At 40.1% G+C, this 72,089-nt stretch overlaps 1 protein-coding gene across 6 annotated transcripts; it reads left to right on the top strand.

Annotated features, from left to right (window-relative positions):
• Window positions 1–17,186: 17,186 nt before the first annotated feature.
• Window positions 17,187–32,893, top strand: LOC141617418 (protein ADP-ribosyltransferase PARP3-like). 6 transcript variants are annotated; one of them, XR_012531108.1, is made up of 8 exons: window positions 17,187–17,243; window positions 17,389–18,210; window positions 19,029–19,082; window positions 19,166–19,375; window positions 19,462–19,564; window positions 19,711–19,793; window positions 19,879–19,975; window positions 32,738–32,893. XR_012531108.1 is itself a non-coding variant. In XM_074434613.1 (8 exons), the coding sequence occupies exons 4-8, from the start codon at window positions 19,029–19,031 to the stop codon at window positions 19,912–19,914; spliced, it is 486 nt and encodes a 161-aa protein (XP_074290714.1). In that variant the 5' UTR covers window positions 17,187–17,243; window positions 17,389–17,982; window positions 18,106–18,210; the 3' UTR covers window positions 19,915–19,979. The 6 variants fall into 6 exon arrangements, 5 of the variants coding, with proteins under 5 accessions (XP_074290714.1, XP_074290713.1, XP_074290715.1 ...); XM_074434613.1 differs by lacking the exon at window positions 32,738–32,893 and having other exon boundaries at window positions 17,389–17,982; window positions 18,106–18,210; window positions 19,879–19,979; XM_074434612.1 differs by lacking the exon at window positions 32,738–32,893 and having other exon boundaries at window positions 17,389–17,481; window positions 17,877–18,210; window positions 19,879–19,979.
• Window positions 32,894–72,089: the final 39,196 nt, after the last annotated feature.

Below are 72,089 nucleotides of genomic sequence, written 5' to 3' on the forward strand. Positions count from 1 at the left end.
ATAATCGACATTGTCTTCGACAGAAACAAAGTTGGCGTGATCGCCAAATGGATTGGTGATGTTATTGGGTTTAACAGTTGGGATCGGGAGTGTTCCATTCTCAATCATGTCTTGGATTTCGTGCTTGATCGATAGCACCTTTCGAGTATCATGGCCTTTCCCTTGATGAAAGGCACAATAGGCATTTGGTTTATGCCATTTACCTTGTTGATCGGTGGGAGGGTCCGAGTCGGACCAATAGGCTTGACTTTCCTTGGGCTATGAGCCTTTGGAGAGCGTATGTATAAGTGCATCCGATATCGGTGAATGCCCTAGGTGTTTGGCGCTGCGACTTCTTCGATTGCCCTTCTAAGAGATTGATGGCTTCATCAATATGGGCCGTTTCTGGGGCCTTGCCCTTAGACGATGAGGCCCCTTGGTACCCTTTCGGCTTTTCACCGCCCTTATGACATCATCTTCTACCTTTATCCCGATTCTTATCAATTCTTTGAAAGAGCCAAAATTCTGGTATTTCAGAGCATTACGGTAAATAGGTCGTAGATTCTTTACGAACTTATCTACCATTTCAACTTCGTCAGGCTTCTTGGCTAACTTCACGCTTTCAGCGCGCCATCTTGCAAGGAACTCAGTAAAGCCTTCTTTTTCTTTCTGTGTCATAACCTCTAGCGTTCTTATATTGGTTCGTATCTCGACATTGTCAGCATAGTGCTTACAAAACTCCACCGTGATATCTTCGAAAGTAGGGAAGTTCTTAAGGTCCAGATTGTAGAACCACGCCTTCGGGTGTTCATCCAGGGATTGAGCGAAAATTTCAGAGAGCATGTCAGCAGGCACTCCCTTCAGTGCTAAGTACCCCTTATAGGCCTTAACATGGTGGACTGGATCTTCTGTGCCCTTAAACTTTGGGATATCAGTGAGTACCATGTTCGTGGGCAACTTATCCTGAATTGGGGCATAGGCCCTAGCATTTTCGTAATTGATGTTCTTCCCCTGGGAGAGTTTCAGACGGTCCTCAATGAACTTGAACCGTTTCTCCAGATCGGTCAGAGGTGGGGTAGATGAAGAGGAATCTTCACCCAGCTTAGATTCGATCACATCCATTCTGGCCATCATGAGGTTCACGGCCTCAGTGAGTTTGTTAACAGCATCTTCTATTGCTTGAAGTCGGGTTTTTGTCGGCCTTTCTACAAGAAAACCCCGAACTGAGTCAATATTCAAATGCAAGAGCCCCTGCACACTTAAAGACACGACACCAACTTGACTCAAGCAAAGACTCGACTTAAGACTGACTAACCAAAAGGTTCAACTCACGGTTGGATTTAGACCTCAATTCATTTTAGACTCGACAAAACAACATGACTCAAGCTGTCATAGCTCGATTCTAAACTGGACTCGGTGTGACTAAACCCGTGATTGGACTAACATAGCCCATAGGTTTAAGTGAAACGCCCTAAATGGCCTAGCTTGGACGTTTCTGTGGACTATCCTAGACCAATTGGTCGACCCACATGACTCGAAGCCCAAGAGGTGAGCTTGGGTGACCCAACAGGGTCGTGTTCTAGATACAAAACACGCCTAGCCAAACACGGCCAAGACCCGGACACGACTCGACGCATTTCATGCTTGGTTAAGGTTCGAGAAATATTTTGGATTGAATTTGAAAAAAACGAATAATCGATTTGAAAATGAGATTTAAAATGGGCAGCATGCCGGCTGTAAAAGCTTATTTTGGGCCGAAAAATCAAGTCCTACTTGGGCAGCATTCCGCGTTTTTAAAACCATGCTATTTTGAAAGTAAGTTGTTCAAAAGTTCGGTTTTGAAATCGATACGGAAAATTTGAAAAGACTCGGGAAATTCATTTCGCACAATGTCATTCTCATGTTATAAGGATGTATGCTCCTAGACATCTCTAAGTCTCGGCAAGTCTTCTACAAGAAGGTTTATGCCCTCCATCCTTTTTGGGTCTTATAGAGCAAGGGCCTTTAGGTAGAGTACCTAGAAGAGCATCCCCACCATCAAGAACCACGACGAGGCGGAGTGGAAGCAAGCAATGTGCAAGTTCCTGGCATAGTGGGACGTCGCCCCCCACGCGTCACAAAGAAGCGCTGGGACGGCCCGGGAAAGTCCTTAAGGGTTTATGCATAAATCGTAGCACTACGAGTAATGTTTTACTTTCCAATACTTTCTTTTCAAGTTTCACCTCGGAGGAAAAGACCCTAGAAACAAAGTGTAACTAGTCCTCTTTTCCACAGTGGAGTCGCCAAACTGTGGACAACGCCCGCGGGAACTGCGTCCGCGGGATCCACACTAGGCATAATCGACTCGAGGTTCTTTCGAATCGAATTAAGACAAATTAGAGTCGCCACCAAGTTTTTTGGGAACTTGGAACCGTTCAAGTCAACTTTACACCTTTCGTCGAAAAGCATAAAGCCAATCGACTAAGAGTGATTAAAGATAAAGACTTGTACCCTATATCACTCGATTTGAATGACTCTCGTAATCCAATGGTATTTAGACGGATCCGCAAACCATAGATCTTGAGTAAGTGGTGAGGGTACGTGTTAGGAAGCCCATAAGGACACCTAACCCCGCCCGTCGATAACGGCCTCTACTAAGTCAAGTATCGGATTTCAAACAAGGTCGTAGCTACTACGGTATATGATATGCAAACATCGTTTTAAAACCCTAACATGTGAAGTTTCTATGTCGATTTAGATGCAACTAAACTAACTTTGTCAAAGTTGTAATTTAGCATGTGGGTTGATTGATCTAACAACATACAAAGCAAACAACGCTTAAGGGGAATGGGGGAGCCGTTGGGATCTACCCTATTACAACCCAGGCATTTCATGCCGACACAACGAGAATTTAGAGATACAACTTGATCTAAATACAATTGCTATATACGACACCATACACGACACATGGCCATTCGGCCTAGGAAAACGTGCACAAAGGGGTGGCCCACGGTTTACATAACTCACGGCCTTGGGTCACTCCTCGTAATGCATGCTTTCGCTTAATCTTATCGAATTAGACATTGGGTCACACACCAAAGCATGCATTAGCATAAATCGGGCCAGGTTGCTTTAAACAACATGCGATTTATTACGCTCTTACATGAAATGGAGCACAACTATCTAACCAAATAAGACTAAGGTTTTTATAAATCGATTGACTCGACCCAAAAGAAAACTAATTACAAGTGAATTACAAGAGACGACTCGATAAGCAAAAGGTAATTACAAAATACAAAACAACGATGAATAAACGATGTAAAGATGAAGCAAGAATGACAGAAGGCACGGCCAAGCACACGGCCCCAGACACGGCTACCCTAGTTCCTAGGTTAGGTTCATTAGGTTAGATAGATTTGCAAAGCGATATAGGATATGCATTAGAAATTGATGATAAAAGAGGTCAGAAGGCTTCGCCTAAAACCGAGTATTCTGCACGGCCTAAAAGGGTCGAATTAGGTCAAATTCGCTAATTAAGTTAACTCGTCGAGTGTTAATAAGAAGGTGCTAATCACGCACTCTTATACTAGCGAGAAATTAGGTGAAAAGAGAGATGCATTCAATTAGGTTATAGAATTGTTGGTCGATTTTAATGCTTGTGTCGAAGCACCCTAACATGTCTAATTAGGTTATTTAATCGATCTAAAGTCATCTAAACGAATCATATGTTAACAAACAGGGGTCGAACAAACATGCGACGGGTCCTAGGGTAGGTCGAATTGATCGAAACAAGCAAGGGGTCAAAAGCGAGGAACGAAGTTAGGATTCGTTTTATTAATGCCCTACCTTGAACACGAGGATATGTAAATGAGACGGGGGATACGACCGACAGATGTGGCAGATTTCTTTCCCATCTCAAGTCAACGCAGGTGTTCGTGGTGGTACTTTAACTCATACTCGGACTAAACTAGTTTCATAGTTAACGATATCAAACGACAAACAAAACGATAAACAACGTAAAACAAACAATAAAAAAACAAACATAAAAGAACGAAATAAAAAGGAGAAGAGAAGGATTTGATGCACCCTCAACCTACATGTATCGTTGACACCGTCTTGGGTCGTAATCGATGGTAGATTTTATCTCGAGAGGCCGTCGTCGACGAAGGAACAAAGCAAACAACACGTTTTTTGTAAATCTGGACAACAACTTTCAAACTGCAATTTCTCACTCGTTTCACGGTGAAAATTAGATTTAAAAGATGTTTTGAAAACTAGAAAGAGAGGAGAACAAATATCTTAAAACAAACCACGCTCGTTCTGAGTTATTGGGAACGAAAAACGAGCACAAACAGAACTGGACAGACAGGAAAAGCCGCGAAAACAGAGTGTATGACACTCTCTTTTTCGAGGGGATTCGTGTACTCTCAAGGTCAATTTGGCTCGTGAATCTTTGTCTAAGATGTAGATGGATGTTATGTGGTTAATTAGGAACAAGAAACTCGAATTTTAATGGAGATTTGAAGGGGAAACGAATTGTATTTCGAGAGAGACACAAACTGTTTCAGTTTGGATGTCTCGGTTTTGTCGAGGGTTTTGAGAGGCAATTAGGGTTTGTTTCTGGAGTTTAATGCTTGTGAGTTATGGTAGTATGTATGGAGAACTTAGAGGAATAAATGTATGGTGGAGAGGAGGTATTTATAGGGAGTTAAAGTAGGGTTTAAGAGAGCAACAAGCAGTCGGGCTCGGTTTGCATAGCTGCTGTCCATCAGCTATTTCGTGGGGTTTTTAGGGTTTGTATGGGGGGTTTGCTTGGTGGTTAAGCTAAGGTAATTTGGGTAGGATACTAGGGTATGGTTTAGGGTTAAAGGGCACGGGTTTAAGTGGTGTTTGGAGCGGGTTTGAGGCTCGGGTTTGAGCACGCAAAACAGGGGATGAGGCCGTGTTATTCGCGGGCTGCTTGTGGAGTGTTTGGGACGGGTTTGTGGAAAGGTTTCGTGGTGGGTTTAGTGATGGGTTGTTGTGGGTAATGAGGAGCGGGAATTGGGTCAAGCTTTGAAGCACACAAAACGGGTTGAAGGAGGGGAAGAGCTAACGCGGGTTGGGGTGTTTGTATGGGCTATTTTTGGACGGGGACTGGATGGGTTAAACAAAGGGTTCGGGATAGGCTTTGTCTAAGAATCGAACACGGGTTATGGGAGAGGAGGTTGGGTCGAAAGTGCGTCGAAAATCGAGCCCAAATATAGTAGAAAACGAGCTCAAAATCGCGTATAAAATCGTCGTAAAAAACGAGTTCTTCAAATACGATTTATAAAACGATTTAAATTGATTTTTCAAATCAAATAACTAAAGAATGATTTTTCAAATCAAAAATATATTTTATTTTCAATAAAATAAATTTAAGAAAATAAATTCAAATTAAAACAATAAAATAATTTCACTTTTTAAAAAAAAAACATTTAATTTAAATATCATTTAAATTAATAAAATACTTCGTCGACAACGCTCATTCTACATCGTAAAACGAGCCCAAATAATGACAATGACAACTAAAGAATACATGTGTCCTATCATCATCGGGTGTTTGTCGGGTTCTCTATAAATTCCAATATCGACGGATACGGGTATCTACAAGCTTAATCAATTAAATTATCACCTCTTAATTTTCAGTTACCTTTTAAGCTACATTTTTAGGTTTCAGTTAAATTTTCAGTTAGTATGAGAAATGAAATTTAAGATATAGTAGAGTTAATTATATTTTACTCCTTTTAAAAATCCACAATTTAAAAATTACTCCCTTTTGATTTTTTTTGTTAAAATTACTCCCTTAAGTTGTATTTTTTTTTCCTAAAATTGCTTTAAAACTTCAATTTAAATGGCTTATTTTCTTTGTTTTTGAACCCTCCCTCCATTTGTCTACATAATTATACCTTTCAAAGTATAAATTGGCTAAGGCACAAACAGAATAAGTTCAAAAACAGACGAAATAGGTCACCTTAAATAAAGTTTTGAAATAATTTTAGAAAAAAAATGCAAATTGGGAGTAATTTTAGCACAAAAAAAAAATCAAAAGGGTAATTTTATAAATGAAAATTTCAAAAGAGAGTAAAATCTAATTAACTCGATATAGTATATGAATAATGTTTATATTATAATTAATATACCATATAATTAGAATAATCTTATCTAGTTCTTACTCTTCTTGGTACTGGAGGAAAGTGTGACAGGTAAAGAACCTTTTTCAAGCTGCCTACCAACAACAGTTATGGTCACATTACTCTATAGCTCAAGGGTATGATTATATTCGAGTTAATGGAAATGAAGTTCTATGGCATGAGATGGTATGGAACAGCTGGAATATCCCTAAACATAGTTTTTTCGCATGGATCTATCATCATGGGAATATGAAAACTCAGGATAAATTGAAGAGATTAGGGATAACAGAAGACGATACCTGCTGTATATGTGGCCGTGAACCCGAAAGCAAGGAACATTTATTCTTTGACTGTCAGTATAGCCAGGAAACCATTCTGCATGTAGGGATTTGGATTGACATCTCCCTTCCTTCGAGGGGTATCCTGCAATGGAGACTAGCTAGATCAGGTACCAAGGTCCAGAATAACATTCTGAATGCAACGATCAATTCTTGTATGTACCACATCTGGAGGCAACGTAATAAAAGCAAGCATGATTCTACCTTGTTTCGTCCCATAACACTGGCTCGGGAGATTGTTGCTGGTGTGAAGAAGCAAATTGAAGGCAGAGGTACTGAGAAATGTAGCAGACAAGAAGTAAATTCGATGAGGAGCCTCATAAATTCTCAAATTTGATTGGGGTTTTTTTTGCAGGAAACTGATGAAGAAGACGGGTTCAGAGGTTTGGGGGAAAGATGAAGGGATTGTTGTAAACCTGATTATTTTATCAGGTTTTGTTGTATCCGTTTTTGTTTGTTGGTCCGTTCGTTTGGGCCGAGTCTTATGGGCTGTTATCTGGCCTTTGTTTTGTCCGGATGAGATTTTTGTCCAATTGACAAAAATGTCTTCCGATACACAGTGGTGACGTTTTTTTGATATATATATACTTACATTTTATCAAAAAAAAAATATTTAATCTACTTATATTAGGATAACTTTATTAAAATATTAAGAAATGTACTTTTATTAGGATAATTTTATTAAATTTGTTTCGAAATCTACTCTTGTTAGGAATTCTAAAAAAGTTGGACTCTCTAATATCGCTTGAAAAGTTTCTGCTTTATATATATGTATTGATTGATTGATTATATACATTTTATTTTAAAACTAGTTTTTGAACCCGTGCAATGCACGGGTGACAACGGAAAGTATTATTATTAAAAGTAAAGACTTATGTGAATTTTTTATTTAGTAAATAACTAAATATTAGAAAATTTTACTTTACTTATCCATATAAACTTTTGATAACTTTATGTTGCTTAATTTTATTAAAAGTACTATGCTTTTTTTTCACGATTTTTTAATTTATGAGAGGTGAAATCTGAAAAATTGATATAAAATAATTGCAAATTTCATAAACATGTTTATTTACGCAATATATATTTAGTTCTACTCGTTTTGTACTTTTTTTTGTCATATTACCCCTCTTGTTTATTATCCTCCCAATTGTCTACCTTCTCTCTCGTTTTCTCTCCCACCCACCATCGCCTGAAAGCAGCTTTCGCCATCAGCCCATCACTGACTGACTACCTCGAGATCCACCAGCAAAACCTCCACCACAACCACAGTGATAACCACATACACCCAATACATTAGCCACGACGTCCCTCTCAACTCCTATCTCAAGAGGCCAATACAACTAACCACCCTCCCTGCAATTCATGTCATACGTCCTCCAACTACCCTACCCCATATTGCCTCATCCACCCCATCCTCTATGTCCCGTACCTCCAGTATAACCACCATCCTGACCCCACCCCATGCGTGACCTCTAGCCCTTCTCATAATAATCTTATGCGACTCCCCACCCCATCATTACCCACCCACCGCGACCCCTAACCCTTCTCATAATAATTTTCAATTTTAAATATGTCAAATTTTTCATGCTTATGAATTATGATACTTGACACTCATATGAACTATCGGTTTAATTTCAACTCTAATATAATATATACTATGATATATGATAAATGAAATTAAATGTTCTAAACAAATTTTAAGTCATAACTGTTATCAAAATGTTAATGTTCATATATTAGGTGTGAAATAATGATTTGCTTAAATATACAGAGTAACAATCTAAATTAAATTGACCAAACTCAAATATAATTGACCTAAACTCTTTAGTCTGATCTTTATCTGCTAAAAATATTCATTCTTAGGTTTTAAATAACTATTTTTTTTAGTCAATTTATAACCATTTTCTAATTAGTATTTCCTTTACCAGTCGTAAACCTTTTCCTTTTTTCCATTTACGTACCTCAAATCTATTTTCGTTGTTTATATTTTGGCACTAATAAACAAATTTGTATTTGTAACAAAATTAATTAGTTTCTTTTTAGTCATTGGTCGGTTGGTTATGATTCATTGACCCCGAACCATTTCATGCCATTTATCATCATTGGCTTATAAAAAAATAATTTAGCAAAATATTCCTTATTGATCAAATTTAGCAACATCATTTTAACCACTGCCTCGCTAATATACAGGACTTTATCATAAGGAACCGACTCGAATGACATGACACAAACGAACCTTATCTGAAATAATCGTACACTAATAACCCATATTCGAGATGACTCGGTAGCAACGTAGCAAAAGAAGGCGAAGCCCTCAATAACCAAATCTGATACGACATGGATGAATTGAATTGACCATGACCTGGCTTACTCGTTTGCCAACTTTAAAAATAAACATCTGAAATAAACTTGCAAGACTCACGCAATAGAGAAAACAAAAGCAAATGAAGTCATTATGTATTGATCATGTCCATTCCCAAATTTTGAATTGTAGTATTGTCCGGTCTTTATGACTGTGTTGATCATTTTTGAAGAATTAACCCGCCATAAAGCTTCTTCACAAACAATAATTATTGTTTGAAACGGTCACATATTGTAAAACGGTGATGGTTTTGTAAAAAAGAAAACTCATTTATTAACATTAAATAAATGAATAATATTTTTAAAAGAATGAATCGTCTCACGCACGGTGTGGATTGTTTTATTCTATAATATGTGGTACACAAATAATTTACAAAGTTACTGTAATATAAACATCGTCTTCGTATTACCTTGGACAATAAATGTTATACTTCACCACATGCAATATTGAGCTAAACCCGCCAAAATTAAAAATAAGCAACAACAGTCACAAAACTTATATAGAGATGTCTTTTGCTCACGCATTTATAATTGTTTTCGCTTACCGTACAAAATATCAAAAGCAATAGCTCACTTAAAAAACAAACTAAACCCAAACTATCATTGTGACAATATAATTGTATACGAAGTACAATATATAACATTGAAAGTGTAGAAGATACTAACATAGTCCCGAAACCGAAACAATATAAACTCAAAGAAGCACTCGCAACATGAAATAATTTTTGATTTTTTTGTAAATTTTATTCATGATATATAGACCAAGCCACACATACGCAAATGAAAGAAGGAAGATTTTCATCAACTAAAATTTGACATCGCTTATAGAGTGACAAATTTTTATGCGTGCATTAAAATATAAAGAACATATATTTTTATAATGATTTTAACAAATTAGGCTAACTTAACTGATATCAAAATAGCATAATAATATGGTATTGTGATCTTCTATTATAGGTAAGATTATTAATCCGATCTTAAGTTTCTATAATTTCAGTTATGACATTATTAAATGGCCTAATTATCTAGTAATTTCCTCCTAAAATCACACAAAGAGTATATTATTTATGGTGAAAATTCAAAGATTTAATAAATCACACATTTAAAACTTAATTGATATATTAGTCATTATACAGAATCTTTTAGGAAATAATATGAAATTATGTAATTATGGCAATCACTTTTAAATCCCGTAATTTAAGTGAGATCTTTTATTTTTAAACTCGGCCCAGGAGGATTATAACCTTAATTAGTTGGATTTACTACTTAATTAGTCAAATTTAAGTCAATCAATCAAAATGTTATATTGTTTAAAAGATATTCTAAAATTATTTCTAATATCTCAACTGAACAAATATCCTTCACAATTAATTCGTTTTTTTTAAGAATTAATAAATACACTTATCTATTGTATTAACGATGAGAAATGTAAAGTTTGACATATAAAATATAATAAACTTATAAAGAGAATAAATTTTACTGATAATTTGGGGTACATTTATTAAAAGTTGAGATTAATTTTATCCCTATAATTTTTTGAGATTAGAAATTATGATATTTATAATAGTTCCAAAATCTCTACGAGAATACGTCGTTGATGTAGAGAGAACAAAAATGGATATATTAGAGATATTTATAGGCTTGTATGTCATTTAAGTGATTCAAATCTTTCAAAGTACATGTTTTTTAATTTTGGAAATTGAATATATAATGACATCAGATCAGGTAAACGAATTTTTAAATGGTTTTAATATATTGTTTTGACATGTGGCAGAAGTCATCTGCCGATGACACGTGGTAGATGGTTTCTGCTTTAATATAATATATGATACTGAAATTAAACCTAAAAAGTAAATTTAATTTTCTTTAACTTAAAACCTTCAAAATGTATGAAGTTTGGAAAATACACCCTCCATTCAACTCCAAATGGTACTTATCACTTTTTCACGTTTGTCAAAGCGAGTTTACTTTGTAAATATCTCTAATTACATATTTGTAAAAATTATAAAAGTTGAATATTTTAAATGTACTCCTAAAGATATAAAATAAGATGCCAAATAAATATATTTTATCTTATATATTAGGAGAAAATGAAAAGATTCTTGTTAGTTGTGAATAATGTATAAAAAAAATAACTACTATTTTGGGTTGAATGAAGTGAGTATTGCGTTAGCTACAGTAGAGCAGTGAACAGGGAAGATGCTACGGTTACACTCGGTGTATAGAATCTTCTATACACCACCAATTAAAATGTAGCATGTGGAAGGAATATGTTTGTAATTAGGGAGGGAATTGTGTAGATGTTTGGAGGGAAAAAAATTTCACATAGGAGGGAAAGATGAAAAAGATGGAGGGAAATTTATTAAAGGTTTATTAATTTTGGCAACATAAATAATAATCATATTTTATTATGATTAAATATAATATGATATCTTAATAAAATATTTGCCAATATCTTTTAAAAAATTTAGGCTAAATCATACGGTTACGAATTATTTTATAAAAAAAAAATCAAAAGCCTAAAATTTTCATACGTATCATAAAAAAAAAATCAGAGCATACAGTATCTACCCTAACCTTCATCAATGTCAACTTCTAATCATAACTTTTTTGATTTAAATGAAGAATATAATGATGAATTCAATGAACAAGATGTACCTTCATTGGAAGAAATTAATTTGAGGACTCAATCAGATGACACGGTACAAGAACGAGTCCAAACCGAGACAATTGAAATTGTGCAAGCGTCCGATGCAACTCAAGGTGGGTCTACTAATTTGTTCCAACAAACAGTTGAACTATTTGATAATGATAATTCTGAAGTCGTTAATGATATTACTAATCCCGAAGTTGGAATGGTTTTTCCCTGGTCAGAAGAATTCACCGCGTTTATATATTCTTATGCATACAAACGTGGTTTCGAGCTTTTTATAAGAACTAATGAGTTTAAAGAAGAGTATAAAGCGAATGGCATAAGTCGATTATCGACGGGTGAAAAGGAATCACATTTTTTTATGTACAAGCGGATGAGAATGATGTATAAGAAAGGTGGAGAAAGCAAACATGAAGGTTCAAATGTTACCGGGTGCAAATTTGTAGTAGATGCTAGATTTCCGAAAGGAAAAACGATGATGGAAATCACGTGTTGTGATTTAGAGCATAATCATGAGATTATTCCTGAAAATAGGCGTTTTATGGTAAATTATAGGGTTATAAGTGACTATTTCAAAAGGCGAATTATGCTCAACGATGCTGCTGGTATCTCGATTGTTAAAAACTACAATTCTATGGTACTTGAATGTGGGGGGACACGAAAATGTTCCATTTAATAATAAGGATGTGAGGAATCTTATAAATCAAGAGAGACGGACAGTGAGGCTTGGCGGCGATGCTACTGCATTGTTGAAATATTTTGAAGAGATGAAAGCGGACAATCCGGATTTTTTCTATGCTATTCGGCGTAATAGTGACGGACGTTTGTCAGACTTTTTTTGGCAGATGCTCGATGTCGGGCTTTGTTTAAAGCGTTCCCCTATGTTCTTTCATATGACACTACATGCATGTGCAATAGGTAATTTAACTATTGTATTATCATCCTTTTAATATGTGTAGTTGTATTAATGAAAGAAGAATAGCATGAACATCATCTAATATATCAAGTTCAACTACTGCATACACATTCAGCCGGACCTACACTACCCTTTCATACACACTCTCTGCAAAAATGGTCAACTGAAAGCCTGAAAGCATCTAACTTCAGATATATTAGATGATGTTCAGCTAGAATAAAAATGGTCAGCTAGAATAGCATAGAAAGTGATAGTTGAATGTCCTTATACAGCTGAAAGTGATAGTTCCTTTCAAATGTTATGTTGAATTGATATGTTTAGCTATAAAGTTTTCTCTGTTCTTTTTTACTTATGTGACTTCTCTTTGTCTCAATTTACTACTGTTTTTACAGGTTCGAGATGCCCTTTTCACCTTTCGTTGGCGTTAATCACCATGGTAGGTCAACTCTTTTTGCGGCTGCTTTAATATCTCGTGAAAATACAGAAACTTTTGAATGGGTATTCCGACAGTGGTTAGAATGTATGGGCAAGCCTCCTTCCATCATACTTACTGACCAAGCCACATCGATTGGTAACGCAATTAAAAGTGTATTTGGAATTGATTTTCCTCATCGGCTTTGTCTTTGGCACATAATGAGAAATGCGGCAAAGAATTTGGGTGCATGTGCTGGTTGGCCAAAAATTGAGGTGGAATTGAGAAATGCGATTCATGACACTATGGACGCCAATGAGTTTGAGGAGGCGTGGCGTTCAATGGTCCAAAAATATCAGATACAAAACAATCCTTGGATAAAAGAGTTGTATGCACTGAGACGTCAGTGGGTTCCTGTCTATTGGAAAGGTACTTTTTGTGCTGAAATGTCGTCGACACAGCGAAGTGAGCAACAAAATCGATTTCTAAAGACCTTTGTCAGCATCAAAAGCGGTTTGTGTAACTTTGTTCATCAGTTTAAGAATGCCATATTATCAAAGGTAAATGAGGAGAAGCAAATGAATTTCGAGTGCTTAGATAGACCGCCTAAGTTATCACCCGGCTCTATTCTAGTAGAAGAAGTTTTTCATAAACTTTACACAAATACAATGTTTAAGGAGGTACAAGCTGAGGTATTTGGGTTATTTAATACAAATGTGGTAAATATAGGGAAGGTCGGAAATTACACTAGGTACTTGGCCGATGAGATTATTGTTGATCCGCCATGGAGGAGAGGAGTTAAAAAATCATACGAGGTGAATATCGACGCCGTTGAGGTAGATTTTACTTGCTTGTGTAAGCTTTTTGAGTTCAAGGGTATTTTATGTAAACATATTATCCGGTGTATACAACTCGAAGATATCAAGTACATTCCCGACAAATACATTTTAGATTGTTGGCGAAAAGATATTGTAAGAGGGTACGAGCACATTCGGGTGGGTTATTACGATCCGGAAGCATATGCTAGAGTGAAAAAGTCTATGGAAATGAATGAGAAAAATGATTACATTGCAAAACTGGCTTTACAAGATGACGAGACTTACGCCATATACGAGGCTGGAATAGCGGATTTGAGCAAAAAATTGGAGAATCACGTGGGAGTCGACACCATCAGCTCCTCCGGAACAGGGGAAAATTCGTCTAAAGTTTGGGGACGTAGGAGGTTACAAAGGAAAGAAAATAATCAAAGACATGTCATTAAGAACAACCACCTCCGGTTGAAGGATGTATAAAGGATCTGGTTGATAAAAGAGGTGTGTTGAGGGCAAGAAAACCAAAACAGAAGACTTTTAGAAAAAGAACTGATGGATCATCGCAACCACCCCATCGAAAAGAAGCAGAGCACCGACTTTTGATTTAAACTCATGAGTTTTTTTTTTTCAGAATGTAATTCGTTATTTTGGTATCACGGACTATGTTCGCATCATTATTTTTGTCGATTTCCTGTTAAACTGGCAGAATGATTTTTTGTTACTAGCAAATAAATAGGTTTTTGGTTCCGGAAATTAATTTCTATTAGCAAGCAACTGAACTGTGTTGCCCGGGTTTTTACTGCATTGCAGAAGTAATAAGAAATAATTGTTTGGAGTAAAAAAAAATGTCCTTAACACGGATCGAACTCGGGTTTGCGGAGGCTGTAGTTATTTTAAGGCATCCTCGTAACCAATTAAGCAAGGGTATCAGCAAGTCTATTTATCAATAATTCATTATATTGTAATTTACCAGTTAAAAAAAACGTGTTATATTCTAATTCATTATATTGTAATCTTAACATATCTTATATCTTATAAAATATTCTACCAACAATAGTTGCCTATAATTATGTTATACTTGCCTAAAATCATGCCTAGAATTAAGCATAGAATTGATCATGAATATTTTTTTTATTATATTTTGATTTTTTGTATATTTTGTTATCTTTTCTTTCTTTTTTTAATTTCAAAAAACATGACTTTATGTAACAAAAAAGACGACTTTACGTAACAAAATTTTTTTGTATATTTTTTTTTATCTTTTCTTTCTTTTTTTTTTCTTTTTTAAAAAGATGAATTACGTAACAAAATTTTTGTTAATATTTAAGGAACGATAATTTGTCAGTACTAATTATGGAGAAATAAAATTGATACTTTACTTTAATAGCGGATGATTAAAAAAAAGAAACTTCAATAATATAGAATTTCATAACTTTGAATTTATTCGTAACAATACTAAATGTAAATAAAATGAGCACATAACACCTTAATATCAAATAATTTAGATAAATAAATGTGTAGATGTGTCTTGAACAACTCGTTGGAGTTCTATATTTTACACTAGAGATCGCAGGTTCAATACTCAATAGCAGCATATAATTATTTTTTTTTTAATCAAAAAACGCAATTCGAAAAAAATGATGAGCAATGACTCAGAGAAGAATCGAACTCTCTGGTATTAAGGAGAAGAGTATCAATATTCAAGGTTAAGCATTGTAACCAAATGAGCAAGTGTATCAACACATGCATTAAACTAAATTATAATCTATTTAGTTGTCTTAAACAATTACGTAAATTTTAGTAACGTTGAAATAATTATTCGAATGAACGTTCAAGGACCACGATAACTCTTAATTCCCACATAACCGATCATTCTATTATATTAAATTAAATGCTTGCATTTCTCTTTATATCTCATAATATAATTAAACTCAATCGATCGCATTTAGTATTAACTTTTATTCCGTTTTGAAGGCTTAGGGTTTCGGGTTTTAAGGTTTAGCATTGTAACTAAGCTAAACTATAATCTATTTAGTTGTGTTAAACAATTACAAAAAAATTAGTAACGTTGAATTAATTATTCGAATATACGTTCATACGAGCACGATAACTCTAAGTTCTTACATACCCGATAATTCAATTATAATTAAATTAAATGCTTACATTTCTCTTTTAATCTCATAATATAATTACGCTCAATCGATCGCATTTAGTATTAACTTTCATTAAGCGATTATTCTGTTAATGTTCTCGTTAAATCTATCACGTTTATGATTAAATCACATAAAATGATTACATTAGTATTGTAACGTTCAATCAAGCACATTATCTTTGTACCCCCATAGACCGATAATTTAATTATTAACACGTTATATCGATCCCATTTAGCATTAAATCGCATATAGTGATCATTTTATTACAATTACGTTCAAACTAGTACATTATCCCCTTTAGAATAACATAAAGCGATCATTTCAATCGTTCGCGTTTGTCATTACGTTCATTCTCCTATCATAATTACGTTATGGCTTATTTTGTGTAACCCTAAACCTTATTAAACCTAAACCCTGAAACTTTATAAATCCTTAAACCCCGAAACCCTAAACCTTAAAAACCCGAAACCTTAAGCCTTCGAAACCCTGAAACGTTATGTCTTTCTTCACCATTCTGTACTACTGTCAATTTTTTATTAATAAAATTATATTTGCATAATTCAATTAATAAAAATATTTTTTCTTTGTTGACGTCAGTTTTTTTACTAATAATAAGGTAAGAATTGTATTAGAGCACAATCATTTGTATGATCCGATTTGGCGCACGAATGTCCATATGATTCGATCAACAATGTCAATGTTTTGCTAACGTTAATTTTTAACTAATAACGTAATAATTGTACATTTCAATTATTAACATTATTTTTTCTCTACTAGGGGTGTTATCGAGCCGAGTCGAGCCCGGGCTTGGCCTTGCTCGGATTGTGCTCATAAAGTAAAACTCGAGCTTGAGTCGATCTCGAGCTTACCCGAGCTTCAAAAAATTGTGCTCGTTATCAACCTTGCGTACTTTAACGCGAGCTCGAGTCAAATTCGAGCTCAACTCGAGCCTATATATAATTATTGTTGATTGTTCATTTTTTTTTCTCTCGAAATTTTCAATAACAAGGCTCAAAATATTTATATAAAAATATTGGAAAATCAACGAGACATTTTTGATATGTGTGATACAAATATATAATCATGACAAAACATGTTTATAAAATATGAGTAACATTTTATCTAATTATACAAGTTCGAGTCTGCTCACGAGTTTTTCGAGCCGAGCCAACGTTTGCTCGGCTTGACTCGTTAAGCTCTCGAGCCGAGTTTTGACCCGAGCCGAGCTCGAGTTGCTCGGGAGCTGTCTCGTCTCATTAACAGCCCTATTCTCTACTAATGTCAACTTTTTACTAATAAGCACGAAGATTTGTATGATACGATTTGGAGCACAAATATTGGTTGATTAGATTAATATTGTAAATTTTTCATCAAGGACATTACGGAGTATATTTCTAGCATTTGCTCAGTAACGCTAATTTTTGAGTAAGGCAGTTGGGGTTAGGCGGCGCTATCTGGAGTCAGTATTATGTTCCATCATTTCAGGTATTTGACTATTATTATTTATGGCATAAATCAAATCAATTCCAAATATTAATGTCTCTGACTTTAAAGTAATTCATGTTCTAGCGCTTGTGTTTGTCGTTTTATAATTCGCCCTATTTACGCAAGCGTAACTGGCTTGTAACAGGTGTCGATGCGGGCCTTGGTGCTGGCACAGATGTGTTCCGTGTATAATCCTGACTGCTATGAAAGATGCTTCAATTCATTGCATCTCTGATATGTAAGTCTACTTACAAATCTCTACACCTTATATCACCTCGCTTACTTTTAGGTTTGTTATTTGACTATTTTCTTTATCATATTTCCTCTTTTGGGGGTTAGAACCAAGATTGACAATCACATCATCAGCAGCGCTAGAGCAAAGTCGTTATTTCATCTACTAATCTCCTCTTTTTTTTTTTTTTTTCATCTACTGATTTGATTTCGAATGCTTAATTAGGGTTTTCATATGTTTTTCGTTCGGGTTCATTTTTGCTTTATTTATTGTTCCATTTTTATTTACTTTACGATTTCAGCATGAATTTATTTGCTTTACGATTCCATTTTTCTAGCGACAAGGTTCCTCAAGTTGATGATTGATTAATTTTATCGTCTCAATTCATGCTTTTTTTACAGATTGTTAAGAATTCAGCTCGAAACATTCAATATAAAAACATTTCCTCGTCTGCTAATGTCGAAATTTTAATTTCGATATTCTTTGATTGAAATGACTTACCAGTGGGTATGGTTACTGATCCTACATATAAAGAGATGCGTTTTAACCTATTTGTTTAGGATTGTCCTAATATTAATTGAACACACTCTCTTATTTGAGCCCGCCTACTGTGATTCAAAACTCCATCAGGTGAGGAAGTTCTGCTACAATACAGAGACTCTGAAGTCGCAGAAAGAGGGTAGGCCAAAGGCAGAGGATTTGTGATCTGTTTTCAGCTTTAAATGGTTTACTCTAACTAGTATAGGACCCGTGCTACAGCACGACATTTTTAAGATTTTGTTTATAAAGAGGAAAATACAATAAAATTGCATTTGCGCATAAAATATATGGTACTTTTAAGTTAATGTTATAATATAATAGATATAATATTAGCAAGGAGGAAAAAAATAAAGTTTATTACCGTAAAAGATAGTTGAAACTTGAAACTAAGTTAGTCTTGTTCCTAACTATTAATAATAATATTATAATGTTAAATCAATAAGGGAACTAATTTATGAAATTAAATTAGATGTAAATTATAATTAAAAAACCTATTAGCCTTATAAAAAAACGGTCGAAATAATATACTACGCGTTTAAAGAGACGATTTTAAAATTATTAAACTAAAATTTCACTTTCTATTTCCTATAAGAAAATTCATCAAAATTTGACACATATCAAATTGGTTTTAACGTTAGAATGTTAGTAATGAGATCTGCCAAATTATATAGAAAAAATTTGTTTCCGTATAGGATTGTTAATTATCAACGTCAGAATTTTTTTGGTTATACGTTTCAATGGTAGTAATGAATGGGAAATCAATTTGTTTCCATATAGGATTCTTAATTAGAAAAGTCAAAAGAATCTTTTGGTTATACGTTGGAATGGTGATAATCAATTTGTTTCTATATAGGATTCTTAATTAGAAAAGTCAAAGATTATTTTTAAATAGTGGGCTCAACTCAGAATCTTATTTGTGGTGTTTCCAGTCCATAAAACATAGGCCCATTAAAGTAGGGAGCAGTTGGGCGGGAAAATACTAAGAGAATTTTATTCTCTTAGTAGTAGGGGGGATGCACTCAACCCAGCCTTTCATTATCAAATATTTCCAAGAATTGGCTGATCGTGTAAAATCATGATACCGTCTAAATTTCATGGTTTCATTTGGGTCCTGTGCTTGTGTATTTAACTTTGTAACATTGTGATATAGGTTGTCGCGCCCCTTGAGACAGTTAGGGATATAACCGTGGCTTTACATATGATAGGCGATATAAGTGGCTCAACCCTGGAGGATCCGTTATCAAACCGATATAACAAGCTCAGATGCAAAATCACCCCACTGGAGGACTCCTCAGCTGACTACAAAATGACTGTAAAGTACTTTGAGAAAACAAATGAACCCATCAAAGTTGGTGAGATTGTAAGTAGACGAACAACCTATAGTGGTGTAAAACCTTTTCTACAGTAGTTATGGACTCTTTTATATATGGTGGATGCTTCTCCCAGAGTTGCGATATTTCAGTCGAGAATATCTTCAATGTTGATTCGAGTGCTGGATCATCCTCTGAGGACATCAAGAAGTTGCCTAACAAAGTTCTATTATGGCGTGGTAAGATAAGGGTTTAAATTATCTTCTTAAAACATAAATATAGCTTTACCATTAGAAATACCCTTAATCGCATTTGGATTCACGGTCAAGGTCAGTGACAGATATTCCATATTTGGCCAGTTTAAGTGACTAATGTTCTTGCACAGGAACATGTAGCTCAAACCTTCTACGACACCTCCAGAAAGAATCCCTTCCTGCTTTGTGTTCGATTCCTGTTCCTGGCTACATGGTATAAGTGTTCAAGTCGTGATTTCATTCATAAAATGTGTATCGTAAGCCATATTATTGATCCTTCTTTATTTTTCCCTTATTAGTTTGGTGTTAGTTTGGGAGGCGATAGTGTGCTATGATGCTGCAGCAGAAGCCGAACGTTATGGCTTAGCAGTGGAGAAGAGGATGCTACCATTTGATTGAAATGATAGTTATGTATTGTGTCGGTCTAAGAGGGCGATTTTATCACCCTCGTGTCTTTTAATATGGGTCTTTTGGTACACTTTTCCTAACAATTGGCAATCGGTTATATGGTGGTAACTTGTGCATTTTTACTCGGTTGGGCACTCAATCCTTATGCATGGAACCCGAGTGGCATTAGAGCACCTTTCAAAGGTCAAGGCAAGGCACAAGAGGATCACTTGTAACCCGGAAATCAGTTGGGAGAAGTAGGAATGAAGACTAGAAGAAATGAAGGCAATTGAAGAGGTCTAGCTCGTGGGAAATAGAAGTTGAGTGCGAGACCGTGCGCGGCCTGCGCAAAAGGAGGTGTCTTGCAGTGCGCAAAAATGCGCAGGCATGAACAGTGCTTGCGCAGCCTGCGCAGCCCTGCTTTACGGGTTTTTCTAATCTTCTTCGTGGGCTTCTTAAGTGGAAATCTTTCTAGGTTTTCGTGAAGGCCTATAAATACCCGAGAGTTTGAAGACTTGGGATTATCACCTACCATCATATCATCTCTTTTAATCTCATTCTTAGGGTTTAATCTTGTAATAATTTAGAGGACTATTTGGATGCAAAGTTGTAATCTTTCTTTATTTCTTTGGGTTTTGAAGACTATGGAAGGCTAAATCCTTCCCATCTTGGTGTAATTCATCCAAAGTTTTCAACTTTGATTTTGTAAGACTCTTTTAATCTCCTCTTATTTGTCTAATGAACTTTTCTTGTGCTTTATTTCTTATGTTGAGTAATTGATTGTTTGGGTTGGCCATCCTTGCATGTTATTTACTTGATTATTGCAAATCCTAATGAAATGGTTTAATTTAGTTGGGATTGTTGAAGCAAGTTTGTTGTTTGTTGATTTGGTTTAAAGGATTCATGCAACAAATAGGAAAGTTCATGTCTTTTGCTCATTTGTATGGTTTAATCTTATGAGGAGTTGATCCTAGCTTCATCTTTTGGTTGAATTCTTAATGCTCATGCTTAGTCTCTTGTCATGGTTTAATGATTTGTTGCTTAAGCTTGAAGGATATGTGTAGATGGTTTAATTTGCATGTATCAACATCTTGAGGTGATAGTATTGGGTAGAAATTAGGAGGAGAATTATAAAAGAGTCAAGCTTTACCATTGTTGGTTACTAAGGGAGGATTGCACCAAGTTCTCTTAATTATTGAATCATCTTACTCACCAAGTGTTTGTTATATTGCTTGTTAGACTAAGATTGCAAATTTCACTTTGTTTCATGTTGCAAATCAACTTAAAAACCCCCCTTTTTATGTCTCTATTGTTTGTCATTGTGAATAACCATTGTTTGTTTATAATCTTGTCTTTAGTAATCAATAGTTTACAATTCAAGTACTTAGCTTAATAGACCTTCTCTTGGGTTCGACCCTTACTTGCACTATATTACTTTATCATTTAGAGTAGTCTAGAGTATAGTTTGGCTTATAAATTGTTAATTTGGTAGCTTAATTCTAGTATATTAACGACCTAGTTTATTGCTTATCAAATTTTGGCGCCGTTGCCGGGGAAGGGCAACATAGCTAGAACTTGAGTTTGTGAATTTATGTTTAGTTGTTTTATTACTCCTCTTGTTGTGAAGTAATAGGAAGTTCTAATTTGTTTGCTTAGTGCGAAGGTTTATGTTTGGTTCCCCACAACACGGTGAATCAACTTCCGTGGACGAAGACGCTTTTGGTGCCTATTCATGGTTATTTACTAACCCTTGGTACCAACGAGCACAACGAGCACATAGAGTAGAAGAACCACCTTTAGAAGCCCAAATTGAGGAAGATCCTATTGACGTAGAGCCAATTGAAGTGGAATACCCGTCAATGGCGAATGATACTAGAACTATTAGGGAGCTCCGGGCAAGGAATTATGACACTCAACCTCTTTGCATTGCCTACCCACCCATGGGGGCTAATGCCAACTTTGAATTGAAGGGCTATTTCATTCACAACCTCCCAAAGTTTCATGGACATGCGGGAGATGACCCAAATCGCCATCTTTCCGAATTCCATATGATGTGTGAGGGTGCAATTCCAAATGGTGTCACGGAAGATCAATTTAAGTTGAGAGTTTTCCCATTTTCACTTCAAGATGCGGCAAAAGATTGGTTGTTTTACCTTCAACCGGGTACAATCCGTACTTGGAAGGACATGAAGGCGGCTTTTCTTGAGAAATACTACCCCGACTCAAGACATAACCATACAAAGAAAGCCATCACTTCTCCGGAGCAAGATGCAAGTGAGAGCTTATATGAGTATTGGGAGAGATTCAAGAAGCTAGTTGCTCAATGTCCTTACCATGGCCTTAGTGGTGATGACCTTTTGGTCAACTTTTGTGATGGTCTTACACAACAATACCAAATCATGGTTAATTCCGCTACGGGTGGTGGAGTTGACAACTATTCCGTGGCGGAGGCAAATGAGATCATAGAAAGGTTGGCCGCTAGCACAAGGAACTATGGAAGAACCCGAGGGTCAAAGAATCTTAACTTCATTGAGACACCTTCTCCTTCTACCCACAAGCTTGAGAAAACCGTGGATGATCTCACAAAAATGGTTGCTCAACTAGTGGGGAACAATCAAGGAGGAGCACAAGGATCTAATGTGGAGTGTAATTTTTGTCAAGGGCCACACCCAATGGAAGCTTGTCCCATCATGGAAGAGCAAGGAATAAGCAAGGAGAATGTAAGTGCAATGGGGTATGGGAATTACAATGCTAGAAATCCTCAAGGGGGAGGATACTACAATTATGACCCTAGTGGCAATACTTACAATGTTGGGAGTAGAGACAATCCTAGACTTGGTTGGGGTGGTGACACCTCAAAGAGTTTTGTGAATGGTCAATTATACCACTTGAGGGACCAAAATTCCCGACAAGGTCAAGGTTCAAACTCTCAAGGGAATAGGAATGGGAATTTCAACAACCAAGGTAGAAACCAAAACCAAGGTCAATCATCCCAATTTGGCAATCAAGGTAACAACAATTCTCAAAAGGAACCAAGTGTTCAAGACTTGCTTAAAAACATTTTGCAAGAGCAAGTCAAAACAAACAAGAGGCTTGACAAGATTGATGCCGATAAGAATGTTAGTGATGCCAAGGTTGCCAACCTTGAAGTCCAACTTGGCCAAATTGCCCAAGAACTTGCCAAGAAAAATCAAAGGACCTCAACTTCTATTCCCTCCACTACATTTCCCCCTAGAGAGAATGCTAGTGCCATGACATTGAGGAAGGGGAGAACTTTAGAATCCCCTCCCAAGAAGAAGAGAAGGGGCAAGTCACAAGAAAGGGTTATTGAGGTTGAAGATCAAATTGAAGAAGAACTTGTGGTTGAACAAGGGAAAGGATCATCTTCAAAAGCTAATGAGGAAAAGAGAGGAGTCCTTTGAGCATTGACAAAGGAAAGGAAGGAAGCACCAACACAAAGGATTCACTCCAAGAGATTGAAAAGGAATATGAACCGGAGGTACCATTTCCTAGTGCCCTCACAAATCCCAAGAAGTTTGATAAAGACACCGATCTTTATGAAACTTTTAGGAAATGTGAGGTCAACATCCCTCTTTTTACTATCATCAAAACCGTTCCTAGGTATGCAAAGTTTCTCAAAGAACTTTGCACCCCTAAACGGAAGCCAAGGAAAGGAGTAGAAAGGGTCACGGTTAGTAGGCATGTCTCGGCCATTTTCAAACAAAATCTTCCCAAAAAGTGTGATGACTCGGGCATGCTAACTATACCGTGCTCAATTGGAGGCAAAGCTTTTGCTAGAGCTATGCTAGACTCGGGGTCCTCCATTAATGTCATGCCTTATTCCATTTATGAGACCTTAGAATTGCCTCCCTTATCTAGGACCAATGTTGTGATACAATTGGCGGATCGTTCCACAATTCACCCCAAGGGCCTTGTAGAGGATGTGTTGGTAGAAGTTGATAAGTTCATGTTCCCGGCCGATTTTTATGTTTTGGATATGGAACCGGACTCTAAGGCTACACCCCTCTTGCTAGGGAGGCCTTTTATGAGAACCTCCAAAACCAAGCTTGACATGTATGATGGAACCTTAACCATGGAATTTGAAGGGAAAGTTTTGAAATATAATGTGTATGAGACGATGAAAAAGACCGATGATTTGAGTTGTTGCTACTTTATTGACAAAATTGAGAACTTGGCAAATCGAGTTTACCAAATTGGTCATAGGGACCCACTTGAAGTGGCCCTCACTAACAATGTCGAAAAGGAAGGGTTGCGGTTTTTGTTGTCTCATGATGTGCAGGAAAGTATAGAAGCATTGGAAAAGGAAGAACCATTGGAAGAATCAATCAAAGAAAAAGAAGTGCAAGAAATTGAGGAAGAAATGTCGAGCAGAGGCGCACTGCGCATGCCCAATGCGCGACTGCGCAATCTGCGCGACTGCGCAACCCCCATGCGCAGCCTGCGCAATTTCCCACCCCACTAAGTCGTGTTTTTCCTCTTATTCCTATGACAATCCATCCAAATTTCTTTCTTTAGAGGCTTTCCTTGAGAGACCCCTTCCATCCATCATCAAACCACCCACCCCCACTCTCAAACCACTCCCCGACAATTTGAAATACATCTTTCTTGGGGCCAATGAAACTCTACCCCTCATAATTTCCAACCAACTTGAGGGTGATCAAGAGAGGAGGTTGGTGGATGTTTTGCAAAAGTATAAAGAAGCATTTGAATGGAGCATCGCGGATATCAAGGGGATAAGCCCGAGCACTTGCATGCACAAAATTCGATTGGAAAAGGATGCAAAACCCGTCCGGCAACCACAACGGAGGCTCAATCCACCTATGATGGAAGTTGTCAAGGAAGAAGTTATCAAACTTCTTCAAATGGGTATCATCTTTCCAATTAGTGACTCCCAATGGGTAAGTCCTACTCAAGTTGTGCCGAAGAAGGGAGGGGTGACGGTAATCAAAAACACTCAAGGGGCATTGATCCCCACCCGTTTGCAAACGGGATGGAGGGTGTGTATTGATTATCGCCGCCTCAACCAAGTCACTTGGAAGGACCATTTCCCCCTACCCTTTCTAGATCAAATGCTAGAGAGGTTAGGTGGGAAAGAGTACTATTGTTTTTTGGATGGATATTCCGGGTATTTTCAAATCCCCATTCACCCGGAGGATCAATCCAAAACAACCTTTACTTGCCCATTCGGTACTTATGCTTACCGCCGCATGCCCTTTGGATTGTGCAATGCCCCCGGCACTTTCCAACGGTGCATGATGAGCATTTTCTCGGACTATGTGGAGCGTATTTTGGAAGTCTTCATGGATGACTTCACCATTCATGGAGACTCATTTGACTCGTGTCTAGACCATCTCGCTATGGTCTTATCACGGTGCATAGACTCTCACCTTATTTTAAATTCTGAAAAGTGTCATTTAATGGTGAGTAGTGGAATCGTGCTAGGACACATAGTGTCGAAAAGAGGGATTGAGGTGGATATGGCAAAGGTGGATGTGATTAAAACCTTACCGTATCCATCTAATACTCGAGACGTGAGATCGTTCTTGGGGCACGCGGGTTTTTATCGAAGGTTTATTAAGGATTTCTCCAAAATAGCTAACCCCTTGTGCAAACTTTTGCACAAGGATGTAGAGTTCGTGTTTGATGATCATTGTAGGGAAGCATTTGACTTGTTGAAGGAAAGACTTGTATCGGCCCCAATCATTCAAGCACCCAAGTGGGATCGGCCCTTTGAAATCATGACCGATGCAAGCGATTTTGCCATTGGAGCCGTGTTGGGACAAAAAGATGATAAAGCTTCATATGTGATCCAATATGCTTCCTCGCTCTTGAATGATGCTCAACGAAATTACACCGTCACGGAGAAGGAATTTTTAGCGGTGGTATATGCCATTGAAAAATTCCGGGCTTATCTCTTGGGTGCAAAGGTTATTATCTACACCGATCACAAGTCTATAAGGCAACTTGTAGACAAGAAAGACACCAAGGCTAGGCTCATGAGATGGGTGCTTTTGTTGAGCGAATTTGACATAGAAATCAAAGACAAGCAAGGGAGTGCTAATGTGGTGGCCGACCATTTGAGTAGGCTTCACATCAATGAAGATCTCGTGAAGACTATGGGGGTAGTTGACGGTGGCTTACCACATGAATCCCTTTACTCCATGAAGGCCATTGAGCCTTGGTATGCCAACCTTGTCAATTACATGGTCACCAAGAAGTTTCCCACCTCCCTTTCATCTAGTCAAAGGAACAAGATCAAGTCCGATTCTAGATTCTATATATGGGATGAACCATATTTGTGGAAAATGTGCCAAGACCAAGTCATCCGCCGTTGTGTGCCGGATGTAGAAATCCCATCTATCCTAAAGCATTGCCATGAGTACGCTTGTGGGGGTCACTTTGGGCCCCATAGAACGGCACGTAAAATCCTTGAGTGCGGTTTCTATTGGCCCAAGTTATTTAAAGATGCTCATATTTTCGTTACTACTTGTGATAGATGCCAACGTTTTGGCAACATATCACGTAGGAACGAAATGCCCCAACAACCGATGCTCTACTTGGAAATTTTTGATGTTTGGGGAATAGACTTCATGAGGCCATTCCCTAACTCCTATGGATACATCTACATCCTCTTGGCGGTCGACTACGTGTCTAAGTGGGTGGAAGCCATCCCCACAAAATGTGATGATGCAAAGACGGTGCAAGCATTTGTCAAAAGCAATATATTTTCAAGATTCGGCTTCCCAAAAGCCATTGTGAGTGATAGGGGGACTCATTTTTGCAACAAGGTGATCTCAACCTTGCTTCAAAAATATGGTGTGCTTCACAAAGTTTCTACGGCATATCACCCCCAAACAAATGGCCAAGCGGAAGTCTCTAACCGGGAGGTTAAACACATCTTGGAAAGAACGGTCAATCCCGACCGAAAGGATTGGAGCAAGAGACTTGAAGATGCTCTTTGGGCCTATAGAACGGCTTATAAGACCCCAATCGACATGTCCCCATATAGGCTTATTTATGGGAAGGGATGCCACCTTCCCGTAGAAGTGGAGCACAAAGCCTATTGGGCAATCAAAGCTTTTAATCAAAATGTCGATGAGGCGGGATTGCACCGGAAGCTTCAAATACAAGAATTGGAAGAGCTTAGGCACAATGCCTATGACAATGCTAGCATCTATAAAGAAAAGGCTCGGTCTTGGCATGACAAGATGGTCACAAGAAGAGTTTTCAAAGAGGGAGAAGATGTGTTGGTTTTTCAAAGTCGCCTCAAGAATTTTCCCGGCAAGTTAAGGTCAAAGTGGTATGGACCTTACAAAGTCAAGAAAGTTTTTCCCCACGGAGCGGTGGAGGTGGAAGACCCGACCTCGGGGAAAGTGATAAAGGTAAATGGGCAAAGGTTGAAGAAGTACTACAAAGGAATCGAATTACAAGGTGAAGAGGATCTTCTTTTAGAAGATCCAATTTATAAAGATTGATTCTCCAACTTTGACTAAGTCGAGCCATCGACGTTAAATAACGGCAAATTTGTAAATATTCTATCCCAATTTAATTGCTTTCCTAGCGTAGTTTAAATTCCGCAATTTAATTCCGCAATTACATTCCGCAATTTCATTTAAAGTCATTCCATTTGCATTTGACATGTAAAAAGGCACTTGAGGTTTGTTTAATGATATAGTGATTTGCAAGAACCCTCTTGGAAGGCGTGCCCAAGAGGAGATGAGAGTCGGGTTCAATAGAAAAAATGATTGGAAGAAGCTTTGAAGAAGAGATCAAGGGTAAAAGAAGAAAAAATGAGCTAAATTTGAGTTTTCACAATTAAAAGAGCTGAGCACGAAACTGCGAAGGGCAGCGCAGCCTGCGCATATGGCTTGCGCAGGTGCGCAATTTTGCGCAGACATGAACAGTGATTGCGCAGCCTGCGCAGGTCTGTCATCTCGGTTCTTTATCTTTTCTTATCCCGTGTTCAACCCTCATTTCTTACCAAAGCTTTTTCGACAAAACCCCAACATTCACCATCTCATTCACTCCAAGTCCAACCAAATCACTCCATATCAACAACAAACCTACATCTCATCACCAATTTCTTCACCAAATTCATCCTTGGAATCAAAAACACCTTTAAATCTCCAATTTTCTGACGAAAATCCCCCAATCTCCCAAATCCTAGAATTTTTCCGGGTTGATTTGAAGCTTGTTCAAGTGGACTTCTGGGTTATAAAGGGGTTTTTATGCAACATTCTTCCGTATTCAAGCAGGATTGAGGATTTTTTCGGGAAGGTATAACAACTTTCTTCACTATCCTTGTCTTAATTTTTTTCAATTCGATTTCCTTTGAGTAGTTGAGTTGATTTCTTGCTTGTAATTACTTGTTTGGGGATTGTTGGCAATCATTTTCTGTTAGGGAAGGCAAATATTCAACAAAATTACCTTAGCTACACCATTTTGTGCTAGTGCTCACAAGGTGTTTGTTGAATTGCCCCTTAGAAAATTTTTCAGATTTTTGGTTGTTTTTAAGTGGTTGTTTTTGCAAATTTAAAAGAGAACAAGATGGTTTTTGGTCTTGGCAAGGGAAAATCTAAGAAGAAGGGTGACTCATCCAACCAACCTCCACCAAATGCACCACCCAAACCTTTTAAAGGGGATGAAGGGTTACCAAACCACCTTAAGACTCACTTTAGGTTCCTTGAGAGTAAGCCCCTACCGATCTCCAAATTTCTTCACCCGGAAACCTTGAGGGATTTGGGTATTTACGACCACACCCTTGCCTTCCTCACCAAGGTGGGGTTAGAGAAGTACATTAACCTTCAACTTCGTACCTACCCCGCCTACACCTTAGAATTCCTCTCAACCATCGAAATCACGGGGGAAAGAGGGAATGAACGGGTGAACTTTAGGTTGAACCGAACTTGGCATACCTTAACCTTTGAGCGGGTAAGGGAAATTTTGAGAATCACCAAACCACCCTCCTCCTTAAACCTATCGGGTACGGCCTTGGATGATTCTTGGTTTGGGCTCACAAGGAAAACACCCCGGACAAACAATGACAAAATCTCCTCAATCACAAATCCCCCCATCCGGATTCTTACTCGGATGATTTCATGTTTTTTCTTTACGATGGGGGAGCCTACCAAACTCAATGATGGAGTCCGTGAGTGTTTGTGGGCAATGTTGCCCGAGGGGGAGGGAGTGCCGGATTGGGCAAGGCTTTTTGTGGTTGGTGCGGCAAAGCAACGTGAGAAGAAAGGAAGTATTAATTGTGGAGGTTTGGTCACTCTTTTTGTGGCTAGTTTGGTTGGGGATATTCCGGAAGAGCAACCTCAAGTGTGGGGGAATCACCTATACAATGAAGCGGGGTTGATAGAGACTCACATGATTCTTCCAATGGATACGGTTCCATGGAGTTGTCATTGGTTAGGGGAGGGGAAAGTGCAATACATGAAGCTTCCTTTGAATGGCCCCCTCCCGAGTGGACCTCGTGCCCGGGATTTCTTTTGTCCCCCGGAGGGCAATCTCCCAAACCCACCCCCACCAAAAATTCGGAAGAGGAGAGCCGTTGAATTCTCCCATGATCCCCAACAAGAAGAAGAAAGAGAAGTTGAGATTATTGAGGGGGGCTTCCATGAAACCCCACACATTCCTTCATCCTCCCATCCACCTCAAGACACTCCTATGTTTGAGGCCGGCGGTTCCTCAAGTCCACCTTTACCACCTTGGCAACACAAAATGTTTAAGTACTTTGAGGACACCCGGGGGACGTTGGAAGCGATTAGTGGGAGGGTTGAGAACTCCCATTCTTGGCAACAACAACAAGCGTCGAGATTGGAGAGTTTTGATCAATTCCGAAGATCTTTTGAGGAGCATAGACGGTTGGGAGATGAGGCCGAAAAGGCCCAAAAGAAAATTCTTGAAGACATTGCCAAGAGGCAAGAGGAGTCTCTTGCATGGCAACAACAATGTGCCAAAGCTTGGGCGGAGAATCAAGCTATGTGGCAAGAACAAAACAAGTGGCGGGAAGAAGTGAGTCAACAATTTGGGGTGCAAAACGAGAGGCACCACCAATACCTTGACGACTCCTACTATGACGCCAAAGCCCATGAAGACTCCTTTGGCCTTATTCGAGGCCTTTTCGGCATGACTCTTCACTCCAATGACCCAACCTATCAACCCACTATCGATGAACCTCAAGTTAACGCGGCCTACACAAGGGCCCAACAAGAAAGAGAAAGAAGAGAAAGAAGAAGAAAGAACCGGGGGGCATATGAGCAAGGCGAAGGCTCGGGCCCCTCCAACTAATTTTTTGAAGAAGTTGGCACTCCCTCACATTGAGGACAATGTGACATTTAAGTGTGGGGGAGTGAGAATTGTAAAATATGTAAATCGTCTTTCAAGTCAAATGCGAATGCAAAAAAAAAAAAAAAAAAAAAAAAAAAAAAAAAAAAATCCCGGCTAGGTGAAAACCCACAAGGGTGGGCGCCTAGGCAAGATTGGGAAAGGTGGCCGAGGACGGGATGAAAACCCGAAAGGGCATTCCGGGCAAAATGAAGAAATGAGTTGCGAGCCACCATGAGAGGAAAGGAAAAGCTAAGGTGAAAACCCGAAAGGGCACCTTAGGCAAAATGAGGGATTTTCACCAAAAAAATCGAAAAATTGAAAATTGTAACACCAAAAAGATGGAGGGATAAGAAGGGAGTGATAAGGAGGGTCTTGGAAGGAGGCTAGAGTAGGATTTAATTTCTTTTTGAGTCACAAAACTTGTCCCAAATCGGTGGATTTTTGCTTTGGCTACTTTGGTTGTTGATTTACTTCGGAGTGTGGCCAACCAAGTAGCATGATCATACCTTGCTTGGAGTGATAAGGGGGTGATATAAGTGGTGAATTAGGATGTTTTAGGAGTTGCTTAGGCCACTTTGCTTCCACCTTGGGATAAGGTGAAAGTGGCCATCTCTTGTTGGTGATATAAGAAGGGTGGAGTTGCGTGATGAGTCGGCGTTGGGGGTGTGTCGTGTCTTGTTTGAGGGAGAAATAAGGAGGGTGAGTGAGTGAAGAGTTTGTGCAAAAACTTTGAGTCATGTCTTTTTCTTTTTAATTGGTGGTTGTGTTTTGAGGGAGACATAAGAAGGAAGAGGAAAGGGAAGAGTGGTCTTACTCTCCTACGCTCTCTTGTAGACTTCATGGTTGCTTGTTGCGGGTTTTGCTCGGGACTAGCAAAAGTCTAAGTGTGGGGGAGTTTGATAGTTATGTATTGTGTCGGTCTAAGAGGGCGATTTTATCACCCTCGTGTCTTTTAATATGGGTCTTTTGGTACACTTTTCCTAACAATTGGCAATCGGTTATATGGTGGTAACTTGTGCATTTTTACTCGGTTGGGCATTCAATCCTTATGCATGGAACCCGAGTGGCATTAGAGCACCTTTCAAAGGTCAAGGCAAGGCACAAGAGGATCACTTGTAACCCGGAAATCAGTTGGGAGAAGTAGGAATGAAGGCTAGAAGAAATGAAGGCAATTGATGAGGTCTAGCTCGTGGGAAATAGAAGTTCGTAAGTGCGAGACCGTGCGCGCCTGCGCAAACGAAGTGCAGTGCGCAAAAATGCGTGAGCATGAACAGTGCTTGCGCAGCTGCGCGACTGCGCGATACGCTTTACGTGTTTTTCTAATCTTCTTCGTGGGCTTCTTAAGTGGAAATCTTTCTAGGTTTTCGTGAAGGCCTATAAATACCCGAGAGTTTGAAGACCTGGGATTATCACCTACCATCATATCATCTCTTTTAATCTCATTCTTAGGGTTTAATCTTGTAATAATTTAGAGGACTATTTGGATGCAAAGTTGTAATCTTTCTTTATTTCTTTGGGTTTTGAAGACTATGGAAGGCTAAATCCTTCCCATCTTGGTGTAATTCATCCAAAGTTTCCAACTTTGGTTTTGTAAGACTCTTTTAATCTCCTCTTATTTGTCTAATGAACTTTTCTTGTGCTTTATTTCTTATGTTGAGTAATTGATTGTTTGGGTTGGCCATCCTTGCATGTTATTTACTTGATTATTGCAAATCCTAATGAAATGGTTTAATTTAGTTGGGATTGTTGAAGCAAGTTTGTTGTTTGTTGATTTGGTTTAAAGGATTCATGCAACAAATAGGAAAGTTCATGTCTTTTGCTCATTTGTATGGTTTAATCTTATGAGGAGTTGATCCTAGCTTCATCTTTTGGTTGAATTCTTAATGCTCATGCTTAGTCTCTTGTCATGGTTTAATGATTTGTTGCTTAAGCTTGAAGGATATGTGTAGATGGTTTAATTTGCATGTATCAACATCTTGAGGTGATAGTATTGGGTAGAAATTAGGAGGAGAATTATAAAAGAGTCAAGCTTTACCATTGTTGGTTACTAAGGGAGGATTGCACCAAGTTCTCTTAATTATTGAATCATCTTACTCACCAAGTGTTTGTTATATTGCTTGTTAGACTAAGATTGCAAATTTCACTTTGTTTCATGTTGCAAATCAACTCAAAAACCCCCCTTTTTATGTCTCTATTGTTTGTCATTGTGAATAACCATTGTTTGTTTATAATCTTGTCTTTAGTAATCAATAGTTTACAATTCAAGTACTTAGCTTAATAGACCTTCTCTTGGGTTCGACCCTTACTTGCACTATATTACTTTATCATTTAGAGTAGTCTAGAGTATAGTTTGGCTTATAAATTGTTAATTTGATAGCTTAATTCTAGTATATTAACGACCTAGTTTATTGCTTATCATGAAAGGATGTCCATTCCTCTTTGAATACCTTCTTAATGAAATTGTTTTAGAAGATGTAAACTACTTTTTCAAAAATTGAAAACAGTCATTTGTTAAAAATCGGAGATATTTCAATTATTATTAGCGCTAATAAGAGATCGTGTAGTTGATATTTATTAAGGTTTGAGTTTTAAGGCAAATCTTGTCTGGTTTGTACAACCTTGTAGAAGGGATCGAACGCCATCGTCAAAAGGTAAATCAGCACATTTACGGTTCCACATGACAAGACGAAAATCATCTCAAATCTTTGAGATTTTCCCCTATACGTGCCAATGTTTCATTTGTCATGTTGTTTACATGAGCAGCAAGGTATCATAACTCTCGACACCCCTATGCAATAGCCATTAGACCCCTTTTGATACATGAGGAATTTAGGTATAAGTTTAAAACGCAAGTTTAAGTCAATTTTGTCTTTCAGATTCGTTCACTTGATTTAAAAGCTCAATATCTCCAAAAATAGAGCTATTTTTGGTGTGATTTTTTATTGAAGATTAAAGTACATTAGGTTAGCTTTCCAACAAGTGGTCATACACCTTATTTGGTTAAGTAACGAAGGAGTTATAGTCGTTTTAAGTTGAGCTGTCCAACTTCTACGCGGGTGACGAACTGACTCAATTTTACATCCCTAAATCGAGTCTTATTATTAGTTTCCTTATTACATTTTGCCGAATAAGTTTAAGGTAGTGTTGTTTATTTCGTTGTTGTTTCTTTCCTAATTTTAGCAAGTTGTAATAAGGTAATTTTGCCAATTCTCTAAGGGTCGAGTTTAGGAATGTTGTTTTTAGGCAGTTTTAGGAGTCCTCTTAGTCGGCCTACTTTACTATAGTCTATAAATAGAGGGCTTTGTATTCAATTTTATTTCATTGAATGAGAGAGTTTAACTCAAGTTTTATACTTGTTTGTTCTAATTGCTTGTGAGTTATTAGATTTATTATTTCGTTCTTGCGAGGGTGAGATAGTACACATTCATCCTTGCGAGGTTGAGTGCATTTGTGTTCAGTTTCGAGTTCCTTACAAGGGAGGAGAGTTGTTCACGTCATATCCTAATTTTAGTTAAGCGGTCTTGTGAGATTGTCAGAACTAATTCATATCCCTTTATTTTTCGTACGTATTTCACACAAAAAACACATAAAAATTTATTTCGCTGTAAATTTACTCAAACACGTTAAAACTCGTGGTTATTTTACATCAAAGTGGTTACCAGAGCAAGGTTTTCGATTTATTCTCTAATAAATCAGTCTTGGGGAGTCATGGCCATAGGAGATGAAGCCGGAAACAGCGACAATACAGAAATACCATGGAAGGACGATATGGATGCGGTGAGAGAAGAGATCGGCCATATCTCGTATATTGTGAAGAACATAGCTACCGTTTTAAATAAGAATAAGAAGAAGCAGAACGAGGTTGATTCGAACAGCCAAGCCGAATTTGAGGAAGAAGAACGGCCGAAGGAGAAAAAGAAAAACAAGAACGATGATGACAAAGGCCTTAAATAAGACATACCCGAGTTTAATAGAGATCTAGATGCTGAAAAGTTTCTGGATTGAATTCGTCAAGCAGAGAGGATTTTTAATACAAAGACTATGATGAGCATAAGCAATTTAAGGTTGCTACATTAAAACTAACCAAGTACGCGTCTTTATGGTACGGAAATCTGAAAAAGCAACGCAAAAAAGACAGCAAACCTAAGATTGAAACTTGGGAAAAATTAAGAAGCATATTATGAAGAGGTTTCTTCCTAGAGACTACGAGCAAGATAATTAATTAAAGCTAACATCTTTAACGCAGGAAGGCTCGAGTGTCGCTGATTATGTGAAAGAATTCGAGAAGCTGAGAATTGTTTGCGATTTGGAAGAAAAGGAAGAATTGAGAACCGCAGGTTTTATTTGTGGCCTCAATTCGAGCCTAGCACAACGGGTGGAAATCCAGAATTATGATGGATTTAATGATGTTTGCAGGCTGGCTCTTAAATTCTAGAAGCAAGATAAGGGCAAGAAATCCTATGCTCGTGATTATTCGAGGAATTCGTGCACCTACTTGAAACCAGCAGCTACCACGACCAGTAGCAAGGATATACGAAAGGAGAATCCAAAGGATAAGGGCAAGGGTACAATAGTTGAAACAAAGGATGCGAGATTGCGAAGATGTTTCAAGTGCCAAGGATATGGTCACATTGCCAATGAATGTCCGCAAAAGCGAGCTCTGACGATTTAGGAATTGGTTGACTTAATTCCGAACTTTGTGCTTCCAGAACCTGAATCCAAATATGATTTGTGAGAGGAAGATATTGGCGATGAAGAGGTATATGTTATTGAACCATACAGCAACGAGGAGAAGGAGGTGTTGGTGCTTTGAAGCCTCCACACTGAGGCTGCTCACGTTGAAGAGGAGCAAAGGGAACGATTATTTCATTCTCGTTGTAAGGTAAACAATCAGATTTACACTGTTATTGTCGATAACGGATCATGTACCAATGTCGTATCTAGAGACTTAGTTGATAATCTGAAGTTGCCAACTAAAAACCATACAAATTGCATTGGCTTGACGGGAGTAATGGGATATTAGTTAAGAAACAGGCCTTAGTATCGTTAAAATTGGGACCGTATGAAGATGAGGTGTTATGTGATGTAATCCCGATGAATGCTTGTCATATTTTACTGGGTAGGCCGTGTCAATATGATTGAAAGGTAGAGCATGAAGCAATGTTTATATCGTGACTAAAGGAAAAGCTAAATATCATCTTAAACCATTGTCAGCAAGTAAACATAAGAAGCATGTTGCAAAAGAGAGTTTGTTTTTAGAAGCAAGTGAAGTAGAGGAGGTCCTCGCTCTAGGAAAACGAGCTTATGTGCTGGTTGTCTGAGACTGGAGTCCGTTGATGAGAGTAATCGCCAAGGAGTGCAGGGGTTTCTTGACGAGTTCATGGATGTGTTTCCCGAGGAGTTACCATATGGGTTACCTCCCTTGCGTGGAATTGAACATCACATTGACTTAATTCCCGGAGCTGCATTGCCTAATAATCCAGCTTATCGGTGAAATCTCGAGGAGGCTAAAGAATTACAAAGGCAAGTACATGAACTAATTGATCGAGGTTATTTACAAGAGCGCTTGAGTCCGTGTGCTGTACCAACATTATTAGTGCCGAAAAAGGAGGGAACATGGCGAATGTGTATTAAAAGTAGAGCAGTGAACAACATTACAGTCAAATACCACTTTCCTACGCCAAGACTTGACGATATGTTAAATGAACTTTCTGGTTCGTGTTTTTTATATAAACTAGATTTACTGAGTGGTTATCATCAGATGAGGAGTCGAGAGGGAGATGAGTGGAAGACCGCTTTTAAAACAAAACATGGGTTATATGAATGACTCGTGATACTGTTTAGTCTATGTAATGCTCCTAGCTCGTTTATGAGGCTTATGAATGAAGTGTTAAGGCCTTTCCTTAACAAGTTCGTGGCTGTATATCTCGACAATATTCTGATTTATAGCAAGAATGAAGAAGAGCACATGCAACATATAAGATCAGTGTTCGAAGTTATGCGAAAACAAAAGTTATTTGGCAAGCTTGAGAGTGCATGTTTATGGTGCCGAGTGTAGTGTTTATTGGTTACATTGTGGGAAAAGATGGCGTAAGTTTGGACCCATCTAAGGTCGAAGCAATCCAGGCCTGGCCGATTCCTAAATCGCCTATAGAGGTGCGGAGTTCCATGGGTTAGCATCATTCTATAGGCGATCCATTCAAGAATTTAGTTCGATCATGGCTCCAATTACAGAGCTGACCAAGAAAGGGGTCTTCGTGTGGACTACCGGCGCCCAAAAGGCGTTTGAAGAAGTGAAGGGTAAGTTGTGTTCCAGGCCTGTTTTAGCACTTTCAAATTTCGGCAAATTATTTGAGGTCGAATGTGATGCGAGTGGTGTTGGAATCGATGCAAGAGAAGCGGCCTATTTCGTATTTCAGCGAGAAGATAGGCGGTGCAAGGCTGAACTACTCAACTTACGACAAAGAATTCTATGCCGTTGTGAGAGCATTAGACCATTGGAGTCACTATTTGCGATCAAAGCCGTTTGTGTTACATTCTGATCACAAGGCTCTTAAGCATATACATGGGCAGAAAACGTTGAATCCAAGGCACGCTATATGGGTCGAGTTTCTGCAATATTTTACTTTCTCATCAAAGTATAAGACGGGAAGCTCGAATATTGTAGCTGATGCACTTTCCAGGAGGCATTGTTTGTTGGTTGAGCTCGATGCAAGATTGTTGGGTTTCGAGCATATTAAGGAGTTGTACAAGGCTGATTCGTCTTTTGCTAAAGAGTTAATTGAGCCTACTAGAGCTTATACATTGGAAGATGGATTTTTATTCAAGGGAAATCGACTTTGCATTCCACATAGTTCGATGCAGGATTTACTTATTCGAGACGCTCATGGAGGGGTGATAGCTGGTCACTTCGGTTCTAATAAAACGTATAACATTGTAAGTGAACACTTTGATTGGCCAAAGATGATCAAAGATGTACAAGACATAGTAGCAAAGTGCGTTGTGTGTCAGAAGGCGAAGAGTTCGTTCAATAAGGGGTTATACACGCCCTTACTTGTCCCAAAGCAGCCATGGAGCGAGGTTAGTATGGATTTTATACTCGGGTTGCCAAGAACTCAGCGTGGTAAAGACTCAATAATGGTTGTTGTTGATCGGTTTTCGAAGATGACTCTTTTCACTCCTTGTCATAAAAACGATGATGCTACTAATGTTGATGATCTCTATTGAAAGGAAGTGGTTCATTTATATGGAATCCCACTTACCATTGTGTCGGATTTTAGATACCCAGTATCTGCTGAGACTCCAACAAACACCCGATGATTATCGGACTATAACATGTTTTGGAATCGCGGCGTTTGATCGACAGTTTGTGTACAACTTTACGTCGGAAAACTTAAAACGATTTCGAAAATAAAATATTTCAAAACATTTCAAAAATACCTGGAGTGTTTAATGCACGACGACGGGGTCGCAATGACACTAACTAGAGTCAAAACCGACACCAGACAAAAAACCGACTCAAAAATTCAAATCCCGACTCCAACAACGAGTCAAACCGAGTCAACCACCAAAAACAAAACATTTCAAACCTTCTACCTTAAGTTTTCCCGGATTCATGAATGGTCAAGTACCAAACATGTGACTACAAAACCTAGGATAGAACAAATCATGATTGCACTTGTGTGAAAGCGACAAGACACTTCGAAGAACCGCGACGTGGCTCGCGCCTCTTTGAGCAGTCCAGGTGGCCACGTCGCTCAAAATTCACACAACCACTCATTTCCCTATAAATACCCCTCAAATGCCCCCCATTTGAGATTTACGTGAGTGTCCGCCCCCTCTTTTCTCCCTTAAAATTCTCGACTCGACTTCTTAAGTCACAATCCGACGCGTGTTTACGACCTATCGATCGTAAATACAAGCGTTACACATTGTTTGGTACCGTCATCGTGCATTAAATCACTTGACCGACCACTTCGACCACTACACCATCACTAATCTTAAAACACTCTTTTTACTTACAAAAACGGTTTTAAACCGAGTTTTTTCCGACCAAACGAGTTGTTACACTTACGTCGGTCACTCGCCAAAACCAAACATGTAAGTATGAGGGTGTAAAAATCCTCTTTTTATCATGTTTTCATTTATTTCATGACTATAACATGCTAAAACGTGCATAACATGAACCAAAACATGGGATAAACGAGCCAAAACTGATTTTTGGCCTGAGACAGAAGCCCCTTAGGTTGCAGGCTTACCCGCGCCTAAATGGGGTGTTCAGGCCAGAGATCAACCGTGTTTGTTCTCGTCCTTCCCCTTTAATTCGTTTTCATATTTGTAATCGGTTTTTACCATTTCAAGTATTTTCGAAACCTTTTTATTTCATTTTATTTGTTTTAACCATAAAACATTTTTCACCCTTGGTTCCTCATACTATGACGGTTAAATCCGTGTTTCGGTGATGATATTTGGTTAATGACATTTAAAAGTTATTTTAAAACCTTTTATTTCATTTCTTTACATTTTGGGAGGTATTTTAAAGCCTTTCGTCATTTCTTTACATTTTCAAAATAAACATATTAGTCACCAACACAAAGTCATCCTTGGTTCTACATACCATGCCGGATTTTAACCCGGGTACGATGATGAGTATCGACTAATTATATTCAAATGAACTTAAAACATTTAGTTCATAATTATTTTCAAAACTATTCATGTCAAGCTTGTTAAGTCGAACCCGAGATCGAATATTATCAAAATAATGATGATTATCCGAGTCTAGTTCTTCAAATCAACAAATGCGGTCTAAACGATCCTTTCAAACCAAATCGGGTTCAAATACCCATCTTTTAACACATTTTATAACGTTTTCCAAATGGTCAGAACGCGGCAATTGACCGTAGGTTGACCCGCGCCTAAACAGGCCTTTCATTTATCATTTTCAAAACCAGGGGGAGGCCCCTTATACCGCCGGCTGGCTCGCGCCTCATGTAGCCGTCTGGTACAGGGCCTGTTCCCTTTTCAGCATTAGTCAAGGACGATCCCGACTCCGACTAGCCCGGATATAGGACGGATCAGATGACTATTTGTCCATTCAAAATCACATTTGAAAAACGCTTTACTAAGACAAATGGATCATGTTATGCACCATAAACCTAATACGGTAGATGGATGTTTAATTTCCGTCTTGTATGCAAATCAACCATAAATCCAACTCGACATCTTATACTTGATACTTGGATTAAATCAACCGACTTAGAAAGCTTTCACATGTTAGGTTTAAATCATTGGATGCACATTCATGCATTTAACCCATTCTATCAACTTTTGCGTTCAACCAACCAAGATCGATCAGTAGAGGCCGCTACCGCGGGCGGGATTGGGTGTCTGATTAAAGGGCTTCCCAATACGTACCTTCACCTCTTACTCAGAAACTTTGGATAGTGGAAGACCTTATCCAGGGCGTACGAGAGTCATTCTAGAGATAGGATGCTAAAGAGGTACGATTCCTTATCTTTAGTACCTATGTCAAACCCTGCTTTGTGCTTCGTTTGACCGTGGTATAAAGTGGATTCGAACGGGTTCCAAGCATCCCACAAATGTTTGGTGGCGACTCCGAACATCTCTAATCGTTTCGAGACCCTTACCGAGACGAAACCGACTGATCTAAAACGATCCGGTCGAAAGCATTTTTACGGCGCCGAGCGTGGCTTTCAAAAGACCGCTGCCATTGTCCACAGATCGGCTGGGCATACGCAGGTGGGCCCTTGTCCACAGACTGGCGACTCCGCTGGGGAAAACTAGGACACTTACGTCTTTGTGATCCCTAGAGGGTGAGACTCGAACGAGGTCTTGGTTGGAATGCATTAATTGATATTACGGTCACGGTCGGGTTCCTTATCCGGGCCCTCAACCTAACCCTTTTCGACTAATTGGCTCGTCTCGTCGGCGTGAGTTTTCTCATCCCCGCGCTTCGAATCCCGATTGAGTCAAGCATACCATTGACATTACACATTTCTGTTTCGTCAAAGAGCTTTCATCACTTTCGAGCACGAGGCTAGGGCACCCTCCTTACCCATTTTGTTTGGATTGGTATCCCTCTCGCAAATCGGGGTTTGATTGCTTGGTGTGTAACCCACCCTTCTAAGCCAAAACCCATGTCAGCATAATATAATGAACTGTGAGTGCTTATGTGCTACTTGATCATAAGTCCTTCCGTGTCATTTTCAAACTTTCAAAATCACCTTTTTGCGCCGTTATATTGGCCGTTTCAAACCTCGGTCTTTCGCCGACCGTTGCACGCCTTTCTAAGCCGTCGTAATGACGATTTTCAAAACCCGGTTTTTATAACCATTTCAACACGCCTTTCTAGGCCGTAGTAATGACGATTTTCAAAACCCGATTTTTATAACCATTTCAACACGCCTTTCTAGGCCGTCGTAATGACGATTTTCAAAACCCGGTTTTTATAACCATTTCAACACGCCTTTCTAGGCCGTCGTAATGACGATTTTCAAACCCGGTTTTTATAACCATTTCAACACGCCTTTCTAGGCCGTCGTAATGACGATTTTCAAACCCGGTTTTTATAACCATTTCAAACACGCCTTTCTAGGCCGTCGTAATGACGATTTTCAAACCCGGTTTTTACAACTATTTCAAACCACCGTTTTTACGCCGTTATAATCGCCGCGTCTAGACACAGATTTTAACCCGTTTCGCGCCGACAATGGCTCTTTCAAAACCCGAGGAAAGCACACACCCTTTTCTCGAGACACTTTCGAGATCCTGAGGACCATACACCGTCCTCGAGACCTCTTCAAATATTTCAAACCCGATTTTCAAAACATACAATTTTAAATTTCAAAAAACCGTCTTGGGAGACAATACACCGTTTTCTGAGCCGATTCAAACTCAAACCGTCTTCTGCAAATAAACTTAAGACAACCCTTTCAACTGACCGACTTACAGAGATCTGTATCTTCGGAAGCCATCCACAAAGCGACGAATGAATCTTTTTGAAAATTTCTATTTTCGAAAATTTCAGTCCACCGTTCCGATTCCGCCTCGTGTCTATCGAGTCGAAGCAAGCGTACTTATGGGTCTTTACTTATGAGTCGTCTCACCACGAGACCCGTCCAATGGCGTCGTGCAGCTATGTTGGACTCGTGTCAAAAGTTCGGTCAACACCGTCACGTCATAAATCGAGTCAACATCGAGGAACCACACACGGTCACCCTCGTCTTGTTGAGTCTGATCTTTGTCTCGTCCTTTGTGTTGTCTGCGTTCAGTCTTTGAACCGTGTCGGATTGAGTTGTAATATGAGCCATTTTTATGTCTTCAACTTCGTCTGTCAACCACAACAACAATGATAACAACAGAGATATCACGACTGATTAGCTAGCCAGCCTGCTTACCGCTCTTAAGGTCACCCTGGATCGCGTCGAGACCCGTATCACCCTCACAATAATCACCCTCACAATAATCAACCCCACAAAAACTACCCCCACAAAAATTACCCTCACAAGAATATTCCTCATAAAAACCGTCCATCGAGGAATACCCCTCTTAGGTACCCTCGAGACTCTGAAATCAATGGCATCTGGAGAGATGATGTTGAAGATGTCTACCTCGTCCCAGGGAAAGAGAAACGGGCGAAAGAGATCGGTCACCTTACCCGGTTCGGACGCCCCTATCGAAACCCGAACAATCCAACGGTCGTTCCAACAACGAATGACCAAGTCGTCCCGGAAGTAGACACTCAACCGAGAGCTCCTGAGAATTCAATCCTCAAACAGCTTCAGAAGGCAAAAGCCGATATCTCGATCTGGCAACTGATCGCAACGTCCTTTGAGCATCGACAGGCTTTGCTACAGGCTTTGGGAAAATTAACTGTGCCCTCCACCTCTTCCCCTGAAAAAATAGTGACACATATGACAAGGGACGCCCCTGACTTGAATAACCCAGTCGGCTTCTCTGACGAAGATATCCCTCCCTTCGGAGCCAACCATAACCTTGCCCTGTACATTACCGTACAATGTCTCAAGAATAATGTGCCCATGGTCCTTGTAGATGACGGGTCCGCGGTGAATGTCATTCCCCTCAAGACTGCTCACAAGCTGGGTATTAAGGAAGCCGATTTGGTCCCAACGAACCAAGGAGTACGCGCCTACGACGGCACTCGTCGCAAGGTCGCGGGGCTCATCACTCTAACCGACACAACTGGACCACTGGAAAGGCAAACCAGTTTTCAGGTGGTCGACATCGACGCCTCCTTCAATATGCTCCTGGGTCGTTCCTGAATTCGCGCCGTCAAGGCAGTCACTTCGACTCTCCACCAGAAAATCAGGGTCCCCTTCAACGGGAAGACAATCACAATTCTTGCTTCTCCGATCAAAGCCGTCATGAGAAAGGGAATAGCCTCCCAAGCCATTAAGGAGGACGACAATGAAATGTGGGGATTCCAAGCCGTGAATGCCGTAACTGATGAATCAACACCCTTTGATTGTGACCCGTTTGCCAACCTCACGTTCAACCGTATCATGATGCGCCAGGGTTACTTCCCGGGCTTACCCCTCAATCCACTGAAGGACACCTTGCCTCCTTTGAAACAGGCTAAGGTCCCCAACATTCCCTTCGGGTTAGGATATGAGCCTACCGATGAAGATATCCAGGAGATGAACCTCCTGATTCGGAAACGCAAGAAGCACAGAGTTATCCTCCGTCCCTATCATCTGACCCTCAACGGATACTTTGTCCCCGAGGGAGAGTCTGAGCTCTACCTTGGCTTTCCGAAGCCGATCTATGACTCTGTGGCCAAAGCTAGGTACCCGGGTGTGGAAGTCTTCCAGGACTGCTACTTCATCCCTGACAACACCGAAGCTGCTTCAACCGAGTCTAAGCCGTCGTCATGCCTCGATGGACAAGCTGTCACTCTCCTCTTTTGGGAAGATAACATCAAGCGCCTCGACTATGAGGACATCATCAACATCGCCCTGAAGGACAACCAATTTGACCCAACCGCCTTGATCTCCGACACTGACCCGGAGAAAGCTACCCAAGGCTGGAGAAAGACCGTCAGGTGGACCGATCGCCAAGGCCGCGTTCTCAAGATCACAACTGGAGAAGGCCCTATGTTCAAGGAGGGAAGTGAAGAGGAATCTGAATCTGAGTCTGAGTCGGAGTCAGAGAATGTCATAGCTCCTAACACTCCTGATGTCCCAGTCAAGGTCCCCTTCACACTGTTTTATCACAAAGTCGTGGCTGATTCAGAGGCTGAGTCTACTAAGGTCACCCCCACTCCCATGAAAGGTGACAACCTGGAGCCTGTTCCAGGGGCCACCTCCTGTGCTGTGTCGCCTCTGACTGACCATGAAATGTCTGTCCTTTCCAAGCTTTTTGCTCGTGTCAACTTAATGTACGCTAAGTTTGCTTATGACTCGTCTCAATTTAACTGCAATGCAATTCTGAATGACTGTGAGGAATTTAACTTGAGTGACTACCCACCTCGCCTAGCCAAAGAACTTGACAAACGGGAAACTAGAACCCCCATTATTGAGGAGACCGAACCTATTAACGTAGGAACCGACAACACACCTCAAGAACTTAGGATAGGGACAACCCTGGACCCCTCGGAAAGACAACAGTTCATTGACCTCCTACACGAATACAAGGACGTGTTCGCTTGGTCCTACAGAGATATGCCCGGGATTGACAGGGAAATTGCAGAGCACCGGATACCCATTAATCCCGGAGCTAAACCCGTGAAACAGAAGCTACGCCGAATGCGTCCTGAATGGGCCCTGAAAATCAAGGAAGAGGTGGAAAACAGTTCAAGGCTGGGTTCATCAAAGTGTCTGAATACTCTGATTGGGTGGCCAACATTGTGCCCGTACCAAAGAAAAACGAAATAATTCGGGTTTGCATCGACTTTAGGGATCTAAACAGGGCGAGTCCGAAGGACGACTTCCCTTTGCCACACGTTTGCATTCTGGTGGACAATACTGCCGAACATGCTCTCCTATCATTCATGGACGGGTATGCTGGCTACAACCAGATTAAAATGGCTGAGGAAGACATCCACAAAACAACATTCACTACACAGTGGTGGACATATTGCTACACGGTAGACCTGTCAAAAGCTGACCAGACCCGAAAACCGACCGTAACCCGACCTGTAAATAACCCGCAAATAACCCGGTGTTTTCAACCCGAACCCGAAAAATACCCGAACCCGTTTTGACCCGTAAATAGCGGGTTGAAACCCGACCCGTAACGGGTTGACCGTTGGGTCAAGGCAATATATCTTCCTTAATATTGAAAATGTCAAATAGGTATTGACTTATAAAATTCTAAGGAAATATATGTATATATACGGAATGCCGCGTCATCACCTTGAACCATATGCCACGTCATCACCTTGAACCATATGCCACGTCATCACAACAAAGTGTGTGCCACACTGTCACTTTCACCATATTACATTAATCCTTATTCTACGTCAGCACTGCCATGTCATCATTTCAGGCGACATGCCACGTCATCACCTTAAAGTGTGTGCCACGCTATTACTTTCACCGTGTTACATCGAACCGCATTCCATGTCGGCACTGCCACGTCATCACTTCGAAGTGTGTGGCACACCGTCACTTTCATCGTATTATGTGGAACCGCATTCCACGTCAGCACTGCCACATCATCACCTTTGATCACGTGCCACGTCATCATTATTAACCTATATGTGTCTCACTGTCGTACTTAGCAAGTTAGTTAGGGTAATGATGATGATGATGAGGCGGTGATGGCGAGAATGGTGACAATTAAGTTGATTAAGACGAGCAGGATGATAATAAACGTATAAATGGTAGGAATTACGATATAAAAGAAGTTTTAAAAAATAACAAAAAAGATGTTGATCGACCCGTTTTTTTACCCGAAACCCGTATCGAACCGTTCGTCTAACGGTGTGATATTGCAAATATTAAGCAAAAAATGTTTAATCTTACTAATATCATATATTAAACTAGATAATAATAAAAATTTAAGAATAATTATGCGTTTATAAGTAGAATTAAAGAAAATGAATTTTTTTAAAAAGGCGTTAATCTGACCCGTTCTAACCCTAAACTCGACCCGAAACCCCGTATAAACCCGACCCGTATAAACCCGTATTTTTCAAACCCGAAATAGACCCGACCCGTATTTTACCCGAACCCAAAACGACCGAACCCGTAACCCGCCCGCTTGACCCGTTTGACAGGTCTACTACACGGTCATGCCCTTCGGCCTCATCAACGCCGGAGAAACCTATCAAAAAACCGCTACTACTCTCCTACATGATATGATGCACAAGGAGGTAGAGGTGTATGTCGATGACATGATCGTTAAATCAAGAGAACGGGACGGACACATCAGCGCCCTTCGGAAATTCTTCGCTCGTCTGCGGAAATATAACATGAGACTAAATCCTCAGAAGTGTGTATTCGGGGTCACCTTCGGAAAACTCTTGGGACATGTCGTCAGCAAAAGAGGCATTCAGATTGATCCAACCAAAATCAAAGCCCTTCAACAAATGCCTCGGCCTAGGAACGAGAAGGAGATTCGGGGATTTCTCGGACAGGTCCAATACATCAGCCACTTCATTGCCAAGCTCACTATGATTTGTGAACCGATATTCAAGAAGCTTCGCGCCTCCGATCACACCGATTGGGACGACGACTGTCAAAAGGCCTTCGACAGGATAAAGGAAATCCTATCTAAGCCTCCTGTCCTCATGCCACCTCAACCGGGGATTCCTTTATCCCTATACCTGACTGTTACCGACACAGCCATGGGAGAAATGTTAGCACAAACAGTCGGCAACGAAGAACGAGCCATCTACTACATCAGAAAAAAATTCATTGAGTACGAGACGAGGTATACCCAACTGGAGAAGACATGCCTTGCCCTAATATGGTCAACAAAGAAGCTGTGGCATTACATGCTCAGCTACACGGTCCACATCTACTCCAAGATGGACCCGGTCAAATACCTCTTCAAAAAACCCGTACTAAACGGAAGGCTGTCTAGGTGGACACTCATGTTGTCCGAGTTCGATCTCAAATTTGTACCCCTCAAGGATATCAAGGGAAGAGCAGTTGCCGATTTCCTAGCGGAGAATCCCGTCAACGAAGATCCAACGACCGACACATGGTCGCTTCCTGACGAAGGCATCCTTTGTGCCGATTCTGATGCATGGGAACTATACTTCGATGGTGCATCTAATCTGAGAGGCTTCGGGGTAGGAATCCTCCTAATATCACCAGAGGGAGAACATGTTCCGATCTCGGTCAAACTAGACTTCGCCGTCACTAACAATGCCGCTGAATATGAAGCATGTCTCATCGGCCTACAAGCAGCCATCACACTTGGCATCAAGAGACTGAGGGTTCACGGTGATTCCTCGCTCATCATCAATCAGGTGTCCAGATCATGGAAAATCCGATCTGACAGCCTAGCTCCCTACCGAGCAAAGTTCAATCAAGAGGCCGAGTTCTTCGACCAAATCGACTACTTCCACTTGCCACGAGAGGAAAATCAATTTGCTGATGCCATGGCAAAACTTGCCACGCTTGTCAACATACCTAACAACATGACATCAATGCCCCTATGTGTCGAGAGAAGGAGCGAGCCAGCTCACATTTGTGCCATCAACGATGATGAGGAAAACACGATGAACCTTGGTACCAAGCCATCCTCAACTACAAAGCCAAAAACGAATTCCCTCCCAACTCTGATCAAAGAGGACAAAGAGCCATCCGTTTACTTGCATCACAATTCATGATAAACCAAAACCAACTATACAAAAGGACACCCCAAGGGATTCTCCTCCTTTGCATTGACCATCACAAAGCCTAAAAGGTCATAGGAGAGGTTCACGATGGAGAATGTGGCCCTCACATGAGCGCATTGATGCTTACCCGGAAAATCATGCGGCTAGGTTACTACTGGACCACCATGGAATCTGATTGCCGCAACTACGTCAAACATTGCCACAATTGCCAAATATTCGCCAACATACAACACATACCACCATCCCTTTTATACACCATGACGTCACCCTGGCCTTTCTCAACCTGGGGCATCGACATCATCGGAAAAGTCAACCCGGTAGGCACCAATGGGCATTGCTTCGTCCTCGTTGCCATCGAATACTTCACCAAATGGGTGGAAGCGCAGTCATATGCAGTCTTGACCGCCAAACAAGTGGCCAAGTTCATTCAAAACAACATCATCTGCATATATGGGGTACCCCATGAAATCATCAGCGATCAAGGCTCACACTTCCGGGCGAAAACTCAAGCTTTGCTGGACAAGTACAAAATCAAACGACATCGATCATCCCCCTACCGTCCCCAAACCAACGAAGCGGTGGAGGCAGCGAACAAAACTCTTGTCACCATTATCAAGAAAATGCAAGACAACTACCGCGATTGGCCGAGCAAACTCCCATTCGCACTATGGGGATACCGAACCTCCATTCGACACCAACAGGCGCCACACCCTTCTACCTAGCATATGGTATGGAGGCGGTTCAACCGGTAGAGTTAGAGGTCCCTTCTCTACGCATCCTAATGGAGAGTCAAGTCCCCGAGGCGGAATGGACCCGTCGAAGGTACGAGAAACTCACTCTTCTAGACGAACGGCGACTCAACGCCTTGCACAACGTCCAGCTATACCAACGACGTATACAACGGGCATTCAACAAGAAGGTCAAAACCAGGAATATCCAGGAGGGCGACTTGGTCCTCAAGTCAGTTCGAGCACCATTACCCGTCGATCCGAGGGGGAAATTCAAACCCAACTGGGCCGAGCCATACCTGGTCAAGAAAATACTTTCAGGGGGCGCAGTGAGACTGAGTGAGCTAGATGGGGAAGACTTTACAAACCCGACCAACCTAGATCAACTCAAGAAATACTACCCTTAAACCATGGCAACCAACGACCTAGCCTAGTTTTACAACTAGCAACCACATCAACCCTTTTCAAGTCAAGTTCCTCATCGTGTTCTGATTTGAAATTGCATGTTTTATCGAGTCTAAGCTATGGCACCTTGTCCGTTTCAAAGGTCCTTTGATCTGTCAAAGGCAACATCCATTTGCACTAAAACAAAAAAACTCCTGAACTACGAGCATGGTTTGATTTCACCTCTTCAGGTGGATACGTGGGCAGTCCCTCTTATGCTTGAGGGATACAACAACAAAACCCAATCAAATTTGCAAAACATTTCGAACTACGATCATGGTTTGATTCACCTCTTCAGGTGAATACGTAGGTAGTCCTTTCTTACACAAGAAGGATACAACCATTCCCACAGTCAAAAAACAACCATCCCCATAATAAAAAAAAACATCACCCACATACAAAAACATCCCCATCAAAAAAAAAGAGAAAGGAAAATCATTTCCTTTCTCACTCAAAACAAAAAAATAAGCCTTTCTCCCTTCCCACAAAATTCCATTTCCTAAGTGCAAATGTTTAGGACGATTCAAATCGAATTGCCTTTACAAAATGGATGGAAGAAACAAGCGTTCACAATTTTCGACACGAGCAATCCTCTTATTTAATTAATAATGGGAGGGATTACAATTTTAACAACAAATAAAGCTCGACGAGTCTACAACTTGTCAAAAGCTAAGGTGTCGACTAAAACACCTCACATAATAAAACTAGCACAAAACACACAATAACTAGCTAGTACAACATAATAAAAACTCACAACAATAATACAACATAATAATAAAACGGGTAATGGAGGTCTTCACTCTTCCATTCTAACCTTGCCTTTTCCTTCGGGGTACATCTTCCCCTTGTTGTTCTTGTTGGCCTGCCTAGCATGGACTTCCTCCTCGGAACGGATCCTCAATGGATCTAAGACGGTGACGGCCTCCGGTCTAGCACAAGACCCCATGTTCGACCCGAAAAGAGCCAATGCACGGCCCACCATATTCTTGGGGCCGGAATTCCTTCTCTTCGGTGGCCTCATCACATCGGGGCTAGCTCCATCAACATACTCCTCAAAGAAGGCACGATGGCCTTGCCAACCTCTCGATACTTTAAGTCGACGACCTCGTCCTTACGAAATTTGGATCTCTCTTCCAAAGACGGAGCACGTGACCACTTGACATAAGCGGGAGTCACCCATGTCGTGGCAACGGGGTTTGGTACCTCCCAAAGCGGCCGAGTGGCCCACCATCTTTCGAAGACCTCCACAAGCTCGGAGTTCCGAAAAACATTCTCTTGGACCAGGGTATCTTGAGCGGGCACCTTTGGTTGACGCCCCATTTGCCTCATGAGCCTTTCGGGATAAATGAAGGAAACAACCTTCAAACCCACCACCATCAAAGAACGAGGACTAGCACCCGAAGCGGGCAACCCCGTGAAGGACCTCAAGTGCCACCACGGCACAACCCAACGGATGTGAAGACCACCTTCCTCCGCTAATCTTGCGGCCCAATAAGCTTCGGTAGAAGCAAAACTATCCGGGTACAACTTCTTCCTCATGGTAAGGTGACGGCAGGAGTAAGAAGAAAGATTAACCGGAGGCTCTACATACCTTAGCCTCTCCAAAAGCCACACTTGAAGGATCCTTGGGGACCCAAAAGAGGGAGCTTCACCACAAGAGCCTTCCTTGCCCAAAGCTTGGATGATCTCTCCAAGCACCAACCATGATGGATCTCTACCATGCTCCATTTGCTCAACCACATGTATAAGGGTCATGCTATCATAGCATTTTGGACCCTCCTTCTTCAAAACATCAACAAAGAGGTACACATGGACAAGGCAAAAGGCAAGAGCCCTTCTCCTAGCCACCTCCGAGACATTGGCATCTAACCGGTTTGAAAAGATGTTGATAAGAGCCAACATATCCACACCATGTGGAGCAAGAAGAAAGTTGACTTGACTTGTCGACAAACCCAACATGGAACGGAATTTCTCCTTGTAGCACAACCGAGTCGGAGGAAGCACCGGAACACAACCCGGCCACCCACCAATGGCTCCAACTTCTTTGGCAAGAGGACAAGTTTCACCTTTCGGGAAAACGAAAACATGATGTTTCGAATCCCAAAACCGAGAACATGCTTCAAGAAATGAAGGTTGAACCTTGACTTGACGGAGCACCAACAATTGACCAAGTCCCATGCAAATGAGTTGATATTTTTCGGGAGGCGACAAATCCCGGCACCATTGTCGCAACGCATTCTCAAAAGCATCCATAAAATATTTTTGTGGAAGAAGAAGAAGAAGAAGTTTTGTAGAGATGTTTTTGTGTTTTGTATGATGAAACAATGAAGCGCAAACACCACCATTTATACAAAAATGATCAGTGCGTTTTTCAGAAAAAAGGGAGAGCCGGCTTCCATCACCAGGCTGCTCGCGCTTCTTTGAGGCTTCCCCAGGATTCCCGCTGTTGACTTGTCTCTTTCAACTTGTGTTTTCTCCTGACACCTCAAACCTCCCGCCAGGACGCTCGCGCCTCTTCGGGATGGTCCAGGACATTTTGTGTTTCCTCACACTCACATTTCCTTGTTTTCGCGTTTTACGAAATCCGACACGGTTTCCATAACGCAGCTTTAAACATACGAATTTTTCTTTCTTTTTTTAAGGGGAGAAGGGCTAGTCGCCCCGATCCGTGACGGATCATTTCCATGTCAGTCGAAATTCCGAATTTTTTTTCGCTTTTTCACAATTTTCCATCAAAATAAAAATCGAAAATTGATAACACGATGTCAGTTTTCTTCAAAAATTCAAGCACTCACAAATTCGAGTCTTGACCTCATAAATCAAATATACTCGCAAAAATGTTTTCTAAAATTCATCCGTGACGGTTTGAGTTTGAACTTTTTGAGTCACAAATCAATTTCAATAATTTCTGACGTAGTTTAATTCAAGACACGAGTTAATTGCTAAATTTTTGAATTAATTCCTTTTTTGGAATCCAAACGTGACGACTTATCGTGAAATTTTCAAAACTCAATTTATTTCATTTCAAATTTTTAACTTCGAGTCATCTTGGTTAATTTTTTTCAATTAAATGCTTTTACGTGTTTGCGTTTATGTATACGTGCTACATGTTGCCTGTTTTTCTACACAAACGATGCAGGAACCGGCGCAAAGCAAAAGGAGAATTGGCAGCCGACAGCGCTCCTCCGAAACACAACACAAAAAGCCAAAAAATCCAAAAATAAACCACAATCCAAAAACACATATATACAAACCGCCTCAAGCGAAATATAAATATATACAAATAAGAGTCCAAGACACGGACCAACCACTACAACTACTCGCCGTCTCCCGTCGGACCAGTCTCGGTCTCAGGAGGAGTCGCAGGCAAGGCATACACCACCATTTGCTCAGGCTCCCTCTCCGGAGAAATCTCCAGCGTCTCCTGCTCCATCACGACACGAAGCTCCTCCGCTGCAGCCAACTGAGCCCTAAGAGAGGCAATCTCTGCATCTCGGCGCCGTAGCTCGTCCTCACAACGCCTAAAATCCTGATCTCGACGGATGATCCCCAACTCCTGGGCCTCGATCGTCGACCTGGCTGCCCCCAACTCAGGACAGACTCGATCAAGCTCCGCTGGATCCGCAGTACCCTACAAAACACAACACAGATCATCAAGATCTAAAAACGTGAAATGCAACACAAAATACACAAAAAAAAGCAAAAAAAGTACCTGAGAAAGCCAAGCCTCCCTCGCAGCCAGGTCACCAGCAAGCGCCCTCCAGCGGTTAGCCATCCGCCAAAAATCCTAGTGACTAACGGTCGTCACCTACAAATCAAAAATGTCCTTCAATACAATGTAAGGCAAAGTGTAATTGAGGAAAGTGTTCAAGTCAGGAACTCACCCTCAGAACGATCAACCTCCACTCCATGCCGGCATCGGTCACCTCAGCAACCGCAGGCTCTGGTAGGCGCAGCTGAAGCTCCTCGCCACCCGGTCCCTGAAAGGTGGTCTCCGTCGGGAAAGCTGGGGGCTGAGTCTTCATCAGCAAGTCGACTCCCTACCATTTGCATCCGTATCAAAGATGACAAACCCTCTTATCAAAAGGGGCAATGAAAACAAAAGAACAAAGGAAAACATACCTCGATCGGGTACCAGGCAAGCCTCGACAACCGGAAGGTGTCGTAGTCGACGTCCCGCAGCAACAGCTCCTCACCTCCCTGACCATGAAGGTGCTCCTCAACCTCATCAGGGGTCGACTCCTGGAACAACACCCTAGGCGGGTCGACCGGTACGACGAAAGTCTCGGTGGAGCACTGACGAGCCAAACGCTCGCCCAAGTACCAAACCGGCTCGATCGCCGTCTCCAAGTACAAACGCAGGGAGCTGCGAGGCCGCAAACGCTCCCTGACGGCAGCCGGTACGCCCGTGTAGTGCTCCCATGGCTGCCCAACAAACTGCATTCAAGACAAAGATACTCAGCTAACTGGGGGGCTTCACAAGCTACCTAGTCATCCTATCTATATCTATTTCTATAAAGAAGAGGGGGAAGAGAGTAAGAACTTACATCAGCAATCCGAAGCTTGTTCACCCGACGTCTGCAGTCCTCGTAAGTCGACTTAATCGACTTCTTCCGAGCCACCGTCCAGCCCCTCAAAGCAGGGTAAGTCGAGGGAACACCGCCTGTAGTCGCCAGACGCAGAGGGGTGAAGTAAGCATACAACCAAGCCTGTAATCAAACACAGCAAACACAAATCAGCCAATTTCTCAGAAATTGCCAAAATCAAAATCAAAATCAAACTAAAAAAAAAAACTACTACAAAAAAAATACTCGTACCTCAAAGATGAGGCCGGGACCAACCAAAGCAGGGGCACTACTATCCCTCACTGACTCCGGACGCACCGCCACGTGCAAGTACCAGGTGAAGCTCGCCAAAGCCGGCATAACCCAGTGAAACTGACTCAAAGTGTCGAGGTCAGTAAGGAGAGGAAGCACTTTGGTCGACAAGCGCTCACCCTTGTCACCAAAGTATGTGGCACCCATGAAGTACCACAACCACAACCGCGCCTCCTTCGTAGCCTCAACCTCTGCTTCCGGGCTCTCCAACGGCGCCGGAGTAACACCTGCCACCCTCCCAGTGAAGTGGTCCTTCACGTACGAACTCGCGATCAAGTACGGAGTGACGTCGGAAGGCTCCGGCAAAGCAGCACCGATCAGATCGGTAACCGCAGGAGAGGACACTCTCTCCGGCGTCTCGGTAAACTCAATAGGCAACTCGCCGCAGGGAAGGCCGGATACCATGGCGAAGTCCTCTAAAGTCACGCCGACCTCCCCAAACTCCATGTGGAACGACGACGTCGTATCCCAGTACCGATCCAACATGGCGCGGATCAGACACAGGTTCGACCTAATCGAAGACCTGTGAATATCCCGCCAAGCTGCCACCAACGGCCCAAAAGCCGACCTCTCTATCAACGCCGTCGTCCCGGCTCGGAGAACGTCGTAAAAACCCAGGCAGGTAGTGAAGCCCGAGAAAGTCCTCATCGTGCCGATCTCCTGAAATCAAAAACAAACAACGTCAGAACGCCTATTCAGGCCTGACATTTCAAAAGTGACAAAAGTTCAATCGAGGGACACGACTCACCAAGCCCTCGTGAGCACGGTAGGAGATGTGTCTGTCCAGTCGAAGCAACAACTGGCTGCCATCAAAACCCTCGGCCCAAGCAGGCGCCGCCCGCAAGTGCAACCCCCGTGGGGCTGTAGCCCGTCTGGCTCTCCAACTCCCAACGTCGGCATCATCCTCGACTGTCTCCACCCTCCGTCTCTTCTGGCCACGAGACTCAACGTGACGGATGGGGCCCATCTCAACAACTCTGGTGATGTTCTGTAACGTCCGCCTGGTCACCCGGGGATGACGCTGCCTCGTAGAAATCCTCCTCCCGGAGGTACCAGCCTCAGACCCAGTCTGAGCTCTCCCAGTGACAGTAGCCCCAACAACGAGCACCTCACGCTCCTCAACGACCCCTGTGGCCCCAGCAGTCTGCTCAGGAGGTCCCTCCTTCTCAGTAACGTCCTCCACTACCACGGCGGGTGTACTAGCCAGAGTACTAACCGCCCCTGCCCCGAACAACTCCTCAAGAGTCGTAGCAAGGGACTCAGCCTGTCCCGAACACTCTCCTGCAAAAAAAGATTGTCAGCCGAAATTTCGGCATTATGACGGCATAAAATGGACAAATCCAAAAAAAACGACAACAACCTGCAAAACAAAACAACGGCAATCCCGCCCAAACCCAGCCAAACAAAACAGCAACAAAAAATTCACAAAAAAACGAACAAAAACGACTCGCCCCTCTTTTCAAGCGAAAGACGAGTCAAAACCACCACAAAAAGAAAAAACGACATTTCAAGACCCATACAAGGTCCGCCAACAAGCCAAAAATACAATCCCAATGCAAGGAATTTTCTACGGCTCAAAAAGGCAATTTCTACGCTAATTTGAGCTCAAGCCGATCAAAAATTCAAAAACGACTGCAAAAAGGCAAACGTGATTTTATCACGCCTCAAGGTGACCTAAACTACCAATAAGGTCCATTTTAAGGCAAACTGACTCAATTCAAGCCCATACAGACGCTTATTTTGTCAGACATAAGACCGTCACAAAAGGCAAAAATTCCAATTTTGCCCACAATACCCAATAAAGGTCCACAATGGCAAATACGGTTTCTTTCCCGACTATAATGCAACCTAGTGGGACCCATTATCCAGGCAAATAAACTTGGCATTACGAGATGAGACGGTTTCTCACCTCACTCACGTTTTTCGAGCATAGGGAGCGGGAACGGGGACCAAAATGCAAACTAAAAGCACCCCTATACTCCTAAACAGGTTTCTAACCTAATGCAATCATCAATTTAACTCGAAATGGGCCTAATAAAAAACGCCCAAATCGATTTTCGAGGGTAAAATTTCGCCCTAATTCAATTAAGCTAAAGACCGACAAAAACAAATGGATTCTAGAGGAAATACATACCTTGAAATGACATTGTGGTCGATGGCATGAATGGAAGCTAGCAAAAGTCCAACAATGGCGATATTTTGCGGGTTTTTCGAAGGTTGAAGACGAAGTGAATGAGGATGGTATGCAACCAAACCTCGCGTCTTTTATAGAAAAAAAGGGAAGCCCCTTTGATTCGCAAGGTGGCTCGCGCCTCAATCAGGCCTCCCCTTGCCTTTTTCACCGAAATTTGGGCTTTGGCCCAATTTCCCATATTAAAATTCGAGTTTTCTTTGACGACGTTAAGGACCGTCATTTTTCAAATACAAAAACAAATAGTGAAGTCAAGATTCACTATTTTCCTTCAAAAATTTCAAACAAACGGCGATCAAAAACCGCCATTTTCCCTTCAAATTTAAAAAAAAAATGATATAGTGAAAATTCAAAATTCACTATTTTCGTCAAAATTCAAAAATAATAGCGAAAATTCAAAATCGCTATCTCTTCAAATTTAAACGACGGCAATTAAAACCGTCAATTTCAAAATAATAGCGAAAATTCAAAATCGCTATTTCTTCAAATTTCAAACGACGACAATTAAAACCGTCAATTTCAAAAATAATAGTGAAAAATCAAAATTCGCTATTTCTTCAAATCTCAAGCGACGGCAATTAAAAACCGTCATTTTCAAAATAATAGTTGGAAATTAAATTCCACTATTTTCACCACACATGTCAGCGGCGGCACATAAACTGTCACTTCAAACGTAATAGTGAAGATTCCAAATTCACTATTTCCATCAAATGTCAACGGCGGCACATAAACCGTCACTTCAATTAATAGTGAACATTTCAAATTTACTATTTCCATCAAATGTCAACGGCGGCACATAAACCGTCACTTCAATTAATAATGAAGATTCCAAATTCACTATTTCCTCCAAATGTCAACGGCGATACATAAACCGTCACTTCAAACGTAATAGTGAAGATTTCAAATTCACTATTTCCAACAAATGTCAACGACGGCACATAAACCGTCACTTCAAACGTAATAGTGAAGATTCCAAATTCACTATTTCCATCAAATGTCAACGGCGGCACATAAACCATCACTTCAATTAATAGTGAAGATTCCGAATTCACTATTTCCATCACATGTCAACGGCGGCACATAAACCGTCACTCCAAAAGTGATAGCAAAATTTAAAATTTGCTATTTCCTTCAAAATTCAAAACAGACGGCGATCGAAACCGCCACTTCAAATTCAAAAAAGAACAATGAATGGTGGAGATTCCAAATCCACTATTCCTTCAAATACCAGCAGGGGGCTTCCTCGCGGAACCCGCTCATCTCAAAAACAGTGATAGTGAAAATTCGACTTCACTATTTCCACGGCGGCATCATGAGTTCGCTACTTTCAAAACAAGCCCATTTGACGCGGCTATTCTCACGGTCCATTAACCGACCGCCCTATGGCTGGCGAGCCTTACTACGCCCCATGGCTAGCGAGCCTTACTACGCACCATGGCTGGCGAGCCTTACTACGCCCCATGGCTGGCGAGCCTTACTACGCACCATGGCTGGTGAGCCTTACTACGCACCATGACTGGAGAGCCTTAGTCCGCAAACACTCAAGGACATATCCCGAAGATGCCTCGGGTACAATTCCTTATCACAGCTGGCGAGCCTTTGTCCGCAAACATTCAAGGACATATCCCGAAGATGCCTCGGGTACAACTCCTTATCACAGCTGGTGAGCCTTTGTCCGTAAACGTGCAAGGACACATCCGAAGATGCCTCAGGTATGACTCCTTCTTATGGCTGGCGAGCCTTTGTACGTAGTCTAATGGACTTTAAACGACCCGCACGGATAGTCGACAGACTCTAAACTGTTCCCGACGACAGGTCCTTGACTCGTACCCTCGAGTCGCCTTGGCGTCGCCCTTCCCGACGGCAGGTCCTTGGCCCGAATCCTTTCGAGCCGCCTCGACGTCGCTTGGGTCTCCAGGTTGTAATCTCCGATTGACCTGGAGGTTCTACTTTGAATTTCGCCCTGTCCAAGCCTCAGTCAAAGTGGGGCTCAGAGATACCAAAGATCTCGCCGAGACTCCAACAAACATCTGATGATTATCGGACTATAACATGTTTTGGAATCGCGGCGTTTGATCGACAGTTTGTGTACAACTTTACGTCGGAAAACTTAAAACGATTTCGAAAATAAAATATTTTAAAACATTTCAAAAATTCCTGGAGTGTTTAATGCACGAGAACGGGGTCGCAATGACACTAACTAGAGTCAAAACCGACACCGGACCAAAAACCCACTCAAAAATTCAAATCCCGACTCCAACAACGAGTCAAACCGAGTCAACCACCAAAACAAAACATTTCAAACCTTCTACCTTAAGTTTTCCCGGATTCATGAATGGTCAAGTACCAAACATGTGACTACAAAACCTGGGATAGAACAAATCATCATTGCACTTGTGTGAAAGCGACAAGACAACTCGAAGAACCGCGACGTGGCGCGCGCCTCTTTGAGCAGCCCAGGTGGCCACGTCGCTCAAAATTCACACAACCACTCATTTCCCTATAAATACCCCTCAAATGCCCCCCATTTGAGATTTACCCGAGTGTCCGCCCCCTCTTTTCTCCCTTAAAATTCTCGACTCGACTTCTTAAGTCACAATCCGACGCGTGTTTACGACCAACCGATCGTAAATACAAGCCTTACACATTGTTTGGTACCGTCATCGTGCATTAAATCACTTGACCGACTACTTCGATCACTACACCGTCACTAATCTTAAAACACTCTTTTTACTTACCAAAACGGTTTTAAACCGAGTTTTTTCCGACCAAACGAGTTGTTACACTTACGTCGGTCACTCGCCATAACCAAACATGTAAGTATGATGGTGTAAAAATCCTTTTTTTATCATGTTTTCATTTGTTTCATGACTATAACATGCTAAAACGTGCATAACATGAACCAAAACATGGGATAAACGAGCCAAAACTGATTTTTGGCCTGAGACAGAAGCCCCTTAGGTTGCAGGCTTACCCGCGCCTAAATGGGGTGTTCAGGCCAGAGATAAACCGTGTTTGTTCTTGTCCTTCCCCTTTAATTCGTTTTCATATTTGTAATCGGTTTTTACCATTTCAAATATTTTCGAACCCTTTTAATTTCATTTTATTTGTTTTAACCATAAAACATTTTTCACCCTTGGTTCCTCATACCATGACGGTTAAATCCGTGTTTCGGTGATGATATTTGGTTAATGACATTTAAAAGGTATTTTAAAACCTTTTATTTCATTTCTGTACATTTTGGAAGGTATTTTAAAGCCTTTCATCATTTCTTTACATTTTCAAAATAAACATATTAGTCACCAACACAAAGTCATCCTTGGTTCTACATACCATGCCGGATTTTAACCCTGGTACGATGATGAGTATCGACTAATTATATTCAAATGAACTTAAAACATTTAGTTCATAATTATTTTCAAAACTATTCATGTCAAGCTTGTCAAGTCGAACCCGACATCGAATATTATCAAAATAATGATGATTATCCGAGTCTAGTTCTATAAATCAACAAATGCGGTCTAAACGACCCTTTCAAACCAAATCGGGTTCAAATACCCATCTTTTAACACGTTTTATAACGTTTTCCAAATGGTCAGAACACGGCAATTGACCGTAGGTTGACCCGCGCCTAAAAAGGCCTTTCATTTATCATTTTCAAAACCAGGGGGAGGCCCTTTATACCGTCGGCTGGCTCGCGCCTCATGTAGCTGTCTGGTATAGGGCCTGTTCCCTTTTTAGCATTAGTCAAGGACGATCCCGACTCCGACTAGCCCGGATATAGGACGGATCAGATGACTATTTGTCCATTTAAAATCACATTTGCAAAACGCTTTACTAAGACAAATGGATCGCGTTATGCACCATAAACCTAATACGGTAAATGGATGTTTAATTTCCTTCTTGTATGCAAATCAACCATAAATCCAACTCGACATCTTATACTTGATACTTGTATTAAATCAACCGACTTAGAAAGCTCTCACATGTTAGGTTTAAATCATTGGATGCGCATTCATGCATTTAAACCGTTCTATCAACTTTTGCATTCAACCAACCAAGATCGATCAGTAGAGGCCGCTACCGCGAGCGGGATTGGGTGTCTGATTAAAGGGCTTCCTAATACGTACCTTCACCTCTTACTCAGAAACTTTGGATAGTGGACGACCTTATCTAGGGCGTACGAGAGTCATTCTAAAGATAGGATGCTAAAGAGGGACGATTCCTTATCTTTAGTACCTATGTCAAATCCTGCTTTGTGCTTCGTTTGACCGAGGTATAAAGTGGATTCGAACTGGTTCCAAGCATCCCATAAATGCTTGGTGGTGACTCCGAACATCTCTAATCGTTTCGAGACCCTTACCGAGACGAAACCGACCGATCTAAAATGATCCGGTCGAAAGCATTTTTACGCCGCCGAGCGTGGCTTTCAAAAGACCGCTGCCATTGTCCACAGATCGGCTGGGCATACGCAGGTGGGCCCATGTCCTCACGGATTGAGATGTAAAGTTTCTTAGTTATTTCTGGAAAACGTTATGGCGTTTGATGGGAACTAAGTTACTATTTAGTACTTCTCACCATCCACAAACAGATGGTCAGACAGAAGTAACTAATCGCACTCTTGGAAGTTTATTAAGAGGATTAGTTAGCAAGAGCACAAAGGATTGAGATGTTAAACTCACACATGCCGAGTTTGCTTATAATCGAACACCATCTGTTACTACTGGGAGAGCTCTATTTGAAATAGTGTACCAGGTCAATCCATTTCTGCCTATTGACTTGGTCCCGATTCCGAAGAAAGTTCACATGAGTTTCGAAGTTAAAGATAGACAAGTTGATTTTCTCATACTTGTGAACATGTGAGAGCTCAAATAGAAAAGGCAAATGCAAAATACAAGGAGAAAGCAAACAAGCATTGAAAATAACCCGTGTTCAAGGTAGGAGATCTTGTGTGGCTGCACTTAAGAAGGAGCGATTTCCGTCTAAGCGCAAAAATAAACTAATGCCGAGAGCTGATGGTCTGTTCAAGGTCCTAGAATGTTATGGTTCGAATACTTACATGCTGGATTTGCCAAGTAGTATGGAGGAGTGAGCACAACTTTCAATGTGGGAGATCTATCACCGTTTCTGAACGACGAAAATTTGAAGTCAAATTCTCAAAAAGAAGGAGGGAATGATGTGGGAGCATTGAATGATAGCGAAACTGAAGTGCTCATTAGTCGAAATGTAACTCAAATTACAGAAGGTTTCAAAATGGGTTTGAGTTATGCGACGATGTTGAAATGAGAGAGCAATGAAGGTGGCGGAGCTGGGAACACGCTTCCTAAGCCGTGTAGGAGCACAAAATTCCAGCCGTGTAAGGAGACACGATTTCCTAAATCGTGTTGGATTAGCTATTAGTTTATTTTACTGTTTTCGAATAAAACTAGAAAACTCTGTGTTTCCTAATCCTAGTTTTATTTAGCTTCTACAAATCTGATTTTTATTACTTATTTATTTAATAAGTTTCCTAGTTAGTTTAAGAAAGAGTTAGATAGCGTGGAAGACAAGTTGAGGAACTAGATATCGAGTCAGATTTAAGACGTCGAGTAAGACTATAAATAAGGACCGATTGTGGCCTTATTTTTCTGATTATTTTTAGAATTACAATAAAGTTTACAGTTCGTAAAACTTGTGTTAATCTTGCGAGATTAGATTAGGACTCGTCCTTGCGAGGCTGAGTTATAGCAAATCGAGCTATAACTTGCGAGGTTAGAACAAGATTCGCTAATCTATCATGTACTTGTTACAATTCACACGTTATTCACTCAGTTACAACAACAACCTCACGTTGCATCTTCAATCACACATACAAATTCCGCTGCAAGTTTACTGATTTCAAACTCGTTCATTCTAAACGACCTAATTCTACATCAAGTGGTTTTTAGAGCAAGGTTTAAATACACTTCTTAGTGTGTTTGTCGTGGGAAAATCGTAAGTTACGGGCAAAAAGATGGAACACTACCAAGATGAAGTTGATCTACACGTTCCTGGTTATACAAAATTCTTTAAGAGCAAAATATTTTTTGAAGAAATACAAGTGGAAGAAGAAGAGCATTATAAATCGTCACTTGACAAATACATTGATAAGAAGTTATATGAAAGGAAGTGGGGTGTAAAGAATAAGAGAAGAAGGCACGAGAGGAGGCTGAAATTTATCAAGATAGACGAGCTTATGGTTTGTATCGAAGATGATGAGCTGAAAGATGGTTCAAGTTCATTGCCAATGTTCATCACTCGTCTTGAAATCAGATTGGTGAGGTTCATATTTGATCCAGGAGGTCGTTGGTCCAAGAATCGGGTCGATTCTTTTTTAAAGAAGGGAGAATGATACATGAGGGACATGGGTATAAGTTCAAAACGCAAGTTCAAGTCACTCTTGTCTTTCAGATTCGTTCACTTAATTTAAAAGCTCAATATCTCCGAAAATATGGCTATTTTTGGTTTGATTTTTATTGGAGATGAAAGTACATTATGTTAGCTTTCCAACAAGTGGTCATACACTTTATTTGGTTAAGTAACGAAGGAGTTATAGTCGTTTTAAGTTGAGTTGTCCAACTTCTGGGTGACGAACTGACTCAAGTTTACTTCCCTAAATCGAGTCTTATTATTAGTTTCCTTATTTTATTTTGCCTAATAAGTTTAAGGTATTATTATTTTTTTTTTTTTGCAGAAAAGCATGGATCTATATATCATAAAATAAGAATCAGAATACAAGACCCGTTCCACTTATTGTACAAGGAGACCAGAATAGCCCCCTAAAAGTAAAAACAAAAAGAGAAAACCAAAAGAAAGACTACATTAACAGCCTTTTACAAACAACAAACTGAATCTGAAAACAAAGAGATTCAGGGGCAGACAAGACACCCCTGAATATTCTACTATTACTGTGACACCCCCATACTCCAAGTGCCTTACCAGGACCACTCAGGTATAAAGATATCACCATCTCGGTTTCCCGAGGCAATGATAATCAAAAGACAATAAAGAAACAACATTTAAATAGTAATAAGTTTAGTGAATACAATCCAAAACCGACTGATAAAATACGGGTTACATGTTCTTAAACCAAATGTTTAACAACTTACAAAATGTCTGACAAACTACTCAAACTACAGCGGAAGACTCTATCATCTCGTGGCGACACATCCCAGCTAGCCCATATGTCTCGACTCATACCTGCTCAACAACTGCACACCATCCCCGAATGGATCACTACAGTTTTCAAAACAATTAAACGGCGTCAGTACTAATCACACAATCATACATAAGTACAATAAGGCAGAAACTAACACATCTCAATCGTCACATACCCCCAAACTCCATAATCAACCCCTCATCACTGACTACACACTTAAGTGTGTAGTCCTGCCAGAGTACCCATCGCAATAGGTTACTCCACACCGCTAGTGGGGGACCGCAGCCGTTCCCACCTAAGCCCCGCTCATACCATAGAGCGAATAACCCAAATCCATTAATGTGCACATCCCTTCTATAGCGGGTTCCACAGAAGGCGAATAATGGGCGTGAAGCCACTCCCGCAAGTGACCCCACTCAGCTGGGACGCACCCCGAAGATCATAGACAGATACAATCAATCACAACTACCAACAGTAACCAATTCCAACAACCGTCACATTACGAATACGATATTATACAACAATCACAACCAACAACCAACACATTATGTGATTAATAATGAGTAGGGAAACCCTACCTGGAATACAATACACGCAGGCGATCTCAACAGCTGTATCAAAAAGCCTCTTCTAGGAATCCTCCTCCTAACACATCATCACATAATCACTAACCATACAAAAACTAACACAAATCCCCAATTCCCCAAATTAGGGTTTAAACAAGCTTGACTAAATACTATAAAATTGGTACGTAGATCTTACCCTCGACGCAAGGATCACAAGAATGTAAAGAACGACGGAATTCGACCTCTCAAGCTCCGGGATTTGTCAATAACACGAATGAATGCGAAGAACGTAACTTGAATCTCTTTTCCAATGTGATTAGGTTTGTAAAAGTGTATTATGAAAGTGACGGGAAGGTTTATATACTAATCTGTGTTATTAAAAAAACCCGACAAAACATTACCCGTAAACCGAGCTACTCGATCGAGTAACTGACGTACTCGATCGAGTGCCACTTACTCGATCGAGTACCCAGGCTACTCGATCGAGTACCTTACAGGCAGAATACTTTTCTAAAAACCAAAACACCCTTACTCGACAGAGTAAGGCCCACTCGATAAAGTACCCAGAGACTCATAAAACCGTAGTATTACAATTACGCTCCTTCCAAAGAAAGTAAATAGTAGCCATGAGACCTGCTCTCTACCTCCCACTCAGGAAAGAACAGCCTCGAATATGATCCTGAAACCAGATAGTCACATGAGCCAAACTAGTAGAGGAAGTAGTTTGCAACCACGCAGCCATGGTGGTCCAAATCTGAGCCGAGTAAGGATAGAGGAAAAACAGATGTTGTATATCTTCACTATGCTGACAGCAAAGAACACATCTGTTAACCAGATGAATACCCCTAAGTACAAGATTATCAGTAGTAGGGAGTTTATTAACCATAACCAGCATACCCAAGAAAGAGTGATTTGGTATACAAGCATTATCATGAACAAGGGAACTCCAAGGGACAAGCTCACCCCGCTGCCTGAGAAGCTGATACATCAGGCCAGTATTAAACTGCCCACGGATAGAACAATCTTGAATCCAGCCAACAGCTAGACCAGGGGAACCTGCCTGAGCCACTAAGAAGTCCTTCATTTTGACCACATTGTTCCAATACCAAGAGTGACTTATACTGGTAGTGGTTTGCTTGAAATCATCCCCCTTGAGGATGTAATGATGAACCCATCGAGCCCAAATACTATTAGGTCTGTTAATAAGTTTCCAAATCCACTTCATCATTTGTGCCCTATTCTAACTGAGAACTTCCTTGATGCCTATCCCTCCTTCACTCTTAGGATTACTTAAGGCCTTCCAACTCATAAAGACATGTCTTCTATTGCCATCATGAATACCCCAAAGGAAGTCTTTACAAAGTTTATTAATATTTTTGATGACTCCCTTAGGGAGTAAAACACTAGCTCTCCAAAAATTTTGCATTCCAAAAAGAACAGAATTGATAAGAAGAGTTTTACCAGCATAGCTCAAAGAATGGTTAGTCCAGTGAGCTATTTTCTCCTTAATTTTGTCCATCAGAGGCTGATACATTTCATTTGAAATTCGAGCATTAAAGAGAGGCAGACCCAGGTAACGGAAAGGAAATTCTCCCTCACTAAAACCAGTAGCCTCCAGGATAACAGCCCTTAGATCAGGATTAATCCCTCCAAAATACAAACTAGTTTTAGCAGGATTTGCTTGAAGGCCAGAGAAGGAATAAAAATGACAAAGACAATGGGCAACAACTAGAACAGAAGGAAGGTCACCTCTAGTAAAAACCAACAAGTCATCAGCAAAGACTAGGTAAGTCAGATTCAACTAGACACACTTAGGATGATAAGAGAATCCCACGGCCCTAGGTAATCTCCTGAGAAGTTTGGACAACACCTCCATACAGATAACAAACAGGTAAGGTGAAAGGGGGTCACCCTGCCTGAGGTCCCTTTTGCCTGGAAAGAAGCCCTCCACCCCACCATTAATGCTAAGAGAGTAACAAGAGGAAGTAACACAAGCCATTACCCAACCAACAAATTTAAGAGGAAAGCCAAGTTTGAGTAAAGCATCATGAAGGAAGGTCCAGTTCACAGAGTCAAAAGCCTTTCTAATGTCAACCTTTAGAATACATCTAGGTGTTAGGTAAGCTCTACCATACCTGGATGCTAGCTCATGAGCCATCATTGAGTTGTCAAACAAGTCCCTCTGAGCAATAAAGGCTGCCTGCTCAGGCCCTATGATCTGATCCAACATAGGTTGAAGTTTATTAGCCAAAATCTTGCTAACCACCTTGTAGAATGTGGTACAACAAGCAATTGGCCTAAAGTCTTTGACAGAGGAGGGAGTTTCCATTTTAGGGATAAGAACAAGAAGTGTGGAATTAGCAGATTTGGGGAGATGATCATGAAGAAAGAATTCATTGACAGCCTCCTTAAATTCATGCCCAACTACACTCCAAGCATCAAGAAAGAATCCAGAGGAGTAGCCGTCAATACCTGGGCTCTTATTCCTGTCCACTGATTTCAAGGCATCCAAGATTTCATTAGCATGGACCATTTTGTCGAGTTCAGCATGAGTGTCCTGGGTAAGAAGCCCATGTTGGAAGAGATCAGGTGGTAATTCTTGGACAGGGGAGGAGGAGCCAAGGTGATTCTGATAGTAAGAAACAAACCCAGCTGCTACCTCCTTTAATCCAGTACACAAGACCCCATTCTCATCATGTATACAACCAATAGTATTCCTAAGTTTTCTAGCAGCAATTTTTGAATGGAAGAAGTATGTACTAGAATCACTAAAATGAATGTCATGAACCTTAGCCCTTTGAAGCAGTGACTGCATCTCAGCAGTTTTCAGATGAGTGTAAGTAGTGAGCAATTTCTTTTCAGTTTCCAGTAAATGATGATCCTGAGGAGAGCCATGGAGTTGAGTTTGACAAGCTAGTAGCTCAAGATTGGCAGACTTAACTCTAGCAGCCATACCACTGAAAGAGGAATTATGCAGATCTCTTAAAGCCCTCTTCAAGCTTTTGAGTTTATGAAATAGAGTAGAGATTTTTCCACCAAAATAACCCAGCTTCCAATTATCTTTGACACAATCCTGGAAAAAAGGTGAGAGAGCCCAGCAGTTCATATATTTAAAGCTCCTAGAATGAACAGAAGTATCCTCCTGAATTGTAACCAGTCCTGGAGAGTGATCAGAGACTCCAGCCTCTAAAAAAGATGCAGTGGAGCCAATGGCACTGACTCAGTTTTGGTGAATAAGAATTCTATCCAGTTTTGCCTAACGTAGCCCATCCCCCTGTTTTTTGTTCCAAGTGTAATAACAATCTGTGGAGGGGTGATCAAATAGCCCACTAGAATCTAAACAAGCACCAAACTCAGTCATATCAGCTAAGTGGAGATGATCACTACCAAGTCTTTCTTCCATTTTCATAACCACATTGAAATCCCCCATACAGACCCAGGGGTGGGAGACTGTTAAGGAGATGTCAATAAGCTGCTGCCATAGAGCCCTTCTTTCAATTCTAGTGTTAAAAGCATAAACAAAAGTTATTTCATATCTCCTTTGAGAAGCATGATGAAGTAGAAGACAGTGTATATGCTGAGCAGTTTTTGAAAGAACAGTAAGAAAAATAGTAGTAGGAATCCAGAAAAACCCAAATTCTACCATTTAGAGACAGATCAGTATTATGAACCATCTGAAAACTGGAGAAAGTATTACCATAGATACCCATAAGTGCTTTAGTCTTAACATGTGTCTCCAAAATAGCACCACAATCTACCTTGTGATCCAACAAGAAGCCGAGGGCTTCATGCTGTTTTAGGGGGTCATTGAGCCCCCTAATATTCCAGGTTGAGAGGATCATTGAGAGGGTGGCTCCCCTGGCTCCACCAGCAAACCCACATCCTGTTGAAGGAAAACATCCTCCTCAGGTAACTTATCCATCAGGTCTGTATCAGGTTCAACAGGCTCCAAAATTGGCTCACTCTGGAGTAGCACAAACCTGTTTGAGAGATTGACTGCAACTTTTTTAGGTGATGTAGCAGTGCTAGAGCTAGGCTTAGCAGTGCTAGAGCTAGGTTTAGCAGTGCTAGAACTAGGCTTAGCAGGAGCAGATTTCCCTAAGTGACTTGAAGATGAAGCAGCAGTAGCCACCTGCACCTTGGATTGAGCCACTGGTTTAGGTTTGAAGGCCATTTTGGGCTTTGGATTAGCAATATTACACCTTTCCTTTGAATGGCCCACCTTCTTACAAACAGAGCAAAAATGTGGCAACCATTCATATTCCACCTTTTGCAAGAGAGTACCACGATATGGGGAATTTATCTGAATAGCCTTAGGAAGCTCCTTAGATAGATCCACATCCACTAAGATACGAGCAAAGGCCAATTTACTCTTATTAGTAGTATGCTCATCAGCACAGATGGAATGCCCAACAGCACTAGCAACCTTGCTTAAGGCAGTTTTAGACCAGAAACAAGGATCAAGGCTAGGGAAAAGAACCCAAACTGGCACATGAGTAATGTTGAGCTCATCAATAACAGTAGGACTCCATGGTTTGAAAACTAATGGAAAACCATTAACATTCCAAGTATCAGAACGGATTTTGTGCATATCTTCGACACTAGCAAACCTAAAGTAGTACCAGCCCTTCGCAAAATATATAATCTCAGGAGTGGTAATGTGCGTCCAATATTTCGAAACTAGGGTTTCAATTTTCACAAGTGACGACTGCTTGCCCAATACAGTGCCTACCAAAGTGGTTTGCAAATATTCAACCTCCTTAACAATATCCTCCTCTTCAATAGTAATAGGCGAATTAACCTCAGCTTGGACAAAAGAGAAATTCATACCTTTGGATGAGTTCTTCAGAATCTGAGAATATGTCTTCTTTGGAACCTCCTTGGCAGGAATCGAATTCTCAGAGTCCGGAACAGCAGGAGTCCCCCCAATTGGTGCAGTAGGCTCAGACGAAATTCCAGTATCCTCCGAAGAAGATGAAGTAACCGGTGGTTCAACAACAGTACCAGAAGCCTCTGAGGAGCCAATAGGTTGCTGATGGCCAATTGCTCGCGGCGGTCGGCCTCGAGCCATGATCGAAGAGGTCCGGCAAGCGGAATTGCTACGCGAGAAATCGTCGACCTAGAGAGGATTTAAGAGAGAGAAAATAGAGAGAGACCGGCCTATTATTATTATTAAGGTATTGTTGTTTATTTCCTTATTGTTTATTTTCTAATTTTAGCAAGTTGTAATAAGACAATTTTGTCAATTCTCTAAGGATCAAATTTAGGAAAGTTGGTTTTAGGCAGTTTTAGGAGTTCTCTTAGTCGGCCAACTCTACTATAGTCTATAAATAGAGGGCTTTATATTCAATTTTATTTCATTGAATGAGAGAGTTTAACTCAAGTTTTATAATTGTGTGTTCTTATTGCTTGCGGGTTATTAGGTTCATTATTTCGTTATTGCGAGGGGTGAGATAATACACATTCATCCTTGCGAGGGAGGGGAGTTGTTCACGTCATATCCTAGTTTTAGTTGAGCGCTCTTGCGAGATTGTCACAACTAATTCATATACTTTTATTTTCGTGCATATTTCATACAAAAAACACATGAAAATTTATTCCGCTGCAAATTTACTCAAACGTGTCAAAACTCGTGGTTATTTTACATCACCTTTGAGTAATAACGCCTTTTCGATCTAGTCGTTATTCAATCCGAAGTCTTTTCAAACTCTTACAACAATCTGCCATTGTTTCAAACCCAACATCTCCAATAATGTTTGAACTCTGTTGCAACAAAACATTCAACAAATATGATTAAAAACAACAATCTATGATACAAACCAATTACAGTAAATCATTGGAAATGGAATCAATTATGAGCAAGTAAAATAAACATAATAAAAATGAAGAAAAAGGAGTGTAACTTAATATGTTATACCTCCAAAATCTGTAAATTGGGACATCTACTTATGATATCACAATGGCCTTGACCATCAAGGGATGAATGTCATAAATCCAACTTCTGCAAGGAATTTACTACCCGAATTACCATCGGCTTTGAAAAGAGGTGAGATTCACACTAGCCAATTGATCCGGCAATGCAAAATTATCATAATTGTGATTCGCATTCAGTGAGCATCCACAAAACTCCCTCAATTTGGTGTTGTAAGATTAGCTTTAAATCAAGGAACGTTCCTTCACTGGACATGGCTTGGCGATTGTGGCATCACAACTTGCTTCTCTAAGATACATGCGGGTCTATGGATTTAAATCTTCCTCTGACGATAATAAAGTTTTTCAAGAAACGACCCGCCCACATTGGAGTTATGAGCTAATCTTACAACGAGTTGGGAGCCAATCTTACAACACCAAAACTTAGATTCGCCATTTCCGCCCCACGTCTTTGCATACGCCTCGCTCGATGGACCAAGAACAGACCAACCAAGCTTAGTTTATTCATTAACAAATGAGTTCTAATTGAAATCCCCCTATTTCTAAGACAATAAAAATTCTGCTAGTTAAATAAGGTAATAAAATAAAATTTTCTGTCATTACATTATTTTTTTTTCAATGAATATATTCTTATAAATAAACTCTCATTTTTTAAATAAATTCATCATTATGATTTTTTCATTAAAATAAAATAAAATTGATACTCCGTATTAAACAATAAAGTATAAGTTGCTAAAATAACTTGACACATTCTTACTATTAGTTTCGTGACAAAAAAACATTTACTAAAATAAATTCACAACTTAAATAAAAATTTTTATTAGTTTTCCATTTCAATTTTTTGTTTCATATCAAAATACAATGGAGTGAACTGATAAATATTAATCCTCCTTTATACTAAGAGAATACAACTTCTCTAAAGTTTTCCCAACAAAGTGTTCAAACTTATATATAGAAATAAATTAGATTTTCATTTATTAAGCTAATTTTCCATTTAAAATAATCTATACATAACATCTGTATTCCTATTATTAATTTCGTGACAAAAAAAGAATTTTTCTAAAATAATTTGATGTAGTTAAAATATTTTCATACAAAACACAATTCATGGAATTATTAAATTTTTTTGATTTATTTTAATATTAGTTATTTTTTATAAAAATTCGTGAGATATCAAACTAAAATCCATAACCGCGAAAGTAGTAATTGACCCCCATAACTTTGCCTAATCGTGAGATTAAGCCCCTCAAGTTTTAATTGGAGTGATTAGGCCCCTTAAATTAGATACAAAGTGAAATCAACCCCCTACCCAAAATCTCATGAGAAATTGATATCTCATAACACAAATACAAATATTTAACCTACTACATAATAAAATTACGGAAAATAATACAAATAACAGAATTATAATATTATTTAGAAAAAAATCATATCTTGGAGAAAATGCTGAAAATTTAGAAAATAAAATGAAAATTCTAAAACCTCTGAAAAAAATTATATATATATATATATATATATATACATATATATATATATATATACATATATATATATATATATATATATATATATATATATATATACATATATATATATATATTGCATGTTATTTATGTTTTATACCGTCAACTTTTTTTTAATATATATTTTTCATAGAAAGATTGTTATTTTTTTTTTCCAAAATAGTTAAACCAAAAAAGAAACACTTTTGCAGTCGAAATAAAGTTTATTATAAGGGGTTTTCGAGTGTTGGCAAATTTAATTATTCCTGTTTTTTTTTTGTTTTTTTTACAATTTTTGAGAATTGCTAAAAAATTTAGAAGAAAAACTCATTATTTACAAGAGAAAGACATTTTTTAAGAATTAGTTTTTTTTTTATAAAAAATTATATGTTGTGAATTAGTTCCAAATATATATTTTTACATTATTTATTAATTTTTTGTCGAAACTATCAATTTTAAATTAAAAATATATATATTTCCCAAAATCTGATTATATTTTTGGTTAAGTATTTGTTTTGTAGTATGAGATATTCAATTTCTCATGATATTTTGGATAAGGGGTTGGATTACACCTTTTGTCAAACTAATGGGGCTTAATTACACTTTTTATCAAACTAATGGGGCTTAATTACTCCATTTGAAACTTAAGGAGCTTAATCTCACGATTAGACAAAGTTATGGGGGTCAATTGCTACTTTCGCCGTTTTAAATGAGTCCGTCCTATCGATATACACCGTCGGATCTAATACTGTTCAACGCGCCAGATTGGGACACGTCACGCTAAATAATTAGAACAAAATCACTCAAACAATCTCTTTCCTTCGAGATCTCTCTCTCTCTCTCCCTCTCTGAGTAAAACATCCCCAAAATTAAATACTACGTAAAAGAAATTGCAGTAGATTGCTGAGAAAATTCACCATCGTGGTTCTTCATCTTCATCTGATTCGGATTCAGACGAGTACAAACCTTCCGATTATTCGCTCAAATCCAAGTTGTATGAGCCCTTTGGTCAACAACTTGTACAATCCTCGTCGATGGCAGATGTATGTATATCCTATTTCGATTCATTTTGTTTTCTTCATTTTTTGTCTTGAAGTATTTGTAATTATTTACCTTGTTATTGTATTTCTGTTGTCTATAGCAAAATTTATTTTCGTGTTAATTTTGTACTTGTTGATTTGTAATTCAGATTTGCAAAACCAATTTGATTTTTAATCTGATATTAGATGATCTTTTCTTTCTTTTTTCTCAATTGTCATTTTCTCAGTATTTTTCAATTAAAGAGGTATGACCTGCAATTTAATTCTTAAATTTAGTTTCATTCAGTTAGTTATGGTAGATTTAGTAGTTGCTGCACTAAATTTATTCTAAGTTTTGATATAATCTTGTGTTTAGAATGTTTGAAATTCTCGGTTTTGAAATTGAATTTATATAACTTGTGTTAGTTCTCGATTGTTTTTTTGTTAGTATATTGTACAACTAATGTTACAAAGTATTGAATAACTTTTGTTGCACTAGTTACA

Source organism: Silene latifolia, chromosome X (assembly GCF_048544455.1).
Source record: "Silene latifolia isolate original U9 population chromosome X, ASM4854445v1, whole genome shotgun sequence".
NCBI lineage: Eukaryota > Viridiplantae > Streptophyta > Magnoliopsida > Caryophyllales > Caryophyllaceae > Silene > Silene latifolia.

Bases quoted from the DNA above. Each gene is read 5' to 3' on its own strand.
- LOC141617418 (XM_074434613.1), top strand. From the start codon at position 19,029: ATGCACTCAACCCAGCCTTTCATTATCAAATATTTCCAAGAATTGGCT. The intron at 19,376-19,461 runs GTAAGTAGACGA...TGCTTCTCCCAG, and splicing joins CCATCAAAGTTGGTGAGATT to AGTTGCGATATTTCAGTCGA. The intron at 19,565-19,710 runs GTAAGATAAGGG...GTTCTTGCACAG, and splicing joins CAAAGTTCTATTATGGCGTG to GAACATGTAGCTCAAACCTT.